Source organism: Bidens hawaiensis, unplaced genomic scaffold (assembly GCF_021521415.1).
Source record: "Bidens hawaiensis isolate Kalapana, Puna unplaced genomic scaffold, B.hawaiensis_p1.1 tig00025021_1, whole genome shotgun sequence".
NCBI classification, from domain to species: domain Eukaryota; kingdom Viridiplantae; phylum Streptophyta; class Magnoliopsida; order Asterales; family Asteraceae; genus Bidens; species Bidens hawaiensis.
In genome coordinates this window covers 27,953-100,041 of record NW_027493982.1, presented here as the reverse complement: position 1 = coordinate 100,041, position 72,089 = coordinate 27,953, and the positions used below count along the sequence as shown (strand labels likewise).

The 72,089-nt window shown below is 38.7% G+C and overlaps 3 protein-coding genes and 2 pseudogenes across 5 annotated transcripts; 1 reads left to right on the top strand and 4 right to left on the bottom strand.

The window, feature by feature from the left end:
• The first annotated feature begins 16,844 nt into the window (after positions 1 to 16,844).
• LOC143570726 (protein DETOXIFICATION 14-like) lies at positions 16,845 to 21,767 on the top strand (annotated as a pseudogene). Its single transcript, XR_013141984.1, has 7 exons — positions 16,845 to 17,141; positions 19,014 to 19,560; positions 20,099 to 20,185; positions 20,274 to 20,330; positions 20,420 to 20,656; positions 21,390 to 21,597; positions 21,705 to 21,767. The product of XR_013141984.1 is annotated as a protein DETOXIFICATION 14-like (transcript).
• On the bottom strand, positions 21,680 to 22,423 carry LOC143570716 (uncharacterized; annotated as a pseudogene).
• A 1,259-nt stretch (positions 22,424 to 23,682) lies between these two features.
• On the bottom strand, positions 23,683 to 27,986 carry LOC143570715 (fructose-bisphosphate aldolase 3, chloroplastic-like). Its single transcript, XM_077056297.1, has 6 exons — positions 27,827 to 27,986; positions 25,828 to 26,097; positions 25,647 to 25,756; positions 25,455 to 25,545; positions 25,122 to 25,391; positions 23,683 to 24,105 (listed from the first exon to the last, which is right to left on the bottom strand). Exons 1-6 carry the CDS (start codon positions 27,983 to 27,985, stop codon positions 23,827 to 23,829), a joined length of 1,179 nt encoding a protein of 392 aa, XP_076912412.1. The 5' UTR covers position 27,986; the 3' UTR covers positions 23,683 to 23,826.
• A 1,943-nt stretch (positions 27,987 to 29,929) lies between these two features.
• Positions 29,930 to 39,112, bottom strand: LOC143570713 (valine--tRNA ligase, chloroplastic/mitochondrial 2-like). The gene is made up of 27 exons (XM_077056296.1): positions 38,956 to 39,112; positions 38,776 to 38,860; positions 37,727 to 37,859; positions 37,045 to 37,128; positions 36,884 to 36,978; positions 36,698 to 36,789; positions 36,432 to 36,485; positions 36,306 to 36,358; positions 36,153 to 36,220; positions 35,985 to 36,060; positions 35,825 to 35,908; positions 35,589 to 35,737; positions 35,387 to 35,504; positions 34,558 to 34,674; positions 34,239 to 34,459; positions 34,052 to 34,141; positions 33,591 to 33,702; positions 33,370 to 33,480; positions 33,041 to 33,178; positions 32,906 to 32,956; positions 32,700 to 32,812; positions 32,442 to 32,589; positions 31,742 to 31,846; positions 31,547 to 31,648; positions 30,927 to 30,999; positions 30,657 to 30,823; positions 29,930 to 30,276 (listed from the first exon to the last, which is right to left on the bottom strand). Exons 1-27 carry the CDS (start codon positions 39,107 to 39,109, stop codon positions 30,148 to 30,150), a joined length of 2,922 nt encoding a protein of 973 aa, XP_076912411.1. The 5' UTR covers positions 39,110 to 39,112; the 3' UTR covers positions 29,930 to 30,147.
• Positions 39,113 to 40,951: 1,839 nt separating this feature from the next.
• On the bottom strand, positions 40,952 to 44,948 carry LOC143570712 (protein kri1-like). 2 transcript variants are annotated; one of them, XM_077056295.1, is made up of 3 exons: positions 44,890 to 44,948; positions 41,136 to 43,063; positions 40,952 to 41,044 (listed from the first exon to the last, which is right to left on the bottom strand). In XM_077056295.1, exon 2 carries the CDS (start codon positions 43,051 to 43,053, stop codon positions 41,152 to 41,154), a length of 1,902 nt encoding a protein of 633 aa, XP_076912410.1. In that variant the 5' UTR covers positions 43,054 to 43,063; positions 44,890 to 44,948; the 3' UTR covers positions 40,952 to 41,044; positions 41,136 to 41,151. The 2 variants fall into 2 exon arrangements, with proteins under 2 accessions (XP_076912410.1, XP_076912409.1); XM_077056294.1 differs by lacking the exon at positions 44,890 to 44,948 and having other exon boundaries at positions 41,136 to 43,111.
• Positions 44,949 to 72,089: the final 27,141 nt, after the last annotated feature.

The following is a 72,089-nucleotide window of genomic DNA, read 5'->3' as shown; positions in this document are numbered from 1 at the left end:
TCAGTTTATAAAACCGGTTTAGAAGCAAGATAGGCCGGCCTGGTCATACTGGTTCGGTTTATAAACCAGTTTAACCGGTTTTTCTCAAACCGGTTCGGTTTTAAAACCGGTTTGATAGATTTGAAGGGAAACCGGTCCTGAAACTTACGGTTTTTGTCGGTTAGAAAACCGGTTTGGATGAAATCGGTTTTATTTGTACACCTCTAAATACCACTTTCAACAAAATTGCATCCATCAAATACTCTTTTGATACATTAATGGTAATTTTTTTTGTAAAAGAAGTATAATACTATATAAAAAGTAAAAATTGTATCACAATGAAGAAACACTAAGCTAAGTAATATAGAGTCAATATGTATCCAAATGAAGGTTCGAGATCTGCAAAACCGAGCACGTTAAGTAACCTCTGGTATGAGAATCAGTAAGATAGCTGAAAGAGATAAGTAACAAAGAGGTTAGCGTGTGTGAAGATCCATTTACCTAAATGGGAGGTCTCCTGTTTATATTTAATGAGTGGGGTCCATTCTGTTAAGAATTGTTTTTCATAGCGACTCCTCACATCTTATCGGCACAAATCTCTCGGCATGGTTTCCACCGTCGATTTGATGTCATGCGAGAATGTATTGTAATTTGCCCGTTGACCTTGTGACACACGGGTACCATGTCTCTTCATACGATTTTAACGATTTTCTAACTAAAGTTGACTATGTAAAAATAGAAGTATTTGAGAACAAAATGTATTGAGCTTGTGTTAAATTTTCATGGACACCTAAACTAAAACTTCTAGGCTCAAATTACTATAAAATGTGTTATATTTTGCTAAATATTTATGTATGACATTTATTACATATATTATTATTATATAAATGTGTTATGTTTTGCTTAATATTTATATATGACATTTGTTACATATATTTTCTTTACAATCATACAAGTATGAACTAATTTATTTTCTTCTACAAAGTAAAAAAAATAAAAAGTAAATCTCTAGCTTTCAAAAGCAAAAATAGAGCAATTTAATCATGATTAAAATTTAATAATAATAATAAAAGCAGTTGCAAGCCTACCGTGATTGCCTCATCTATTATTATGCAACCCTTACAGGATAAAAGTAAAACTAATTTAAAACATAAATAAATTAACTAAAAAAATATATATAAAGTTGTTTAAAAGTGAATAAAAGGAGGTGTTACATTGGGATAGTTTGATATGGTTGTTTAAACTTTAAACAGCTCATGGTTCGAAATTTGTTCGAAAATAACGTCTAGTTTGGTGGCTTATCGACAATTTGATATCGTCCTACGTGTGGAAAAATATGGTGGAACCAACCTTCTATAACCCACAAAGAGTCGAGTTTGAACTCAAGTTTTCAGCCCGATAAAATATTTTCGAGTCAAGCCGAGCTAACTTGTATACTATCAAGCTTGACATGTATTGTGAATAGGCATAAATGAGGTACTAAAAGTCTATGAAATATGTTAGTAGTAAACTAATAATCAAAAGACAAAAGTCATTCGGGTTTATTAATTATTATGCCTCATTACTCATTAGTCTCATTAGTCATTACTTTGTAAGTTGTAACTATAAATGAAAGCCCAATAACATTACAGCCCAACTCAACTTATAACTGTAGATTTAGACTTTTATCATTTAGAGGTCCATGTGTAGGACCGTCCAAACCGCTCGTCGCTCAAACTCACTCGCTGCTCGCTCGAAAATTGCTCGAAAAATGCTCGCTCGTTTTTTCGCTCGAGTGAAAATGAGGCGCTCTGCTCGGTTCGGTTTGTAAACGAGCCAAGCAACGAGCAAGGGTCTGCTTGGTTCGGTTGGGCTCGAATATTTTTAATTTATTTTATATAAATTATATATGAACAAATATATAAATATATAGACAAAACACATAAATATAAGCTTACAATTATTTTTACCCCTTTAAATTTTTCATATTCCGTCAATTTTAGTTTTATTTGTTCGATTCAAGTTTTTAGAATACTAAAAGTTTGTTTACATGATCATTATATCTCACTATAAACTTGCTTTTAATAGAAATTTACAATATATTACATGTTTGTCTAAAAACTACTAATTTATTTATAGAATATATTATTTACAATCTTCAAATTTGTTTTTTATTGAAAATTTTAAGATGAAAAATAAATAAATAATGCTCGAAATCGTTCGATGTTCGATCGAAAAATGCTCGATTCGATTTTGGCTCGTTTTGGTTTCGCTCGGTTCGAATTTCAGCCGTTCGGTTCGGTTTGGTTCAATTGTAAACGAGCCAAGCAACGAGCAACCTTCACTCGGTTCGGCTCGGCTCGTGAACAGCCCTATCCATGTGATATCATAGGTTATAAGTGCACAAATTGGATATTTCAAAAACCGGAACCAGTTGGGTATGGTCAAAAAACGTCAAAACCGCGTCGGGTAGAAATCGGTTCCGGGTATAGTTGGGTATTTAATCGGGTTTTCCTGGTCTTTTTGGTTTCACATAGGGTCGGGTTTTGACCGGGTATTTCCGGTTTCCATTCCGGCGGGTTCGGCTCAGTTCTTGTTTCGGGGAGAAATCCAATACCAGGTCGTATCCGTGGGTTGAGGACGGGTAGTTTGGTAGTTTGGTCAAAATTGTCACTTTAGTTCAAAGGTTTATTTATTTATTTTGTTGCCTAAGAGATACTGCGGTTTATGAATTTTGTCATTTCAGTCCAACTCATTAACATTGTTACAACTTTTTGGAATATGCATGTAATATACATGGAATCGAATATTGGTGTATATATTTTAGTCATGAACAAAAATCTTATAACCAATGCAGTGCCTGGACTTCAATAATTTGGTAGCCCACAATCAGAGCCGGCTACGAGGCAGGTTCAGGCGACCCGACACCTCGATAGACCCGAATATTCATTTATTAATCATATACAATACCAATTTGTTAGTTTGGTACTAATCGGTATCATTGAAAAAAACCTAAAAATGCCAAAACCGAGACCAAAACAAAAAACATGAGTAACAAAGTTGTATTTGAAACGATACCGGTACTTGAGAAAACGTGCTTATCTATACTATATATAAAGCATGAGTGAGGGACCTCTTAATTTTTAAGAGGTACCAAATTCATTGCTTTAGGTACAATCTTCAATGCGTAAGATTAAGACATTTTAGGGGTAATTTTGTCTTTTGATAATTTTGTCTTTTAGCAAATTCAAATTCATGTTACGGTTGATTTTTATTTTATTAAAAAATAATTACAAATACGGTCCTTTAACTTTAATCACATTTTGTTAATTTATATAATAGTTACATATATACCCCTTATTTTAAACTAACTACCCAAACAATGTTTAAAAGTTTATAACTTTTTCACAAGCTAATATATCTTTAAATACATTATACCATAAAAACGAGTATTTTATTCTCTTTAATTTGAGTATGAAATTCCTATATTTTTTTTCATTTTAAAAACTTAACGTGTTACGTGATTACCATTAAAGACCGGCCAACGAATTGGGCGGCTTCGGCCGTTCGGGTCATGTGTCTAAAACGTTAAGGTTGGAATGAGTCGATACAAAAAAGGTTAATTTGGTTTGGTTGGGACGGGTTTGGGTTGAAATGGGTCAAGTCATAATGAATTTCGGGTTAGAACAGTGTCAAGCGAAACGGGTTGTGGGTCAATACGACTTTAATGTAGCGTTACGTGCGCACCGACACCTGATTGTGCGCGTATAGTCGTTGTGTGACGTGCTTACTAACACCAGTTAAGATTTCAGTGACGCAATACGAGCAACTATCGTCAGGTTACACGTGTACTATTGTGAAGTCACGCACATACATAAACGATAACACCGGTTATAACGCATTCGATGTCATGTTTGTGTGCATACCCCGCTGCATCGCGCGGGCACACAACTAGTATATATTAACATGTTAGTTTATACCTGAGGCGTTACGTTTTTTCTATGTTTATTAGTAATTTAGATAATATATAGGAATTTAGAAAACAAAAAACTTATAAATATGAAGAGAAAATACGGTTATATTGTAGGTATTAGGTAACTTGTTGTCATCTATACTATATTTCTTAAAAGTAGATGGTAATGATATACAAGAATAAAGAACTAGTATATGTATTTAATGGGAAAATATATGTTACGTTGGTAAACAAAAATTCTCTATTTTCGTATAAATCGAAAAAACAAATATTCAAGACGGTGTTAATCATTTCTTACATGTTTTTTTTTGAACGGCCAACAAAGTAACGCCGGGTATTCCATACGCGGCCTCCATTGGCTAAAGGTAGTCCAATCCGGCCACTAGTCCGGACGGACGGAGACCCTAGCGGTCCACCTGTTGAGGGATTCACCGGATAAACCCGACCTCCACGCCCGCCAAACGGCACGACAGCGAGGTGCCAGTAAAACAGGGTGAGATCAGAACTCGAACCCTGACTCATCTCTCATATCTCCTATATAAGTTGGTGGTAGTGAGGTTTGATCCCCCTACCTCTCACTTATAAAGTGAGTAATCTACCATTGAACCATAACTAACTTATTACTTACATGTATATGATTCCGTGAATGCTTTATCTTCTTATTATTTAATTATATTAAATTGTATTTTCATATAAACACAGTTTAATATTTCTTACAGTTTCTATATAAAATGATTTATTATGCACCATTATTCTCAAAACGTAAAAATAAAATAAGTAATTAATAATAAAATATTGAGTTATAGGTCTTTAACCACTAAATACGTGGTTATTATTATGATTTCTTTGTATTCCGAAATAAATTTTATTAAAACAAAGTTGTATTTCAAACTCATTATGACCCAGAGAACCCTCCTCGTCTCACACCTTCATCCGTTTTTCCTCAGTAGTGTAAATTACGTGTTTTTTCTGGAAATTTTATACATATGTCCACCCCTTCTACTGTTTATGGGTTCAAATTTTGTCACTGTATATTAAAATAGTTTAGAGTGTGATTAGTTTGTGGATTTAAGAACTTTATAATAAAAAAAAATTATACATGGTATTCTAAAAAGCTTAATTTATATTATAATATGATCATTATTATATTAATTAACACACAACTTTAAATTAACTAAACGACAATGAGTTGAGAAGTGGTGTCCATGTTCTGATGTTCAAATGCTCATGTAATGATGTAATCATGCTCATCTAGTCATCTTTATCTATGCAAGATGTATCGAAATCATACACGTACTATCCTACTCTTCTAAGACTAAGGGGTGTGGGGACTCTAGTGGGGGCTCCAGCAGAGTCAAGAACTAATAATATTATGACGTGTGGCAGAGAGAGAAACTGGATTAGGGTGGTGTTGGCGCCCCCGCTAGCGCCCCTGGCCCCTGGTGTGGGTAGCGTCCCTCTAGCGCCCCACATCCTCTCTCTCTTCTCCCGCTACCATGCTCACGGGTGGTGTTGGAGCCCCCTCTAGCGCCCCCTTGGTGTGGTACTAGCGCCTGGGGGCGCGAGCGAAGGGGCTCTAGCGCCCCCTTTGAAGCCCCCACACCCCTCAGTCTAATAAAAGAAAATAATTATGACACATGTTACTTTGTGGTTAAACCTTACAATTTTTTTCCCTCCAAAACTAAAATCTTAATTGACCTAATTTATGTCATAAATAAATAATTATTCACTTTTCATTTACGCTCTATTTATATTATCTTTATATATTTTTATAAAAATAAATATTAACTTATTATTTAATATATATTCTAAAATATTTGATGAAATTCAAAAATCAACAACAAATCATATTTGTTAAAGATTGAAAAGAATATAATATCTGATATTATCATTAACATATTATTCTATACTATGTATATTGTTGAAGATTGTAAATAAAAATAAAACTCGAATAGCTTTCATTTTACAAAACAATTTTTTTAATCATTTAAATTATAAATATATGTTTAAAAGTCTATCCATTTTTAAAATCTCCATTTATCTATTATTATTATTAGTATTATAAATTGTCATATAGATTATAAATTATAAACATATGTTATAAATCAATCCATTTATTTTTCGGTTAATTTAGTAAACTATATATATGTTAAAATGTAAGGATAGTATATACCAATCACTTTTATATATAACAAAGTTTATCATATTTAATTTTTAGGTTTCTTTTCAAGGATTGTTTTGGGTTTTCGTGTGGAACTTTAATTTGATTTTTACGGGTCAAAAGCTGGTAAATAGATTGTTTGTTACAAGTTAACTACATTTTGTTCAAAATTTCTTACGGGTCAAAAATGGGAGCTTTGAGAATTTTTAAAAGTTTGAGAATGCCAATATATTTTTCATCAAATTTGTTACAGGTTCAAAGTGTTGACTTTTAAATTGTCAAGCAGATAAAAATTAAAATTTTAAACATGATTCGGGTTTCAAATTTATTTTTAATGGCATTTTTGGAAATAAATAAAAAGTTCAGGATTTGGCTGTGACATCTGCCCCGATCCGACCCGACCCAGGTACCCGTTTCTCTGACCCGATCTCTCTTTTATTATTTAATATTTATACTTATACTTTACTTTTAATAATAATATATATTTTCCTTCCCGCCTCTTTCTCACTCTTTCTTTCCGCCGTCCCGTCCCTCTTCCTTCTCTCTTTCCACCTTTTCCCTCTTGTCGCCGTCCCACCCTTACGCCTTGTTTCCCTCCTCTTTGCTTGTCCTTTGGTTCTTCCCGCCTAAGGATGTCTGCAGCTCCACGCGCCAGACTCCTTACATGGAAGCCTGCGTGAAGACATCTTGTTCCTGCGATGCGTGAAGAGAACTCTTCTCGCAGCGCGCTAAGAATGCATGTTCTTCCCGCAATGCGCTAAGAATGTATGTTCTTCCCGCGATGCGCTTAGAATTCTAGTTCTTCACGCGGCACGCTAAGGATTTGTGATTCTTCCCGCAGTGCGCTAAGGATTGTTGTGCCAGCCTTCGCGCTCGCGCACTCAGCCTTCCCGCGCTTAACCCTTGTATCTTCTGTTTATTCCAGCCTGTATGCTTTTGTGTTGTCTTATCTTCTGTGCTGTTGACCTAACCTATCTAATGTCTGAATAGTTACTTTCGGCGCAGCATGCGTACCAACCCCCATTGGTTGGTAGAAAAAGTGACTGACATTATCTTTTGAGATCTGCTTTTGCCATGCTTGACCAGTACCTTTATCTGACCCGCCATGCCTGTTACTGTTCCCTGTCAGCTTTATCTTGCCCCCTGCAGCTGCCATATCTTTTGATATCTTTTGCTTTTGGAATCTTTTGCTTTTTGAGATCTTTTCCCCTTTTCTAGGATTGTGTTCCCTAGGGTTTCTCTATAAATAATAGTATTATTTTTCCTAACACATCACACACAAAACACTTAATCTCTCCTGTTCTCTTGCTCCTTGCTCTCTCTGCCGTCTTCCTCTCTGCCTCCGTCTTCCTCCTTGTTCTTCCTGCTTTTCCGGTAATATATATTATAATTTACTTATTAATTATGCTAACTTATAATCAAGACTTAAAACCAATCGTTAAAACAATAATCTTATTTATAGGTTAACTTGTGCTTGTTTAAAGTTGGTTCTTGCTTTATCTATCACCGCATCGTTTATCATGTGAGTAATCTCGTACCTAATCCCTTTTTGCTTTTAAATGTTTTGGGATGTTCATGTGTTCATACAAACTTAGAGTCTTAAACTGTTTATAAACTTTAGTCGCGCAGTATCCCATGTGTTGAGGACGTTTACTTGGCTGTTTATTTGTATGTGTATCATTAACCGCTTTGTTCGGCCTATTCCGCAGTTCCGTTGGTACCATTAGTTGAACACGGGAGACCTATCGTTTACGGTTTTCTTTGTTTACACTTGCACAGATGTTTTCTCGTTTTTATGCTCAATTGGGAGCATGGATTGAACTATGATCTATGAACTATCTTAGGCTTGATCACAATCTGATTACACCCTTGTTAAACTCTAGACATACACGTGTTGCGCGCAGATTTACTGTGATTATCTATGATTATCTATTAAACTTGATTTCTCACCAACACGCAAGTGTTTGACGTTTATTTTAACACATGTTCAGGTTTGCAGTAGCTGTTTTGGAGCTTGTGGACACGTAGGACGTTTTTACTTTTGGACCTAGAATTAAAATGTATCAAGACAAGTTAATGTTGTTTGAATGTTAAAATTTATAATATATTGATTTATGTTTGAGTTATGTTCTTTATTTTCCCCGCTGCGCGTGCGCGATAAAATGTGTATTAATAAATATTGACACCAATAGTGTCGCGAGTAATGAAGCAATATGTGGCGCCCCGATGTATAATCCGCCTTTGGTCGGGGTGTTACAGATTGGTATCAGAGCTCGTTGACTTTAGGATAGGTGGTTAGACGTAACGGCCTAGAATACCTAAGAGTCCCTTCTCGCGCATGAGAGAAATCTCATGTTTGCGCACTTATTGTTAATTACTCGTTATTTATGAATATGCTCGCGCTTGCGCAGTATATGATTTTATTCCGCGATATTTCGATTTTTGTGAATTTCGATTTTTATTGATTTTACTTACATATTCGTTTGTTGGGATTGAAAATCCGAAAAGTCATGGTGATACATGAATAGTTGATTTTCAATTTCCATTTACGATTATGTTCTAAGGTTGGAGACTTGAAAAGTCATGGTGATACATGAATTGTCAACCTCCAATACTCATTTTCTTGTATGTTTTATATTGAGGATTGAAAAGTCATGGTGATACATGAATCGTCAATCTCCAATACTCGTTTGCTCGTATATTTTAAATTGGGAATTCGGAAAGTCATGGTGATACATGAATTGTCGATTCTTGATTCGAATTTGTTACCTTTATTAAGTCTGCATTTAGGATCATTTATTTTACTTTAACTTTTGATAGTATCTAACTCTGCGAAACCAAGCTTTATAAAGTTAAACTTTGCGATAAAAACTAAGATATTAACTAAAATTAAAACTTTTATAGAATGCCTCCGCTATCTCGCCGATTTCAGAGAAGAGAAGCCTCGCGCATGCGTAGACAGCAACGTTCCCAGGAAATGGCCGCCGCAATAGCCCAAGCTTTGAGCCAAAACAATGCTAATACCTCCAGTTATAACATTAAGTCCTTTAATGCGGGTAACCCTCCGAAGTTCACAGGTCTTGAAGGAGCCACCGTGATGCTCCAATGGCTTGAGAAGATTGAAAACGCTTTCCTCCATACCCAATGCCCCTCGGAAAGACGAACCCTATATGCTTCCAGTGTCCTGGAATCCAGAGCGCTTACATGGTGGAATGGAGTAGCTCATGCGCGTGGCGCAGAGGCTGCTTCTAGCATGACATGGGAGGAATTCAAGGAAATTCTTACGCGAGAATTCTGCCCTCCCAACGAAGTTAAGCGCCTGGAGGAAGAATTCTGGAACTTGAAGCAATACAGCGGTGAAGCGCGCGAGTACGCGACGCGCTTCCACGAGCTAAGCTTACTGGTCCCTCACCTTGTTACCCCTTCCCGCCGAGCAATCGAGAAATTTCTTGGGGGTCTCCCCATGGAAATTCAAGATTCTGTATGGGCCAGAAACCCAGTTACCCTCTCTGACGCCATCGAATTGGCCGCTGTGCTCAGCGACAACCATGTCAGAGCAGGAACCCTGTTCCTGCGGGGAACTGAGAAGACCAAACCCACCAAGACTGTCCCTGAACCAACAGAAACCAAACCAGAACCCTCAAACCATAACCAGAAACGTAGGCGCAGACAAGCCTATGCGCTTACCAACCCGCCCATTACCCAACAACCCATTTATCAACCTCCAGTTAACACGCCTAACCCACTGTCAGCCTACCCAACTCCTGTAGTCCACAACTATGCCTTAACCAATCCAGCACTTCCTGCCCCGCCAACTAAGAAACCTTACACAGGAAACCAACCCTTTTGCCCAACCTGTAGACTTCATCACCCACCTCAAGTCCCGTGTCGACAATGTAACCGATGTGGCCGCGTAGGTCACTCCGTTGAGTACTGTAGAACCTCTCCCTCCAATCCGATTGCGCCAACACCACCAGCCTACCCGCAGAACCCACAGCCAACTTACCAAAACCCACGACCCAGATCGTGCTTTAACTGCGGTGATCCAAGTCATTTCCGGAACGCGTGCCCAAGGCTACAAGTTCAGATTACTCAAGCGAATCCGGTGAACCAAATTTCGAACCAAGTGACGCGTGGCCGAGCTTTTAACATAACCGCGCACCAAGCGCAAGCGAATAACGACGTAGTTAATGGTACATTTTTGCTTAATGGATTTTATGCATCTATGCTTTTTGATACTGGCGCCGATAGAAGTTTTATCTCTCGCGCCTTTGAGCGGAAGCTTGCACGACCGCGCGATAACTTAAAAGAAGATTTTTCAGTTGAATTGGCTAATGGCGAAACTGTTTTAATAAACTCGGTGATTAAAGATTGTACGCTTAACCTTAACGAAAACGATTTTCTGATCGACCTCATCCCTATGCCTCTTGGAAGCTTTGATGTTATCATTGGTATGGACTGGCTCTCGAAGAATCGCGCCGAAGTTATTTGCGCCAAGAAATTGATTCGCATACCTCGAGAAAATGGTGATCTTCATATCTACGGCGAAAAACCCTCCAGTGGTCTTAAACTTATGTCTTGCGCCGAAGCCCAAAGACTCATGCGGAAGAAGTGTATTGCATTTCTAGCCCATGTGGTTAAACCCGATGAAGGAAAGAAGCTTCGCGATATCCCTGTTGTGCGTGATTTTCCTGAAGTTTTTCCTGATGATCTTCCTGGTATCCCTCCCGCTCGTGAAGTCGAGTTTCGTATTGATCTTGTCCCTGGTGCTTCCCCCGTTGCTAAATCTCCTTACCGTCTTGCACCCGCTGAGATGCAAGAATTGGCCAGCCAACTTCAAGAGTTGACTGCTAAAGGATTCATTCGCCCTAGCTCTTCGCCCTGGGGTGCTCCGGTGTTGTTCGTTAAAAAGAAAGATGGATCGTTTCGCATGTGTATTGATTACCGCGAGTTGAACAAACTCACCATTAAAAACCGGTATCCCTTACCGCGTATTGACGACCTTTTTGATCAACTCCAAGGTGCCTCTTGTTTCTCGAAGATCGATCTCCGTTCTGGTTATCATCAGTTGCGTATCCGCGATGAAGATGTTCCGAAGACTGCTTTTCGTACTCGTTATGGCCATTTTGAATTCTTGGTCATGTCCTTCGGTTTAACCAACGCACCCGCCGTTTTCATGGATCTAATGAATCGGGTGTGTAGGCCTTTCTTGGATAAATTCGTGATTGTGTTTATCGATGATGTTCTGGTGTATTCTAAGACCCAGGCCGAGCATGAGCAACATCTCCGATTGGTATTGCAAAAGCTTAGAGCCGAGCAACTCTATGCTAAGCTTTCCAAGTGTGAATTTTGGTCTGATGAAGTACAGTTTCTTGGTCATGTTGTAAACAAGATGGGTATTCATGTCGACCCATCCAAGATTGAAGCAATCAAGAACTGGATTACGCCATCCTCCCCTTCTGAGATCCGTTCCTTTCTGGGCTTAGCTGGTTATTACCGGCGTTTCATTTCGAACTTCTCAAAGATCGCTTTGCCTTTAACAGCTCTTACGCACAAAGGTAAACCATATATTTGGGGCTCGAAGCAAGAAGAAGCCTTTCTGACGCTCAAGCGTTTGTTGTGTGAAGCTCCTGTTCTTGCGCTACCTGAGGGTAATGATGATTTTGTCGTGTATTGCGATGCATCCAACCAAGGTCTCGGTTGTGTTCTTATGCAACGAGGCAAGGTTATCGCTTACGCATCAAGGCAACTTAAGGTTCATGAAAAGAATTATACAACTCACGACCTCGAGCTTGGTGCAGTTGTTTTTGCCTTGAAGATCTGGAGACACTACCTTTATGGTACTAAGTGTATCCTCTACACTGACCATAAAAGCCTTCAGCGTATCTTTGATCAAAAGGAACTTAACATGAGGCAACGCCGATGGAACGAACTCATCAGCGATTACGATTGTGAGATCCGGTATCATCCTGGTAAGGCTAATGTGGTAGCCGATGCGCTCAGCCGAAAACCCTGCCAGCTTAACTGTATTTTGCCGCGCACGCATCTTCACTTTGCGCCGATTCAAAGCAACCTTGAATCGCGTATTCGTGACGCGCAGCGCGCATCCATCAGTAATGGTAACCTTCGCGCCGAGTTAGCGTGTGGCGCGGAAGCACTCTTTGTCCCTAATCTGAGTGGAATTCTCTGCTATCTCAATCGCATCTGGATCCCTTGTGATGAGAATCTTCGCGCTGATATCCTGAGTGAAGCGCACAAATCTCGGTATTCTATTCATCCTGGCGCTGATAAGATGTACAAGGATTTGCGCATTACTTATTGGTGGCCTGGCATGAAAAAGGATATTGCTGTGTTCGTAGCTAAGTGCCTGACTTGTTCTAAAGTGAAAGCTGAACACCAACGCCCATCTGGTTTGCTCGAACAACCAGAAATTCCTACGTGGAAATGGGAAGGTATAGCGATGGACTTTATTACCAAGTTACCTTTGACAGCAAGCAAACATGATAGCATTTGGGTAATAGTGGATCGATTGACTAAGTCTGCTCACTTTCTGCCCATTCGTGAAAACTACCGTGTTGAGCATCTCGCGCAGCTTTATGTCAAGGAAATTGTCTGCCGCCATGGTACTCCTTTGAGCATCATATCCGATCGCGATGGCCGTTTTATATCTCGCTTTTGGAAATCTCTCCAATCTGCGCTAGGAACTCGCTTGGACATGAGTACGGCATATCATCCTCAGACTGACGGTCAGTCTGAGCGAACTATTCAAACTCTTGAGGATATGCTCCGATCTTGTGTTCTTGATTTTGGAGGTAATTGGGATTCACACCTGCCTTTGATCGAGTTTTCTTATAACAACAGCTATCATTCCAGTATCGGTATGGCCCCATTTGAAGCACTTTACGGTCGTAAATGCCGCTCCCCGATTTGTTGGAGCGAAGTGGGTGAAACTCAAATCACAGGACCCGAACTTGTTCAAGAGACAACCGATAAAATCGCCAAGATCCGTGATCATCTGCTGACTGCCAGAAGCCGACAGAAGAGTTACGCAGATCGTAGGCGAAAGCCTCTCGAATTTCAAGTTGGTGATCTTGTTCTCCTCAAAGTGTCGCCTTGGAAAGGTGTTGTCCGCTTTGGGAAGAAAGGTAAGCTTGCTCCTCGTTATGTTGGTCCATTCAAGATTCTCGCGCGTGTGGGAAAAGTTGCCTACAGACTTGACCTGCCGCTCGCGCTCAGTAATGTGCATCCAACGTTCCATGTTTCCAATCTCAAGAAGTGTTTAGCTGACGAGAACCTTCACATTCCACTTGATGAAGTTCAAGTTGATGAATCCATGCATTTCATTGAGAAGCCTGTTGAGATTATGGATCGCGAGGTTAAGCAAACCAAGCGCAGTCGTATCCCTATCGTGAAAGTTCGTTGGGAGTCCAAGCGCGGAGCCGAGTTTACATGGGAAAGGGAAGATCAAATGAAGATCAAGTACCCGCACCTGTTCTCTGTTTATTCCAGCCTGTATGCTTTTGTGTTGTCTTATCTTCTGTGCTGTTGACCTAACCTATCTAATGTCTGAATAGTTACTTTCGGCGCAGCATGCGTACCAACCCCCATTGGTTGGTAGAAAAAGTGACTGACATTATCTTTTGAGATCTGCTTTTGCCATGCTTGACCAGTACCTTTATCTGACCCGCCATGCCTGTTACTGTTCCCTGTCAGCTTTATCTTGCCCCCTGCAGCTGCCATATCTTTTGATATCTTTTGCTTTTGGAATCTTTTGCTTTTTGAGATCTTTTCCCCTTTTCTAGGATTGTGTTCCCTAGGGTTTCTCTATAAATAATAGTATTATTTTTCCTAACACATCACACACAAAACACTTAATCTCTCCTGTTCTCTTGCTCCTTGCTCTCTCTGCCGTCTTCCTCTCTGCCTCCGTCTTCCTCCTTGTTCTTCCTGCTTTTCCGGTAATATATATTATAATTTACTTATTAATTATGCTAACTTATAATCAAGACTTAAAACCAATCGTTAAAACAATAATCTTATTTATAGGTTAACTTGTGCTTGTTTAAAGTTGGTTCTTGCTTTATCTATCACCGCATCGTTTATCATGTGAGTAATCTCGTACCTAATCCCTTTTTGCTTTTAAATGTTTTGGGATGTTCATGTGTTCATACAAACTTAGAGTCTTAAACTGTTTATAAACTTTAGTCGCGCAGTATCCCATGTGTTGAGGACGTTTACTTGGCTGTTTATTTGTATGTGTATCATTAACCGCTTTGTTCGGCCTATTCCGCAGTTCCGTTGGTACCATTAGTTGAACACGGGAGACCTATCGTTTACGGTTTTCTTTGTTTACACTTGCACAGATGTTTTCTCGTTTTTATGCTCAATTGGGAGCATGGATTGAACTATGATCTATGAACTATCTTAGGCTTGATCACAATCTGATTACACCCTTGTTAAACTCTAGACATACACGTGTTGCGCGCAGATTTACTGTGATTATCTATGATTATCTATTAAACTTGATTTCTCACCAACACGCAAGTGTTTGACGTTTATTTTAACACATGTTCAGGTTTGCAGTAGCTGTTTTGGAGCTTGTGGACACGTAGGACGTTTTTACTTTTGGACCTAGAATTAAAATGTATCAAGACAAGTTAATGTTGTTTGAATGTTAAAATTTATAATATATTGATTTATGTTTGAGTTATGTTCTTTATTTTCCCCGCTGCGCGTGCGCGATAAAATGTGTATTAATAAATATTGACACCAATAGTGTCGCGAGTAATGAAGCAATATGTGGCGCCCCGATGTATAATCCGCCTTTGGTCGGGGTGTTACATTGGCAAATTGACTATATTTCTCTCGACTATTAGAATTAAAGAAAAGATAGCGAACACTTCCGACATGCCACCCAGGTCTATCAATACTTTTACCAAATATGAAATATGTGTGTCAGCATTAACGTTTTTTTCATTCGTGATCAGAACGTTGTATAGGAAGCATGTCATGCAAAATTATGCTCAAATGAAACAAAATATTCACAAAATTGGATGAGTTAACATGTTATTTTTTATGTTGTCATTATGACAAAGTCGAGAAGTCTCCTAAAACTTATCAAAATATTTCTCATGTTGTAGCTCAGAAAAATATAGTTCTTGAAAAGCATATGTCGTTACAGTTTAGTGTTCTCATTACCTTCTATGGGTGGTAAGTTGATAAATATACCAATAAAGGTAACTTTCCATCTGTATTTAGGTTGAGTGGTAAGAATTACTATTGTATGAGAAGTCTTCTTTTCCGAAATTAGTTCATAACCAAATTTCTTTCAGTTATAATACATATATGATATTGAGAATGAAATTTTTAGTAGAATGGGCGTTCTTAGATATGTTTTTGTATGCGCATTTTTATTTAAGTTCATTTAAAAAAAATTCATTATGTGATATAAAAAAAATCAATTTATGCACACATAATACATAATATAGATACAAATATAGATGTAATACATTTTTTCATATACGCTATGTATTTATTTGTTTTACTTGTAATTTTATAATTTGGATCATCCCGTGTGTTACACTGGATCTAAAACTAGTAAATATATATATCAACTTCCACAACATATAAGTTTGTTTTTTAAAAAGTGTGATTACAATGCAAAATTCATTTGAGTCTATAAAAATAATAGTCTTTCAATTTGAGTATCCTCAAATGATAAAATGAATCACTTTGAGTTGTTACAAAATTTCTTAACTATAACTAGTTCATAGAGTCGAAACCACGTCGCCACCATTACCATCGTCGCCAACTTTTGGTTGCCATTAAGGTTGTATCCGCCATCGTTTCTGACGTCTCCACCAACGTGGCCATTATCTCCACCGTTTTGTTGCAATTAGCTATCATAAATTAAATATAGTGACTGAACGTATTTTGATATATATACTTTTTATTTCCAAAACAACTTATTTGATGAAAAATCAATTTTGTTCATAACCCGTTTTGTTCTCAACAAAATAATGTTTTTTAAGTGACCCGTTATGAGTACCGAAATTCATTTTTTTTATTATAACTTTTGTATAATTCATAAATATTATTATATAAATAATATATAACTACTTTTATCATAATTTTATATACAATAAATGGTTGTATATACATAATATATAACTATTTTTATCATAATTTTATATACAATAAATATTACACAATTCTATAATTATTTAATACATTAAATTACAAATTATACGCTGTTTGTGGCGGTACAACAACCGTCAGGTGGCAACTAGCAGTATGGTTTCTCGGGGAATACCCAAGCCAAACTCTAAAGCTAGCATGGGCTCTGTTAAGAAAACTTAGTCTGGTCAGAGTGGGGCAACGGTCTCTCCAATTTAGAGAGTGCGGTGGCCTAAAAAAAAACGTTGTTCTAAAAAAATAGCCTTGTTTATACTCACGAGCCTGCTCGAGTTCGATAAGTGAAGCTCTAGCTTATTTATTAAACAAACTTATTTTAAAACTCGAGCCCATTTATGCTTGACTCAATTCAAGCTTTTAACGAGCTGACTCAACTCGTTGCACCCCTAGCAATCATGACAACTTTTCACTTGCCACCCTTAAAAATATACTAATTGTCACTTACAAAACTTACAAAACAACACTATAAAATGAACATAAATACAAACAAATATCAACTTGTGTAGTATTGTAGTAACCTTCTCTCTTTTAACAAACTGTATAACAACACTATAACTGATGGCAACACCACAACAAACAAATATTCCGGGCTGTAACTCCGGTACAGCCGCGGCGGAAGAAGAATTATTATTAGAAAGAAAAGACGAAAACCGTAGAATAATATTAACATGGAATGTGTTTAGTGAAGAAGCAAAGAAGTTTGGGTACATTGCAGGGCCAATGGTGGCTGTGACATTGTCACAGTTGTTGGTGCAAGTTATCACCATCATGATCGTCGGTCACAATGGCGAACTTGCGCTTTCGAGCACTTCCATTGCCATTTCCATTACTAGTGTCACTGCTTTCAGTTTACTTGTTAAGTTTTTTTTATAAGTTTGTTATGCTTTCATTTTAATGTCAATGATAATATATTTTTCTAGTTAGAAACGAGCCGAGCCGAGCCAAGCCTGAGCTTGATTCCTGAGTCGTTTTTTTCAAGCTGGAGCTTTGTTTGGGCTCGGCTTGTTTACTTTTTATTAATTAATTTATATACATTTTTTTTCTTTTTTAAACATAAATACTTGAGTTTACATCGAAATAGAAGGCATACAGGCAACAAGCTGCGATGCTAGTCCTTTTTAAATAACAAAACAGAGTCTTTTAAAAACTTATAACAATACTATTTATGACCCGTTGAGCTCGATTAGGTAGCTCCACATCTTCAGATGCAAGGATACCAAAAGTATCAAATGCAAATAGTGTAAACACGTGTTGGTTATCAAGACATGTTTTCTCGTCTTTAGTAACTTGCACGAAGCAGCTTTTAGCGCGGCTTGGCCCACAATTATACACCATTCCCCAATATTTTTATAAAATGAGCGAGATGGTATAAATATTTATTATTATTGTTATTATTATTATTATTATTATTATTATTATTATTTAAGAAACCTTAGCGAGCCTAAGTTTGTTATGCTTTGATTTTAATGTCAATGACAATTTAGTTTTCTAGTTAGAAAACTGATGGAGATGAGTAAACGAGACGAGTCCGAGCGTGTCTAGGCTCGAACTTGGCTTGTAGTCGTTATTATGTATTAATTAGTTTGTATGCATTTTTAATTATTTTTATATATTTTGAGAAAACCTTAATGAGCTGACCGAGTAGAAACTTAAAACATATACTAGGCTCATTAAAGCTTGACGAGGCTAAACGATCTTCTCATACAAGCAGAGCCTCAGCCACCGATGATGGCTGAGGGCCGATATTAAGATGGGCCCGAAATTTTTTAATATATATAAATAAATTTATATCGATATATATATTTTTCTACATTAAGAGATGGGTGATTCAGCTTTATAATATGCGCTTTTAAATCGCTTAAGCTCACAACAGGCCTAATTCAATCTGGTTAAACACTTAAGAAGCCCACATCAAATAGCCGGCGTGGACCTGGATAAGACAGTATAGTTTACGATAGAGGTGCACACAGAAACCAATTAACCGGTTTGTACCCGATTTCGTAACCGGTTATAACTAACCGGTCAATCCTAACTGATTACTAACCGATCCTAACCGCCGTTTGGTAACCGGTTTATAATATTGATTTTAAAATTGGTTATTAACCGGTTAACCGGTTTTTTTGGTTATTCTATTAAAAATCGGGTTTTTCCGGTTATTAACCAGTCCGGTCAAAACCGGTTACTATCCGACCCGAAAAACCGGTCTAACCGGTTATTTCCCGCCAAAAAAAAACGGTTAGAATATTAACCGGTTAATGGTTAACCAGTTAACCGATTTGTGCACCTCTAGTCTACGGGGCTCTCCAAATTTGGAGAGTGTGGTGGACTAACATATAAAGAAAGTCATCATTCCAAAAAGAAAAAAAAAAGCCTCTCGACCCGTTTAATTTGTTTTATGTTTGTTTATCGCTACAATAACTTTGTTTTGTTTATTGTTATCACAAAAATCTTCAATCTTTAAGAAAAAAATATCGTCTGCGGCACCCGAAATCTCAGAGACGGCCCTGCATGCATACAAGGCTCAAACTCGGGCTCGGGCTCGATAACTAAACGAGCTTTATTTGAGGCTTGGGAATTTGGGATTGATATATCTCGGCTTGTTTCAAGCTTTTTATCGATCAAATATAAACTATCCCACGAGCAGCTCGGCTCATTTGCTCCGATGATTATAAATTAAATCCCTACTCATCAACTATATTTTAATTTTTAAACATTTTGAACTTGCAGATGGGAATGGCAAGTGCACTAGAAACACTATGTGGACAAGCATATGGAGCTCAACAATACAACAAATTTGGAACTCAAGTTTACACAGCCATATTATCACTTCTACTAGTCTGCATTCCCTTATCTATAATATTATGGAACTACATGGAAAACATACTCGTCTTTACGGGCCAAAACCGATTAATATCGCACGAAGCTGGAAAACTCATAGCATGGCTTATACCTTCACTTTTTGCATGTGCAATACTTCAACCACTTAATAAATATTTCCAAATGCAAAGCATGCTGTTCCTATGCTCGTTAGCTCAACCGCGGTTTTATGCTTACATGTTCCTGTTTGTTGGGTTCTGGTACACAAAACCGGGTTGTAGAGTGTTGGAGCAGCTATATCAGTTGATATTACAATGTGGCTAGATGCGGTTTTCTTGTCGGTTTACATGAAGTATTCTTCGGCGTGTGAAGCAACCCGTGGTTCTGTATCGCTTGAGGTGTTGTATGGGATCAAAGACTTCTTTCGCTATGCTGTCCCGTCAGCCATCATGATGTGGTAAATTTTTAATCTATTATTTAGACTATACGTCTGACATGTCGTGTCTCAGGCTGTGAATTTATGTCACGACACGAAAACATGACCCGCGGGTTTGGTTGAACCTGTGAACCCATTTAGTTAAACGGGCTATTTTCAGGTCGAACCCGTCAGGTTCACGAGTTGACCCGTTTAACACATTTATTTTTTTTAACAGCTATTTTATGTAACAAATTAAATTGGTTTGGTAACTAATGTTAAATGTTAAAACAAAAAAAAATGACATAAAAAATTATAATTAAAATGTAATTGTTATATATACATTTTTATTTTTTTGTTGGAAAAGTTTAAATTTAAATTAATGATATTTGTAAAAAAAACCTTTTAGGTTAAACGGGCCGTGTTCGGGTCAACCCGTGAATATGTGTCTTATCGGGTTAACGTGTCTGACACGATTTTTCGGTTTGGGTCCGTGTAAAATTTTAGGGGTTCACGTCAGGTTGGACTCGTCAAGAAGTCAACCCGTAAACAAGATATAATTTCTAAACATGACTTGCAGTCTTGAATCTTGGTCATATGAGTCTCTAATATTGATGTCCGGTCTTCTACCGAATCCAGAGCTTGAAACTTCAGTTCTTTCTATATGGTACATCACAAACTCTTTTAACTTTTTAAACATTAACAATCTCTATATGCCAAAATAGTTATGATATTAATAATTTCTTGTTCAACAGTCTCAGTACTATTGCTACATTTTATTCCATATCATACGGGTTCGGGGCTGGCATCAGGTTCGTAATTCGTAAACTCATACTTTTCGTACAACTAACGAGTTAAACACGATTAAAAAAACTAAATTGAAACTTGATGGCACTGTCAGCACTAGAGTCTCGAATGAGCTAGGGGCCGAGAACCCACAAGGTGCTCGTGTGGCAGTCAATGCTGTTCTTATTATTGCCATTGTCGAGACGAGTATCGTTAGCATAAGCGTGTTTATCAGTCGACATGTTTTCGGATACATTTTCACGAACGAGAAGGAAGTTATCGATTATGTCACGAAAATGGCACCTCTTCTAAGCCTAAATATTATTATGGAGTCGTGTATGGCAATCTTGCACCCCCTTCCGGTCCAGTTGTTAACTCCATCCTCAAAATCAGGGTTATCTATGATGTTCCCGTCATCAGTATATAAACATGACGAAATTTTATCCTACGAATTAAAACGTAGTTTATGAAATCAAAATAAGTCCAACGGGTTACAAAGTTCAAAACTTGTCAAGTTATTTGATTCTGGTTCACTTTCAGGTTATATATTTAAATATTTTTTTTTTATTTTAAAATATGGCAGTTTGCCTGCCACTTTATTGTAATTGTTTTTGAAAATTCATTAAAAAATGCAGTGTAATGAAATACATATACTACATGTATGTAGTATAACCTTCTACATTAGTACGTTACATATACTGCATATATTTGTGGTATATTATATACCGCATATATATACAGTATATGTAATGTACTAATGTAGTAGGTTATGCTGCATATATGTGATATATATACTACTACATATATGCGGTATATGTATATATCACGTATATGTAGTATAACCTACTACATTAGTACGTTACATATACTGTGTGTATACACACACACACACACAGTATATGTAACGTACTAATGTAGTAGGTTATACTACATATATGTGATATATATACTACCACATATATGCGGTATATGTATACATTACATATATGTAGTATATATATTTCATTATACTGCATATATGTTGTATGGAGTTCTCTAGTCACGAATAATGAATTCTCTCATGATTCTTGTCCTTTGTCGGTTATAGGTGTTGCGAGAGGAGTCGGATGGCAACATTTAGGAGCTTACATTAATCTTGCAGCATTTTATCTAGCCGGGATCCCCGTTGCTGCTATATTGGGGTTCTGCACCTCGCTGCGAGGAATGGGCCTATGGATCGGGATACTGGTGGACACATTTATACAAGTTACTCTTCTCGGTATTGTATCGATTCGCACAAATTATGAAAAACAGGTATATATGAATATATGATATTATGATCTACTTCCAACATAACTAGAAAAACTAGTCAAGTAATTAGCCGTGTTTTTTAATATATGTACGACGTTTTTATCGTGTAGGTGGCGATGGTGAGGGCGAGGTTATTCGAGGAAGAACCCGCGTTAACGAGCCCGAGAGTTTAGTTAAATGAAAATGGTACTAGTTTTGTTAATATGCCCATGTTAGAAATTTTAGTCTCATATGATATCTGTTTCATTAATAATTTGGGTGTGAATAAATATAAAAAAATATACAATATATATCACATTATTCCAATGATTTATATACAATGCATATATGAATTCTTCATTTCTTGGACATCATCTTCTTAAATTCTTCAAAATCAACGAATCCATCGCCGTCAGAATCGACAGACTTAATCATATTCGCGCAGTTTTCGACGGTGTAATTCTCCCCTAACCGGCTCAATATTTGTTGCAACTCGTTGGCCGAGATCACGCCATTGTTGTTTAGATCATAGAGTTTAAATGCTTCCTTGAGATCGCTCATCTCGTCGCATTCTGCAACTCCTTTGCAGAATGCGATAAACTCATAAAGGCTAATGAAACCATCGGAGTCTGCATCGATATCAGTCATTACTCCTTCACCTCGTCGTGAGACGTGTCGGATCCAAGGGATTTCAGGATGCCTATTAGCTCGTCCTCGGAGATTTTACCGTCGCCATTGAGGTCGAATCGGTTGAATATTTTGATTACTTCTTCTTTGTCTGTTGGGAATATTGATTGTTTGTTATTTTCTGGCGCCATTTTGTTTTGTTTTTTGGCTTTTGGTTGATATGGGAATGATGTAGTTGTGATAGATATCGATAATGTAAGGTATACCTGTTAGTTTGCTAAAATTGCGGTCAAAAATTTCAAATAAATTTTACTAATATAAACTTTTGTACAATTTTATCACCTAAAGAAATTAAAAAGAGTAAACTGCAGTTTTCGTTCATCTGGTTTGTCCAAATTTGCGCTTTTAGTCCAATAGTTTTGAATTTGCGATTTTCGTACCTGTGGTTTCCATTTACTTGCAATTAAACCCCATTTTACTAACTCCGTTAAGTCTGGTCGTTAAACCCATCAGCATGCAGGGGCAGTTTTGTCCTTTTTCTCCCAAAATAAACCACACTCCTAATTCGGAAGCTGATGGGCACGTGAAGGGCACGCTGATGGGTTTAATAACCAGACTTCACAGAATTAGTGAATTCGGGTTTAATTGCAAGTAAAATGAAACCACGGGGACAAAAATTGCAAATTTAAAACTATTAGACAAAAACCGAAAATTTGAACAAACCACAAAAACTAAACAACAGTTTACTCAATTAAAAATATAAAAACTAAAAGTGGGTGGATTAATATATTACTCTATTACAAAAATGAAAAGGTAAAATAAAAAGGAAATATTTACATGTATAAGTCAAGTACACGTGTATTATGTTTTTAATATTACTTAATCTTGTGCTCGTATCATATCCGAATACTGAAATTTGAATCAAGTTGTATTATAATATTCTTGCATTTTAAAAGTAGATAAATCTATCTCGATGAGTCATCAACTGAGGAAATGGAAGAAAAAGGAGGGATGGAATATGTTGTGTTCCCGAGTTTCATTTAAAAAAGGAAAAGGAAGGATAATTTAAAAGAGGTGTTCCCGAGTTTCATTTTTAGGGATACAAATAGTGAGTAACCAGGACCGACCGTTAAAAATAAGGGTTGGCTAAACATACCTCACCCGGCCACTCATTGAATTTCCATCCTATTCTCCCTATAAAGCATTAAATCAACGGCTTTTTTTGTCTTTAGTGTGAAAAGATAGAAATATTACTGATATAACAAGTTGAAGAGGATGCAACAACTTAAAAACATTAGGGCAGATAGAAATATAAACACGACAAGAAACTCACGTTAAACAGACCCAACGTTGAACATTTTGCTTGAAACAATATATATATATATATATATATATATATATATATATCATCTTTAACAATATATAGTTTATAAAAATTTTAAAACAACACAATACAATACAAAAAGGATATCAGATTATCAGTTAATCACTACAGGTAACCAATTTGTATAAATAGAGTTTAGTATTCTCATAATCTTGACAGACCACATTATTCAACCAAATCGAAAATTACAAGCAGATATCAAAACCGATTTAGGCTACTAAATAACTGTAAAAACCGACCGATTAGTAGGTGTAGCCCTTGACAAACATTCCGGTCTTAGCATCCTCGCTTTCACCTTCAGCGGAATACTTTCCAAGCTGGGCCAACGAGTTTGCTTTTGCACGGGCCAAAAGCGCTTTCTGGCCCGCTTCTACATTCTCGGGCCGTCCTTGCCATGCCTTGAGCACGGAGTTTTGAAGTGCACGCGCGTAAGAGAAGGATACGTGCCACGGGTTTGGACTTTGGTTCATTGCATGTAGGTTTAGTGTAGCTTCCATTTCTGATTGTCCTCCTGACAAAAACTACATAACCAAAATATATTATTTAGAAACTACTTAATTTAAAGGGTTAATAAAACCATTCAGTTAAACTTGCTTTTATATTTTTGTCATTAATAGAAAAACCTTCAATTTTTTAATGACGTGGCAGCGTGACATGTCATCACTTTACTTGCCATGAGTGACAAAAAGGTGAAAATTTGAAAGTATGTTACACACAATGACAAAAAGGTGAAATTTTGAAAGTTGCATTTTGATGCAATAACCCCTAATTTTAGGCATGCAAATGAACAAAACATTCAGTGAACCGCTCAACGGGAAGTTCGTTTATCTAGTAAACGAACGAACATGAAAGAAACATTTTGTTTATTTGATTAAACGAACAAGAACATGACCACATGTTTCCTTCGTTCATTTACATTCTTGAACGTTCGTTGACTTCGTTCATATATGTTTATGTTTGTTCAATTATGTCATTCGTTTGTGTCTGTTTACATTCATAAACTGTTCGTTAGATTTTTAACGAATGAAGATGAGTGAAAACGAACATGTTCATTTCTTAACGAACAAACGGACAAAATAAAAATCAAACATAATAAAATAAATAAATAAACTGTTCGAATAATTGCTCATGCTTGTGTTCAACTAAAGTTAAATGAACGAACATGAACATGCCCACGCTCGTGTTCAGTCGGTTCGTTTACAACTTACAAGCCGACCTAATTTTAATACAATAAATAAATAAACTGTTCGAATAATTGTTCATGTTTGTGTTCGACTAAAGTTAAATGAACGAACATGAACATGCCCACGTTCGTGTCCGTTCGGTTCGTTTACAACTTACAAGCCGACCTAGTTTTAATACAATTATAATCCAAAATTTTTAACAAAAAGATTCCAAAGGTTCAATGCGTTAAAAACAGGGCAGCTTTGACCCGTTCCAAAACTTTTACTTGAACCCATTTGACCACAGGATCCAAATTGAGTTGTTAACCAAGTAAATTGGTCAAATTACCATCTAAAGTAGTCAAAATACATACCATGATTCCGGGAACCGCAGGTGGGACCCGCCTCTTGAGCATGGTGAGCGTGTATTTAGCAATAGTTTCAGGGTCAGCCTTTTCTTTATGATCTGCCCCGGGTGTAACCATACTGGGCTTCAGCAAAATTCCTTCAAACAAAACATTGTTTTCTGCTAAGTAATGGAAAACCTCGGCCCAAACTCTTTCAGCTACTTCAAGTGTCGTGTCAATCGAGTGGTCCCCGTCAAGCAGGATCTCGGGCTCCACTATTGGCACCAACCCATTGTCCTATATATCACACGTTTAGTCAAAGTTTAAAAAGTCAACTAAACTGATTGCAGGCAAACAAACCTGAGAAATAGCAGCGTAACGTGCGAGTCCCCATGCAGCTTCTTTCACAGCCAAAGCAGACGGACCACACGGGATGCTGACAACAGTTCTCCTAGAAAATAACATAAGATGATAATTAATTATAATATTAAATACTATGTAGTACTAATATTATCTGCATACTTATATGATATATCGATATATATAACGCACCATTTAGCAAAACGAGCTCCTTGATTGTAATACTCGGCTGATCTAGAAGCCAACCCGTCTAACCCTTGACACCAAGATTCATTGTTGGATCCTGGTAATGGAACCAAACCCTGAAAAACATGAAACATATAATTATACGATTAATGAACTGTTAACAAGAATCTTGAACTATGGGTCCTACCTTATCGACTTTGATTCCGGGTACAATGTTCTGTTCACGCAAGCAGTCAACCATTTTCTTTCCATCTGTAGTTGACTGATATAGTGTTTCTTCAAATAGGATGGAACCCGAGATGTATTGACCTAAGCCCGGTGTGGTCAACAGAAGTTGTCTGTAGGCTTGTCTGTTGGTTTCAGTGTTTTCTAATCCAATTGATGCTAATCTTTTTCCACATGTTGCATTTGATTCATCAATTGCTAGGATACCACGACCCGGTGATGCAATCGTTTTCTAATCCAAAAAGGTAAAAAACATTTAGTAATTTACCAAAGATTAAATGTAATTATGTAATTGCTTCTAAATGATATAAAATATAAGCTTCACTTCATTTTAACACAATTATCATTTAGAAATAGAATAAAAAAGCTAGGTACATGAGCAGTATAAAATAGAATCATATTCAGTGCATAATAAAAAGTCAACAAAGAAGCATCACTTTTGAAAAATAAAGCAGTCAAGATCACATTAAAAAATAAAAATACTCTCCATTGTGCAAAAAAAAACATGTGTGGATATGACAAGTCAGAATAGACTTTGCCTGCACGACAATGGTACGAAGTGACAGGCCTGCAGTTTGACCTATCTATTCGACTCGTATAGGCTTGACATCTCGTACCATGACCCAGTGACACAATTGTTTTATAATCCAAAAAGTTGGTAATTTACCAAAGATCAAATGTAATTGCTTCAAAATGTTACATACTTCATTTCAAATTATCATAAATACCATTTTAGAAAAGAGATTTAAAAGCTATGTAAATGAGCAGTATAAAATAGAATCATGTTCAGTGCATTAAAAAAGTCAACAAAGAAGCAACACTTTTGAAAAAGAAAGCAGGCAAGATCATGTTCAAGAATAAATATAGTGTCCATTGTACAAAAAAAGGCATATTTAATATGACCACACAGCCTACCACAACAGTTACCCAACTAACAATAATAAAAGGAATATGTTATTAGGACACCAGCCCCTCTCCTAGACACCAGCGTATCCGGTCCTATACAAGTCGAATAGACTTTGTGTGCACGAAAATGGTACGGAAGTGCCAGACCTGCAGTTTGACCTGTCTATTCGACTCGTATACGCTTGGCGTCTCGTACCTATACAATCCCTATAGCCCTATACGACTCATTAATGACTAGACTTGCATGCTGTCTAGGATTTTTTGGGTGAAAGAAGTATATGTGAAGGGATATAAGATTCTACCAAAAATTCTATGGCGCGATGCAATGTTCAACTGAAAATTATTTTACGCGATGTAATATTACCAATATTATTGATGCGATGTAATATTCTATCGAAAATTATTTGACGTGATGTAATATTCTACCGAAAATGAGATAAATAGGACTATAAGTTTATTCATTTTACCCATTTTACCCATTCTTGTTTTCTCTGATTATCTCTAGGGAAGTAAACGAGCTGAGCCCGAGCTTGACTAGGCTCGAGATTGGCTCGTTTAATTTACAAAGAGCTCTAGCTCGGCTCCTACTTATTATTTATTGTATATATATTTTAAATTATTTATATATATATTTTATATATAATATTTAGTTGTTTTTATCATAATTTTATATATAATAACAATTATTAAATTAAAATTAAAAATAAATAAATAATAGTCACATTTAGATTCGCGATCCCACTAGTGAAGCTCGAGCTTAGGCTCGTTTATTAAACAAGCTTATTTTTCGAGCTTGTCTCAGAGTGGCTTGTTTACACCTCTAAATTTATGTGTCATACTATAAAATTATAAACAAATATCCATTTTCAATTACAGTAAACCCTAAGATCTGATTCCAACACTAACAAACAAATCCGTTGAATTAATCACAATATCAGATCAACTATTTAAAACTCAATACATAAAAACAAAATGAATGAATGAATGAATTAAAGACGGTACGTACGTACGTACGTAACAGAAAGTGTAACAAACAAACTGTCTAACTGACTTACGGCGGTTTGAACGAGTTCTTCGGAGTAAGATCCGGCTGCACGGATGACGGACACGTGATTGGCACGTGACCGAGGACGTTGCTGTTGTTGTTGATTGAAGGATCGTTGACTGATTGAAGAAGATGAGTTTAGTTTTACAAAACTTAATGCAGACGCCATTGATGATGATGATGATGATGATGATGATCTGAGAGTGTGTGTATATATATATGTGCGTGTGTTAATATGATAAATAAAAATAAATATAAAGGGAGTTGGTGTGTGGGAGAGTCCGCATATATATAATAAGACGAAGGTGGTGTGCGGAACTACCTATTATTATTATTATTATTATTATTATTATTAGGGAAACCCCCCCAAAATGTCCCATTGATAGAACCCTTTAAATTCAAGTTTCTTGTTTTGTTCCTTACATATCTCGTCTCCGGCGATGCATTACGGGAAGATGGGTTGGAGAACACATCGTGGACTGCTTGATCTGGCCACACGTCATTATCTGATTGGTTTAACTAACACATCGCCCGGAATACTAAACGCATCGCCGGAGACGAGATATGTAAGGGACAAAACAAGAAACCCCTTTAGAATTTATAATTTATATTTGATCCATTAGTTGAGTCTTTCATGACGTGAATTTAAAGGGATAAATTTGGAATCTTCTTCTCAAAGAGACATTTTGGGAATTTTCCGTTCTTCTTCTTCTTATTATTATTATTATTATTATTATTATTATTATTAACGTGGTGGTGGTAGGTGTAATGTTATATTAGTGGGACGATTTTACCCTTTCAGTGGTATCATAAAGTCATAATATAAAACTTTCCAGACGTTGTGCATTGAGTTAACAAATAGTTGTGGAGGCCGGCCTCTAAAGCGAAAAATATTTTGGGTATTAAGTAAGAGTATTATGTTGGATTTAAACAATTCATTTTTTAGATGGACATAATTGGTTATTATTTGGATTGTGTAAAATTTTTTTGTATAAAAACAAACTTCAACATGTCTCAAAATTTTGAGACTATAACCCAGAACTTTTTGGTTGGAAGTCATATTCCTATGCCACTAGACCAAGCTAATTATTATGTTATTAAGTTTAAACATTAAATATACATATTGTTTTCATAAAAATACATATAAATTTTTTTTAAAAAAAAAGGTTTCGGGTCTAACTCTACTATTAGTCCACTTGTGAATAGCCTCATCATCAAAAGTTTTGGGGCGTTTTGTACAAAACGCTGAGAGATGACTTGAAGCCCATAGCGCCCCCGGGACGGTATTCCCGACGCTTTAGGGGCGTTTTGCACCCTCCATGGCGCCCACTATACTTCGACTATAGAACGTATTGTATTGTTTTAGAAGCGTTAGAAATTGAATTGAATTGCTTATTCGGTTTTTCATGAAACCAAAATAGTTAATCAATTTTTGGTTTAATAAATTTATTTTGGTTAAATCTGGGAAAAATAATTCAGATATTTAGCCGGTTACAAAACCAAAAAAACGAAAACCAAATCATTGGACGCCGTCGTCCATGTTAACGCTCGGTGTATTTGGTTTGAAACTGAATTTAAACAAGGCAAACTAGACGGTTTATTTGTGAGTTAAGTTTTACATTTATTATTACTTGGAAAACTATTTTGAAACTATTTAAAAAGAAGAAAGACTTAAAATTAAGAAGTTAGTAAACAGTAATAAAATAATAAGTTTCCATTTGATTTATGAAATGCATATATCTATGAAACTGTAACAACAATTTAAACTGTTAATCAGGTGTGGGGTGCTAAAAGATTGAGCCAACCAAGTTAGCCTAGAGATAAACAGAATCTAAACAGACTTGCATCACTGCATATAAAGCCAGATCCAATCCATACAAATAACTCAAATAATCAAATACATCATATGTAAGCACAAATATCACAAGTTCATAGATAACAAACATCAATAATCACACAAATCATAATAAAAATTCATACATAAATCATTCAACAAAGGTTCAACGTGCCTAACCGGCTATTAAACGATTAAAGCTGGCCATTAACATGATATACATGTTTAAATAACCAAAACTAAATCTTGAAAGAATTTCTATATTAAATTGAACAAACTAAAACCAATTTCAAAAAAGAATTTTACATCCACACAAATAATTTTATGCTGAGCCTTTGTAAGTAATGCTAGTAAGAATGGTTTACAACTAGTCCAAAATTGGCCAATGCATTAGCTGGCTGCCTTAACAATATTACCAGGACAGATCAAAAGCGGTAATCCAACGGTGCCCAAAACCATGAAACGTTTATCAACAGACACGATACCATAATTTACATCTACTCCGAGACCAAAATTGTGGATTGAAGAAAAGACAGACGGGTCTTTGTAAGATTCAACTTTTCTTCTGCTTCTGCCGCCTTCTCGCGGACCCCACGAACAACGTCCTCAGGAGCTTTCTCAACAAACTGTAGACGAAAAACAATAGTCACAAGAATATATAGACATGCACACATATAATTTCAAGAAAACACACACATATACATATATACAGACACACACATATATGTATAGCGTCAGGATCTTCTACAAAACATTGTTAACGTCCTAAAAGTGCGAAGCAAAGAGAAAAAACGCGGGGGCATTTTTGTTACAACGTAATTACGCTACAACACATAAACAAGTAGCGTAATAATTATTAAGCTAGTTGTTTATGTGTTGCATACGATTATGCCATCGCGTATTTTCCTCCGTTTCACACGATAAAAACGACTTGTATTTGATCTTTACACTGTGTGTGTGTGTCACAAACAAGATTGTTGATGGTATGAAGTAGTGAAATAATTACCTTGGGAGAACTTAAACGAGCCACAAGAGCGTTATATTCGGTTTGCATCTTTGAAAGGCGTTTGGTTAACCGTTGAACTTCTGCAGAAATATCGACCATATCTGCAAGAGGAAGATATGCCTCTAGACCTTCTCCGGCAACAAGATGAACACATTGATTTGCATCCACTGAATCCACATAAAGAAGGAATTTAAATTCTATAACAATTTATTTATAAAACAAACACACTAATGTCAGGGAGAATTTAATAGATGCTAAATAAAGGCAGACCTGGGGGTAAATCTGTAAAATGGATACTTTGCATATCAAGTCTGGATAGAAGAGCCAATACATCCTTTTCTCTCTGTCACCAAAAAAAAATTATTAACCGGATGTGGTTTAAAGCTAAACAGGTTTGGGTCAGCCTTGTGGGTTGACTTTAGAAGTGTGCATGGGTCGGTTTTTGGGCTCAAACCAAAAACCGAAAATTCAGTTTTCGAGTTTCTGAAAACCGTCCGGTTTTGGTTTTGTGTTCGGTTTGGTCTTAACATTTGGGCTGGAAAAAAAATTGGCCCAAAATAATAATGTGTGCCTAAATGTTTTTCTTAGTTGATAATTATTTGATTATTATACATTTGGGCTAAAATATTTGGGTTATACTATTTATTAAATTCATATAAATTAGTTAACATTCAAAATAAAAAATAAAAAACCATACATTCAGTTCGGTTTGATTTTTTCGGTTTTAGTTACATACGAAACCTAAACCGACGTGGAAATTCGTTTTTTACAAAATTAAAAAACAAACCGTCGGTTTTTGTTTCGGTTATTTCGGATTGGTTTTTGTAACATTTACTTCAGCGTTTGTTAAAGTGGTAGAATTTGCATAAACGAGTATCACGGGTACTTACAGAAATATACTGGACGACTTCTGAATTAGCAACAATAGATGCAGATATCCTTTTTGCAGGCTCAACAGAATATTCAGCCCTCACATTTCTTATCGCGCGTGTCTAAATAAAAAGTAAAATGAAATATTAATATTCTAATTTTTATATAACATAAGTTATCACACAAAGTAAATAATACCAAAATTATAAGCTCACCAAAGCTTGCAAATTTTCAAATCTTTTTATGGCGGTAAGATTCCTTGGAAGTGAAGTAAGAGGCCATGGAGACACTATTAAAGCTTCTTTCCTATTAGGAAGTGCCTGAAAACAGAAACTTAGAAAAATAATATACAATAATAAAATGAAATGAAATGAAAATCAATATAATTTCTAGTTCATTATTAGGTCTGTAAACAAACCAAACAGCATGAATGGGTCTTGTTCATGTTCATTCATTTAACTTTATCTGAACAAACGATCGAACACGAAGAATTAAACGAACGGGGTTCTCCTGTCCGGGTTCGTTCATTAAGACAATAAACGTGTTTGTTTATCTTCATTCACTAAGAGTATACACAAATGATTCATGAACTTAAACGAACGAAACAAATTAAAAGTATACACGTCCATCAATCTGTTGAGACTAAACATTAATAAAACTAGATTAAGTTGTATCTTATTTTTCATAAAATTAGTGGACCTAGAATGTTTAAATGAATGTATACACGAACGAACTTAAACAAACATAAACGAACAAACATCAAATCACGTTCATGAACGTAAATGAACAAACGAGACATTTGTTCATGTTTGTTTAAACTAAATAAACAAAAACTGTTGTTCATGTTCATTCGTTTCGAACGTACGGTTCATTTACAGGCCTATTCATTATTAAAGTTAATACTTAGTTAATTACCTGCCATAATTCTTCAGTAACAAAGGGCATAAACGGATGGAGCATTTTTAATATATTTTCGTAAACGTATACAAGAACTGCTTGGGAAATAGAGGCAATTTGTTTATCTTCTGATTGGTAAAGATGTGCTTTGCTTGCTTCAATATACCTGCAACAGAAGCATATCAATAGTATCCAAAATATTAGATTTTATGGCAGTAACGTTTGAATCTGGAACGAATTTCTTAAGATTATGAATGAATAAATGTAGAATATTACCAATCGGCAAAATCGCCCCAAAAGAAATCATATAGTTCCCGTGCAATATCATTATAGAAAAACTTGTCATAACTATTTGTGACTGCATCAACGAGTATGTGCAGTTTTGAAACCTGCATATATGACATTATTTATAAAAAAGGTAAAAAGATAATAATAAAATAATAGGTTTCTGTTGCTTATAGTCATCGAAAGATCCAACTTACCACCCAATACTCTGGTAAAGGCAGCCCAATCAGATGCTCTTCCTTATCAAACTATAAAATTATATAAAAATTTAGCTGAATAAACAATTAATAGTATCAGGAAAAAATATATTGCAAAAAGGGCATTAAGTAAACCTTATGGGCCAGTAAACTTTCCCAAGCTGACGTGTCACTTGGATTAGGTAAATTTTGCAGAACAAACTTGCCAGCATTCCATAATTTGTTTGTAAAGGCTTTATTAGATGTTAGTCTCTCAGTTGATAAATTTAGATCCTGGAAACATGTAATAGGTATTAATAATTTAAAATAATAGGGATAGATTCATATATCCCCTCAAAACTTGATATAGTATCATATATAAATTGTATTAATGAAATGATTATATATGATATTATGCAATTTTTCAGGGTTATATATGAAATTGCCACATTAAACTAAACACCAGAAAAGCACATGTGACAAACCTGGCCCACAGTTCCTAAAGCGAGTGTAAAACGCAGTGCATCAGTGCCAAATTCTTTGATCGTATCTAAAGGATCTATAACGTTTCCTAATGATTTGGACATTTTTCGCCCCTGAAACAGTTACATTCATTATTTAATTTATGGTTAGAAATGCATTTATAAGAACAAATACGTATCATTTTTATAAGCTAATGACTATTTTGTCATGGTATCATACTCACTTGAGAGTCCCGAATAAGTCCATGAAGGTAGACGTGTGTAAATGGGACAGTTCCGGTAAACTCAATGCCCATCATCACCATACGTGCCACCCAGAAGAATAATATGTCATGCCTGTTTGGATAGGAGTGCAAATAATATTTCAAACTATTCTTTGTTTAAACGCATCAATAGATAAAGAGTCAGTCTTTCAGTTTTTAAAACGCTGAAACTTTTGATATAAGTTTATTTAATCTTCAGAATATATGACGAAAATGCTACATTTGGATTCAGAGAAATGGCATCTGACGTTGTAGTTAACAAATATCTCTTATCATTTAAATTATTCTCCATCTATAATGCACTAATGCAACATTTAAATATTAACAAGCACGGTTAACTATCAGTCAAATTTTCTAAAATATTAGTATCGGCAAAAAGTTACCTTTGAATTGGAATACATAAAACAAGAAGAAATGCATACCCTGTTTCAAGTACTGATGTAGGATAAAACCGCTTAAAATCCTCAGCAGACACATCAGGCCATCCCAAAGTACTAAAAGGCCATAAAGAACTACAAACAAACACCATATAAACAATTCATATAAACATTTCAAAACATTAAACTGAAACAGTGAATTCAAGTCTTCAGGTAAATCATCTAAACAAACCTTGAAAACCAAGTGTCAAGAACATCTGGATCTTGATATATCTCAACATCTTTTCCATACTTCTGTTGAGCCTTTTTAAGAGCATCATCATTACTTCTAGCTACTATATAATCTTCTTCACAGTCTTTACCTACAATATACCAAACGGGAATCCTGTGGCCCCACCATAATTGTCTGCTAATACACCAATCCTTAATGTTTGATAGCCAGTGGTTATATATCTGAATCACCCAAAAAAACAATTAACCTATTAAGAAACACATATAACTTTTTTTATGAAATAATAATGGCTCAATATAATATTATACTTTATACATACCTTTTCAAACCTTTCAGGCATAATTGTTAATTCACCTTTGCTCACTGCCTCGAGTGCCTTCTCAGCCAAAGGCTCCATTGTCACAAACCATTGTTTGCTCACTAGAGGCTCTATGATCTGATTGAAAAAAAATATTATCAAAATTGCTTACTTACCCTTTGTTTTAACCTAATGTGAGCCTGTAAATGAGCCAAACGTTCAGTGAATCGTCCAGCGGGAAGTTCATTAATGAACATTTATTTAATAAACGAGCAAACATGAGCATATGTCTAGTTCTTTCATTTATGTTCGAGAACATTCGTTTAAACTTGTTCATTTATATCGGTTTATATTCGTTTGTTTGCATTCATTTATGTTCATTAGTTTACGTTCATTAATATATGCATTCAAATTTTTTAGCTCCATCACAAATTAGTTTAATTTTAATAACCTTTTAGACCCAACACATTGTTGTTCACATGATCTAATTTACTTTAACCAATTTTAGCACAGTTATGTTCGTTCATTTACGTTGTGAACTGTTCGTTTATACTGTTCCCAAACAAACATGAACATGTTCATTTTCTTAATGAACTAAAACGAAAAAGAAAACTTTGTTCGTTTAGTTGTTCATGTTCTCGGTCATTTGTTCAGTTAAAGATAAAAGAACAGACAACAACGTGCTCCGTTCATCTTCATTCTGTTCGTTTACAAGCTTATTCAACAACCTCCAATAACTAGTTATTTATCTAAGAGTTAACAAATTTACCCATTGTTTTAACCTATTTTAAGACTTAACTTCTACTTTACAACAGTAATTATTATTTCCTTTACAAAAAATATAACTTACTTCTCCACCCCGTTGAGATCGAGGAACTCGTGACGTGTGAGATTCTTTCTTGACTGCTAAGCCCGTTTCTTCAAGTTCTGACCACAATTTCTTTCTTGCCTCAAAACGATCAAGACCGCTGATTTAACACACCAGCAATAAAAATTATGCTTCTTTAATCAAGAATCTTAAAAGTTAAAAACTTTTAAATTTTGTAACCAACCCATATAATCCAGCCACCTCGTTAAGTGTGCCATCTTTGTTCATAACATTAAGTATAGGAAGACCAAGTTTTCGAGCAAGAAGGTAATCGTTATGATCATGCCCCGGGCTTATCTTTAAAACCCCTGTTCCAAAATCTTTATCTACATACTGTCATTTAAGTCGGAAACCATTTTATCAGTGATACTTTTCAGAAAATAAATGAAATAATATAGGTCAGCATGTGAACATAGGTACCTTGTCAGCAATAATCGGGACGTGACGGCCAAATGTCATTGGAACAATGGCTGACTTTCCAATATATTTAGCATATCTTTCATCCTGTAAAGATAATAACAAATTCGATATTAATAGTTTAACAATGCATTATGAAGATTTATGATATAAGCAATTATACCTTGGGATTCACAGCGACAGCTGTATCACCAAATAAGGTTTCAGGTCGTGTGGTAGCTATTGTTAAAAAGTCACTCCTACATTGTATTCAAGAAACAAAAATGTCATGCCTTTTCAAACAAGTCAACATGTGTGAAATGTGAAAACAAGAAAATTATGTGTCGCTTACTTAGAACCTCCAGCAACACGATATTTGATATGATATAGAAAACCGGGTTCCTCGGAGTATTCAACTTCCTGAAACATAATTAACACGTTGGTTTTGTAGTTCGAAAATAAGGCAAAATCAACTGAGAACTAGTTATTAGAGATATAAATGTACCAAGTCAGAAACCGCAGTCTGTAAATTTGGGGACCAGTTAACCATGTAGGAGCCTATAAAAAACCGATATACAGTGACACTTGTTTAAGTAACTTTCTTAAAAAAAGAAGTGTAAATTATTTATACCTTGATAGATAAGCCCTTTCTCATGAAGTTTATTAAAGGCCTCAATAACAGCTTCTGCAACAATTAAAAATATAAGTCATGAAATGCTGATTATTGAAGTTATGTTTCTCTGCAAACATGTAGATTTAAATAAGCACACTTATCAACAGTTTCTGCATTATTGCAAGACGTAAAAACCAAAATAACACTTTAACATTTAGTTAGTCATCACACATTCAAATATAGCCATCAATTATCAAATTATTTGATTAAGAAAACTATCTTACGACTTAGCTGCTCATCAAGTGTGAAACGTTCTCGAGTCCAATCACAAGAAGCACCAAGCCGCCTTATCTGATTTGTAATGGTTCCACCATACCTTCAGATATATCCAAACTAGATCATGTTAAGCACACACTCCTGATTTGAATGCTAACACACCAAGGAACCAAAAATAAATTAAATAAACATACTTTTCCTTCCACTCCCAAACTCGCTTTGCAAACTCCTCTCGACCCAAATCAACCCTCTTTATCCCTTCAGATGCCAACATTTTTTCAACAACCAACTGCATGTAGTGTTTATCAAGTAAAAATGAAATACAACAGAAATATAGGAGTTTTTAAACACAAACCTGAGTCGCGATCCCGGCATGATCAGTTCCAGGAAGCCAGAGCGTAGGTCTGCCCTTCATCCTGTTGTATCTGATCATAATATCCTGGAGGACATGTGCCACTGGGGTGAGCAATAACGGAACCGAAAACCAACGAAACCGAACAGAAATTCATCGATAACCGAATTAACCAAAAATCGATTATCGGGTATTTTCCGTACTCTCGGTTAACCGAAATTAACCGGCCCGAACCATTCATATTTGCATATAAATCTAGGTTTTATAACTCCATTTCATGTATTTTTTGTTTTATACCACCATTTCATGTACTTCTACCTCCATTTCATGTATATATATCTCCATATTATGTATTTATACCTTCGTTTCATGTGTTTATGCATCCATTACACGTAATCCTAAGTAAAAATTTTTAGCCCAAATTGATTTTGGTTGTTAACTTAAATTAACCGAACCACACTGAAGACCAAAAAAATTAACCAAATAAACCGAACCGATTAACCGAAAATCGATTGGTTAATTTAGTTGAGTCTAATAACCTAACCAAACCGAACCATGCACACCCCTATATGCCATTGAACTAATGTTTAGCAATATAGCTAACAAACAAATAGCACAAAACGGTTATGTTATGTGAAATGAAGATGCATCTATCTATGTTCTTAATAACCAATAATAATCCAACCTCAAGTGTAACAAACATAGCATGCCCCATATGCAAAGAACCAGTCACATTCGGAGGCGGCATCGAAACAACAAACGGCGGTTCACTTCCTCCTACATCGATTTTCGGCTTGAAATAGCCTTGAGAATCCCACCTAGAACCAATTATCAATCATTAGGGCTGTAAACGAACCAAACCAAATGAGACCTTGTTCGTGTTCGTCCGTCAAGCTTTTTGTCGGACAAATGGACGGCTCATGAACACTTTAACAAACGAAATTCTGTGTCTATGCCCGTTCGTTAAGGAACTGAGCTTGTTCATGTTCGTTGGTTAACTATAGAAATGGACGCAAGCGGACACTAACGAACACAAACGAACATAACTGGACACTAACGGACACAAATGAACATAAACAGACACAAAGGAACATACATTGATTTAAGAATAACAATCACTAAATCAACACAAAAAAACCCAAAAATCCATTAGTACACCGCACGATATCCAAAAAAGCTTTACCTAGTAACCATAAACATAATTATATCAAAATAGTAGCAGCAAAAATAAATAAATAAAGTAATCATAAAATTCTAATAAACAAACACACATGTGTAAACGAACATATCCTAACAAACGTATACATTACAAACCGTCCACGAACACAATTGAATAAACAGGACCTCTGTCCGTGTGCGTTCATTAACCTTATCCTTACCGATCGAAACTCTTTGTTCACGTTCGTTCATTTATTAAACAAACGAACCTAAACGAATACATTACCAAACGTTCACAAACATAATTAAACAAATGCGACCTCTCTTCACATCCGTTCATTAACCTTAACCTTACCGAACGAACTCTTTGTTCACGTTCATTCATTTATAAAAACAAACGAATACATTACTAATCCGTTCGTTAAGCTTACCGAACGAAACTCTTCGTTCCTGTTCGTCATTTATTAAACGGACGAACCTAAACGAATACATTACCAATCCATTCGTTCACTCATTTACTAAACAGACGAACATAAAACATTACATTCAATTGCAATAAAATGGAGTGTTTACTACCAGTTGTATATCCGTTCCTCGGAAGTAAAATCGAACGATTTCGCAATCTCCGGAGACGTAAACACTCCATTTTCCGATGCAGCAACTGAAATTAACATTCAAACAGCTTCAATTACACGCGAATTACTGAAAATGTAACGAAAATAACACCGAAACCCTAAATAATTAATTAATTAATACCTGTTGCAACAAACCTTGGTTTAGATATTCGAAAATGAAATCTGGATAAAGCGGCAGTGCGACGGTGAGTTGAAAAGATAACGAGATTGAGTTTGTATAAAGAAGAAGGAGATAATAATAAGAGGTTGGTGGTGGTATTAGAGAACAACGCCATTGGAGTAGACCAATTTGGGGGTTTTCCGCGGGGAAGAAGATAAAGTGAGCTTCGGTTTTCGGTTAATAGGTTTGGTTTTATTCGGTTAGTTTTTCGGTTTTAGGTTCTGTTTGGTTCGGTTAATTTTAGTTAAATAACCAAAATCAAACGTGAGCTAAACTGAAATACATGGTATAAAATCTATAAGCGTATGAAATATGAATTGTTCGATTCGGTTTGGTTAATTTCAGTTAACCGGGGATACAAATATATAATTAATGACTGGTTTTCGATTAATTTTGGTTCGGTTTCCTTGGTTTTTGGTTCGGTTATTACTCACCCCAACTAGGCGGTAAGTATTTCGCTTATTGGTCCTTGATAGATAGGTTGGGTTCGGTTCGGTTCGGTTATTAGTCTCAACAGAATTAACCAATTGGTTTTCGGTTTGGTCCGGTTAATTTGGGTTAAATATTCAAAATTAAACTTGGCTTAAAACTTTTACTTATAAATACATGAAATGGGTGCTCGGAAGAAGATAGTGTTCCATGGAATTGTTATTATAGCCTATGCTAGAGAGTATGGAAACCCGGAATGAGAAGCTGTTTGAAAATAAACGTTAATTTAGAAAACATAATTAGAGAATATAAATCATTGGGTCTTTGGTATAAAAATAGGTTGAAATGTAAAACGATAGATTAGTCAAAATGGTGTAAATTTAACTTATTGTGGTGGCGGTTTTTTTGTTTGTTTACAGCTCGAAGGAAAAACAAATATGAAATGAATGCATATATACATGAAATGGAGATATAGATATAACGGGGACATAAAAGTATATGAAAATATGAATGATTCGATTCGGTTCGAACTAAATTGAACATTTCAACGCATTTTTTACTTTCCTTTTATAACTGAAGGGATTCATAAATTTTCATATACATATACTTCCAAATTCTAATTTCTTTCTTATCTAAACAAACACGTCATGTCATGGAATTTAAATTCCAATTCCTTCAAATTTCTATGAATTCCGAGAACCAAACATTGCCAAAGACGAAGGTGGTGTGTGAAACTACTAGTTAACAAGGGAGGTGTAATGTCAAAATGATATGTTTTGAGTTATTTAAAACAAAAAATCGAACGGAGATAAAACGGCTTGAAATCCAACTTAAGTACTTATTCAGTTTTTTATAAACCGAAATACGAGGGTAACTGATTTTTGGTTAATAAAAACATTTTGGTAGGAATCCGAAAACCAAACCATTGAACACCAAGGAAACTGGATTCAGATATTTAGCCAGTTACAAAACGAAGGAATCTGAAAACCAAACCATTGATCGCACTCCATGTAAACAGTCGGGTTTTTGTTTGACGCCGAATTTTAACAAGGTAAGCTACACCTAGACGGTTTATGTGTGAGTTTAAATTTTACACTTTATTACTTCCAAGAAAAAAAATAAATTTTTTTCATAACAGGTTTTTTAACAGTGACCTGACCAAACCAAACCAAACCAAACCAAACAGTATAAATCTCAAACATGTGTGAGTTTAAATTTTACACTTTATTACTTCCAAGAAAAAAAATAAATTTTTTTCATAACAGGTTTTTTAACAGTGACAAAACCAAACCAAACAGTATAAATCTCAAACCGACTGACTTGCTTCGGGTTGAGCAGTTTAATTTGGAGTGTCAGAATAGCAAACATTACACAACAAAGTACTAAAATGACAAAAACAAAGAATGAAAACACAAATTTCCCAAAAATATTTTATAAAATCATCCATTCCATAAACAATTCAACACAACTCATAACTGGTTTAAACTTACAAAGTATCATTAAACAACAGTAACAACAAAATCCCATCTAGAAAACATATTATCCCAAAAATGATCCACAAATTAGTTGGATTTGATTAAAGATCACATCTTTCTCAATCGAACTCGGCCAAAACTCGAAGCTGCAGAATATTCATAAAGTAACAAAAAATCAAGAAACTTGTATAAAAGTATATAAATGACACTAAATAGGTGATGAATAATATATGTTACCTTTTAAACTGCATCTTTAGAATTTCTGTTTCTTCTTTTTATTGCTTTTATTTGTAGTTCCTTCATACGCCATACGCCTTTTATCATCTATCTTCAACTCATTCAACCGCAACTTTCTTCTTTGTTTCCTCGACAATTCTTTTTTATCATCATTTTCCACGTCCGGTTCTGACACGTCTGGTTCTGACTTTTGAGTTTCGGTTTGACCACCTTCATGTTTACGCTTCTTGCTATCCTTGGTTTGACCATCAGATGACTCGCCTCGAATAAGAGCTTTAATCCTCTTCCTGTGCTCTTTTCTCTTATGATGTGGCACAACAAACTCGTCGTCTCTATAAGTAGCCAACTTCTTTAACGGAACTATCTGATTTAACTCCTTTTCGTCCACTATCAAAATCTCCTCCGGTTTTAATCCACATGTGTTTTTATTAACCGGTTTGTATTTAAAACGTGTCCTCAAATCGCCAATCGTATCCTCACAATCTAATTTTAAATACTCTTCCATCTCCTTTTTAATCAACTCGTCTTCTAATTCAGCTCGTTTACTTTTTTTAACTTTTTTTTCTATTTGTTCTTCGTTACCCTCGTTTTTAACCTTCTTTTTCAGGGTTTTTTCTCGAATCGCCAAGAACCCGTCAACCGGCCCGTTCTCATCATCCCAACCTTTTGGAAGCCCGAGTAACTCGTCTTCTTCATCAAAGTTAGGTTTTTCCAACTCACCATCTTCCTCTTCACTACCGAAACCGGGGTCCACGTCATCCGCTTCATAAAAGTTATCATTAAACGCTTTTTTCATCTTCCTATCGTACTCTTCAGGATCAAACTCCTCTTCAAGATCATATTCATCTAACAAACACTCACCGTTTTCACCGATTCCCGCGGTTTCTCTAATCTTTCTAAGCTTCTCATTCATTTCTTTCTTTTTTAAGTTTTTCAAACGTTTTACTTCTTCGTTTCTCTCGAACTCGGCTTGTTCCATTCTCTCTTTTTTACTCATTCTTTGCGCTTTTCTTGCGTTATCCTTCTTTCTTACCGAACCCTCAACTAGTCTTGAATGACCGAACACCAGATCACCTGCATTTTCTTCATACCTGAAATTAAACCCTCTTTCATAATCTTCTTGCTTCTCTAACTCTTCTTCATCTTCTAAAACATCTACTTCATCAAACACACCTTCGTTACCGTTATCTTTTTCTAACCACATCTTTTTCCTAAAATAATCCTTCAAAAACTTCTCGTTTTCGTCTAACTTATCATCTTCCTTAAAATACTCATCCAGCTTCTTTTCATACTCGTGATTATCTTCATCTTCATCTTCATTATTATTATTTTTAACCTTCAACAGTTCACCGTCATCGTCATCATCTTCCGCAGCAACTGCATCTAGAAACTCCTTTCTCGCGACCTCCAGTTCTTCAACATAACTCTTTTTCTTGTTTTTATAATCGTGCTCTTCATCTTCTTCTTCATCATCATCAAACTCGGGCCCGCTTTCAAGTAAATGCTTTGCATTCACATCTTTCAAATACATTTTCTTTTTCTTCTTTTCCTTTTTACCATCTGCAGCCTCGGTTTCATCTTCTTCCTCTTCATCATCTTCTTCGTCATCCGAATCGAATAACTTAGCATCCTCGCTTTTAAGCGACGGATCCTTATTTCTAACCTTTATTAACGCATCAAAAAACTTCAAATCCTGCTTGGTTGAATAATTAACAATATCCTCCTCATTATCAGTTGATTCATCAACTTCTTCTTCACTGTCATCAATTAGACCTTTCTTCTTGAGCTCCTCAAACCGCTGCAGATCTTCACGTTTTTTGTTGTGCTCAAATCGGCGAGCGTACTCTTTGTTAATTTCAATTTTCGATAAATCACCAGCATCCGAGTCACCGTCATCCCCAAATAGCTTCATCCCCATTCTTTTAACTCTGTAACCCATATAACTTACGTTAGGTTTATCGGTGTAAACGAGCCGAGCCAATCCCGATCTAGTTTAGGCTCGAGCCCAGCTCGGTTCAAATTTAAGACGGCTCGAGCTTCACATGTTGAATCTAAGAGGGCTCGAGCTTGACTCGTTTTAATTTAAGAGAACTAGCGCTTGGTTTGTTTCACATAAAGAGAGCTTGATCTTGATCCCGGCTCGTTTAGAGCTGTATTCTAAAGCTCGAGTTCGGCTCATAATAGTTTGTCAAGCTAGAGCTCGGCTCGGGCTCAGCTCTTTTTTTATTAATTTAATTATTTTATTTATATGCGTTCATAATTATTTACATATATATTCATCATTATAATTTTTATAAATAACATAGTATATATTATTCAACTATTTTTATCATACGTTTGTATATATAAAAAAATATCATAAAAAATAAATACATAAAAAGCTCATTTAGGCTTTCGAGCCAGCTCAAGCTCGATATGTGAAGCTTGGGCTAGAACTCATTTATTAAATTATTAAATGAGCCTTTACAAAAGCTCAAGCAGAGCTCGTTTAAGCTCAACTAGATTTGAATTTTTAGAGATGTATTTTTAGAGCTCAAGCTCGATGTCTTTTATCTTTTAGTTTAATTAATAGGGCTCAATCTCGGCTCATTTAGAGTTGTATTTTTTAAAGCTCGACCTCAGCTTGTCAGTAGTTTGTCAAGCTCGAGCTCAGGCCGTTTAGAGCTATATTTTTAAAGCTCGATCTCAGCACGTCAGCAGCTTGTCAAGCTCGACCTCAGCTCATTTAGAACGGTACTTTTAAAGCTCGAGCTCAGCTCGTCAGTAGTTTGTCAAGCTCAAGCTCCGCTTGACCTCACCTCGGTTATCATCAATTATTATTTAATTATCTTATTCATATGTTTTTATAACTATTTACATTTATACTTACAAAAACATATTACATAAAAACCATATATATATATATATATAAAGTAATTTACACCCGCGCCCCTAGAACTAGGAGTGTTCAACGAATCGAATTTCGAATATTCATATTTATTCAAATCGAATTATTCAAATTTTGAAATTTTGAAGCTTGATTCGAATTCGAAATAGATTCGACAAATTCGATTCGAATTCAAAATAGCTAATTCGATTCGAAAATGAAGTTCGAATCAAATTCGAATTCAGTTAAAAAATAGATTTTAATTTAAAAACCACTATAAATTCGAGTTTTTTAGCAACAAAAAGTATAAGTCTAAAAATATAAAATAAATAAATCATTTAGAGTTATCACATTGATGAACTTTTTATTTTTAACCTCTATAACTCAAAAGATTTATGTAGTTTATCTTTTCATAAGTATATATATAATATATATATATAATAAAAATAAAATTTTTAATTTGAATTCGAATTTCGAATCGAATACGAATTTATGATTATCAATTCATATTCGATTCGAAATTCGATTACTAAAATCGAGTTCGAACCGAATCGAATTCGAACCGAATCGAATTCGAATGACTAAAAATCGAATTCGAACCGTCAAATTCGAGTACGAGTCGAATCGAATTTGGAGTTATTCGAGTGCGATTTGAATACTGAACACCCCTACCTAGAACTCAATATAGCTCATTTCGAGTTTTTAACGAGCCGATCTCGAGTAACTCACGGGCCTTAGAACCTATGATTCTGTCACTAATCAGTTCAAACATATCATTCAAATAAGTTCAATTTGTAGGTGTAAATTAAAATATGAACATTTAGGGTTTATATGCAGATACAATTAAAAAGTGATAAGTAAAGTTAATCTAATGAAATCGATACATACCTTGAGTCGTCGTTAAAAGCTTGATTGTTGACGGTTGACAACAAGCAGTATAGCTTTAATATCGGTTGGTTGATAATGGAACCCTAAAATTAATATTAATATATTAATATGTAAATGTTTATAAAAAGAATATAAATTGGGGGTAATAAGAAGATGGGAGGCCCAAAGAATTTGGTTGGGTTGGGTGGATTCATATTTGGGCCGGCCCGGGCCGGGTCTAATTGAAGGTAGATGTAGAGATGAGGAGTATAAAGTCCGGCAAACCTGGTCGAATACTCGGGGCTGTTGGTACATGTGTGTCAGTAGTTCATAGTCTAGCATTTGTAATCGAGTCTGTAATGCAATTATGTTTTGATTATGTTTATGTTATGTAACACGCGAAGTTGTCAACAAGTTCGCTCTGGCGAACTTGTTGAATCAGCGAAGTTATTGACAACTTCGCCTGTGGCGAAGTTGTCGTGTATATAAACTGTTTCAGCCGAAACAGTTTAGTGTTGGTCGTTTAGGGTTTTGTTTCAGTGGTTCAGTAACCGTGTTACGTGTCATTGTCTGTAATAGTGACCTCGGGTCACGTGTTTGTTATCAATATAACGTGGTTGGTTTATTGCTTGTGTGTTCGATCTCTACATACTCTACACTCGTATCTACCTACGCAGGGATTCCGCACCTGCGTTGTTAGCGACGTCCCGTGTACGATCCGTCCAGGAACCTACAATTGGTATCAGAGCCATCGGCTCGATTGTGAGGTTCGGGATTTCATGCGGGTGTAGAAATCGTCTCGTTTGACCTATTCGCGGGACGTGTTTTTGTTGGGATTGTGTTTTGCTCGTGCTTGACAGTCATTTTCAAGCCATTGCATTGATCGTAAACTGCTGGATTGACGAAAACAGATCTGAACAGTTTCCTTGTTCATCGGGCGAAGTTACCGTTCTTCGGGCGAAGTTACCATTCTTCAGGCGAAGTTGCCGTCACTGGAATTAGGGTTTCGGCGAAGATATAAGGATTAGCGAAGTTAACCACAACTTCGCTTACCTCATAAGTTCGCCTTAGCGAAGTTATCCGCAACTTCGCTTTCCACCCAAGTTCGCTTACCTCCTAAGTTCGCTCATTCTAAGCGAAGTTATTTTTAACTTCGCCAAGTCTAGCGAATTTAAGAACTCAGCGAAGTTCTCTTTTCAGCGAAGTTAACTTTCAAGCGAAGTTATTCTTAACTTCGCCTACTGAGCTGTTTTAATATTTTTTTTTGTATTTTCAGGTTTTTCAGGTTTTCGCAAGGATGTCGTCAATTAACATCTCCGATTTGGTCAAGATGGAAGTAGAAGCGGGGTCTGCCACTAAGGCCCCGAGGCTGATGAAAGGAACTGACTTCGTGGCATGGAAGGACAGATTCATCCAATACATCAAATACCAGGATGCCAAAATGTGGGTATGCATCCAGGATGGATATATCCCTCCAACTGCGCAATACGAAGGTCGTGATGTGGTTAAGAAGTACAGCAAAATGGAGGACGAAGAAAAGAAAATGTACGAGGCCGAAAGCAAGGCCCATGCTGCGATAACAACGGCACTTCCTCAAGAGGTTCTCCATACGTTCCGAAAGTACACTTCTGCGAGAGAGCTTTGGGATGCTCTTGAAAATAGATTCGAGGGGAATGTGGGTATCCGTGCATCAAAGATCAAACTCTTAAAGACCCAGTTCTCCGTCTTCAAATTTTTGAAGAACGAATCACTGGATGATATTATCACCAGATACTATCATCTAATGACAGAGCTTAGCAATTATTCGATTGCTTACCGAGAAGAAGAGATCGTTGAAAAGCTTCTCGATGCTCTCCCACCGAAGTGGGAAATGTACACCGTTCTTATGAGGGAAGACAGAGACTTTCCTAATTGTGATCTTGAAACGGCAGTAAACAAGCTCAGAACTTATGAGCTTAATATGGTTCGAAAAGAAACACCAACAGATCAGATACAAGACCCTGGTATGTATGGTGCAAAGGTTAACTCAGGCTCGAGTTCGAGGCCTGAATCTGCTGCTTATTACTCAAAAGGGGAGTCAGGTTCTGACTCTTCTCATGAAGGAAACGTTTCTGTAAACTCAAACGGCGATGTCTGTTTCGTTGCTGGAGTATCAAGTACTTCAAAGCCTCAAGCATCCTCAAGTGGTTTTTCTGCAAATGCCACAAGCAATAATTATTCCAAGATGCCTATAAGTGTAAAATCTGCTGAAGAGCAGTTTGCAGTCTATGCATCATTTATTGCTTCCTATGAAAACTACATCCAGGGGAAGATTGTGGACCCTGCTGCTCTAGATGAGGATTACGACCAGATCGATGCTAATGATCTGGAGGAGATGGATTTGCAATGGCAAATGGCAATGATTGTGAGGCGTGTAAAAAGGTTTATGAACAAAACTGGGAGAAAGTTTGTTGGTGGTAGGCCCGGGTTCGACAAATCCAAGGTAAGGTGCTATAATTGTCAACAGTACGGGCACTTTGCCAAGGAATGCAGAAATGAGAGGGTTGAACGAGGACAAGGTCGGCCTACACAACACTCTGGAGTTAACAGAGAGATTAACGCCATGTTAACCAGAGAAGCAGGCGAGTACAACTGGAACCCGCATTCAAGTGGTTCTGGTGAGCAAGCGAACATGGCTGAGGCTGAAGTTAAAGAATGTGAGAAGGTTGTTGGAAATGAGAAAGCTACTGAAGAAGAAACCGCTTTCATGGCAGATGACAAGGATAATCGCTCCGAGGTAAGTACTAAGAATATTTGTACTAGTTGTGAGAATTTGTCTGAGCAACTTAAAACGATAACTGATCAGTATGTCCGTTTAGATGCTGACTTTAAAACTATTAAAGAAGATCACCATTTTACGAAAGCAAGAGAAACAAGTTATAAAATTAAAATAAAAGCATGTGAAAAAGACATTCAAAGCTTAAAAATTAAACTTGCTGAGAAAATTGAAATAATTGATCTTAGTTATGAAGTTTTAGAGGAAAAAACAAAATTGATTGCTGATCGAGATAAACAGATTGCTGACCACCAGGTAAAGGTGGTGGAACTGAACCGCAAACTTGAGCAGTTCCGGAATTCCTCAGCCATCCTTGATCACCTCGTGAGTGATCCAGGTACCTCTGCAAAGAGGGGAGGAATCGGATATAATGAAGTTCCACCACCCTTTAACCACAACTATACTTATAATCCGAGTGTTCAGAAATCTGTTGATTTCGAAGTTCCTCAGACAACTCCAATCAAGATTACAAGTGTAAAACCAAGTGTTAGCTGTGGAGAAATAAGTTCGCATGTTTCTAATGTGAATATTTCTGTTTCGAGTCCAGTCTCATCGGATTCGGATAAGTTGTCCGAATCTGGTCAGACAAAAGAGAAGGTAGGGTTACCCACCGATGGAGATAAAAATAAAGTTTCTAAAAAGAGTTCTCCACTCAATCCGTACGTCCCACCTTATGTGAGACGAACAGCTGGTAACACTGCCTCTACATCCAAACCAACATTTGACAAGAAAATGAAGAGTCGGTGTTGCTTTAGATGTAACAAATTAGGGCATTTAGTTGCAGATTGCCCTCTGGAGCCGAGATTCAGAGGTGTGAAGCCAAATAAAACGAGTATAAGCGTCATTTTGTTACTGCTAAAAATGAAAACTTTAAAAAATGCCAAAATGTAACGAATTCAAGTTTTCATAAAAACAAACCTCAGTTTTACAACCAAACCACAAGATATAACACTTTCAATTCTCAAAGGTTTGGAAGGCATTACACTCAATCTGCAGGGAGATTCCCTAACAGGACTTACAGAAATTATCCTGATGCTAACTTGAGAAAGCCAGGGTACGGGACGTATCGATCCAAGACCAATTGGTCTTGGGTCCCAAGATTCTAACTCTTTGTTTTATTGTGCAGGAACAGTTGAACAGGGCTGCCAACAATCTTTGGATTGTAGATAGCGGCTGTTCCCGGCACATGACGGGCAACAAACACTTGTTGCAAGATTTAAAACCTGTTCAGGGAGCAAGAGTTAGTTTTGCTGGTGAGAGCGGTGGTAGGATTACTGGTAGAGGAACTGTGTCGAATGGGAGAATGACACTTGAGAATGTAAACTTTGTGGAGGAATTAAAGCACAATCTGCTGAGTGTGTCGCAGATTTGTGATAAAGATTACACTGTCTATTTCACGAAGAATGAAGCGATTGTATTGAAGCCTGGTTTTCAAATACCAGACGAATGGATAGTAATAAAAGCTCCACGTGAAACGAATACATATGTGATGGATATGAGGTCTACTGAAATGGCCACTGGAGAATCCTGTTTAATGACAAAAGCAAGCGAATCAGAATCAGAATTATGGCACAGGAGAATGGGACATATTCATCTTCGGAAGATGAACTTCATTGTCAAGAATGGGCTTGTGATGGGCGTTCCCTTAAAAAGTTTTAACTTTGAAGACAAATGTATAGCATGCAAGAAGGGAAAGCAACACAAGAAATCCCATCTCACCAAGAAGATTAACTCAATTGCCGGTACTCTAGAACTACTTCATATGGATCTCTTCGGTCCCGTGAATGTACAAAGTCTAGGAGGTACCTCTTACTGCTTGGTGATCACTGATGACTACTCGCGATATTCGTGGGTATATTTTCTGAAAACGAAAGATGAGACGGCTCAAATGGTGAAGAATCTAATTACAAAAGTTGAGAACGTCATGAGTAAATCAGTTAAATTCATCAGAAGTGACAATGGGACAGAGTTCAAGAACTTTGAAATGGAAATTTTCTGTCTTCAGAAGGGAATTGAACATCAATACAGCGCTCCGTATACTCCGCAACAGAATGGAGTGGCTGAAAGGAAGAACCGAACGTTAATTGCAGGAGCCAGAACTATGCTGGCAGACTCGAAGCTTCCTGTGATGTTCTGGGCTGAAGCAGTTGCTACAGCCTGCTATGTTCTGAATAGGGTGTTAACAGTTAAGAAACTTGGAAAAACTTGTTACGAGCTTATGCATGGAAGGAAGCCCAACTTGTGTGGTCTTGAACCATTTGGGTCTCCTTGTTCGATTTTGAAGACTAATTCGAAATTTGGTGAAGTAGCCGATGAGGGAATCCTAGTCGGTTATGTTGTTGGGATTCCCAACAGACGGGTCTTCAATACGTCGACTTGCAAGGTGGAGGTGGTTTGTAACACCGACATTACTAGTTACCAACGGCCAAAACCAAGCAATGGACCTGCTGAGCTTTTCGACTATGTTAAACTTTTTAAGTCGTTTAACGTACCTGATTTGGAAATTTCTGAAGAAGACGAAAGAGCTGTGACGAAGATGATACTTGATGAGGAAGAGAATCTATTGCAACATCAGATGTTTGAGAAATCTCAACCTTCCACATCAAACCCTATCGATACCCCTGCGGCCTCAACTGAAGATGAATTTATTAATCCTTTTCACTCTCAGCCAGAAACAACCATAGATGAGATCTCTTCAAACTTGGAAGACAATTTACATGTCGGTGCTGTTCCGACCACGAGAATTCACAAAGATCACCCATTGGAGAACGTTATAGGTGATGTGTCCTCCAGTGTACAAACCAGAAGTAGCTTGAATGAGCACACCTGTGTTTATACAAGCATAAAAGAAACGGGTATAATGAATGAATGTTTGTACTCCTGCTTTATAAGCCAAATTGAACCAAAGAATTATCAAATGGCTTTAAAGGGCAGCTCGTGGGTCGAAGCCATGCAAGAAGAGTTGGCTCAGTTCGAGAAAATGGAAGTTTGGACTTTGGTTGAAAAACCAAGGAATGTGCACGCTATAGGCACAAAATGGGTGTTCAAGTGTAAGAGAGATGATAAGGGAATTATCGTAAGAAATAAGGCGAGGCTGGTTGTTAAAGGTTTTAATCAGCAAGAGGGTATTGATTACAATGAGGTGTTCGCTCCTGTTGCCCGGTTAGAAGCGATTCGATTGTTTTTGGCGTTTGCTGCATTTAAAAAGATGAAGGTATTTCAGTTGGATGTGAAGAGCGCGTTTCTAAACGGGAAAGTTGATGAGGTTGTGTATGTTGAGCAACCTCCGGGTTTTCCTGACCCAGACTTTCCTGATCACGTATACAGGTTGAGCAAGGCGTTATATGGGTTACATCAGGCACCTCGTGCCTGGTATTCAACGTTATCGGACTACTTGCTGGAAAATGGTTTTGAAAGGGGATTGATTGACAGTACGTTGTTTGTGAAGAGAGAAGGATGTGACTTCCTACTGGTTCAAGTCTACGTGGATGATATCATTTTTGCTGCATCAAGAGTATCCATGTGTCAGGATTTTGAAGCTGTCATGAAGAAACGATTCGAGATGAGTGCTATGGGTGAACTAACTTTCTTTCTAGGATTGCAGGTTGATCAGAAGAAGGACGGGATGTTCATTCATCAAACGAAGTACGTTCATGATGTGCTGAAAAGATTCAAGATGGAGGACAGTTCTCCATATGATACTCCAATCTGCATCAATCACAAATTGGGTGCTGAATCAGATGGTGACGCAGATGTGGACCCAACTCTGTATCGGGCGATAATAGGTTCTTTAATGTATTTAACTGCTTCTAGGCCTGATATAATGTTTGCTGTTTGTCTTTGTGCACGTTTTCAGGCAAATCCGAAAGAATCTCATTTGAAAGGTGCAAAGAGGATACTACGGTATCTCAAGGGCAAGCCGAAACTAGGGTTGTGGTACCCAAAGGGAGGAGACGTTGAACTGGTGGCATATACAGATTCTGATTATGGGGGATGCAATCAGAGTCGGAAGTCAACAACAGGAGGCTGTCAGTTTCTTGGAGGAAGATTAGTTTCCTGGCAGTGCAAGAAACAGACATCAGTTGCAATTTCAACATGTGAAGCTGAATACATGGCAGCATCCAACTGCTGCTCTCAGGTTTTGTGGATTCAGCAACAATTACGCGACTATGGTCTGAATTTCTTACTCACTCCTATTTTAATTGATAACACTGCCGCCATCTCAGTAATTAACAATCCCGTGAAGCACAGTAAAACTAAGCATATTGACATTCGTCATCACTTCATACGGGATTGTGCTGAGAAGAAACTGATCAAGATCGAAAAAGTTGATACACTTGAAAATTTTGCTGATCTGTTTACAAAAGCGTTTGATAAATCCATATTTCAAAACCTAATTGAGCTGAACGGGATGATCAATCCCGAGTAACCATGCCTTTGTGTTTATTTAAAAAAAAAATAAAAAAAAATAAAAAATAAAAAAAAATTTTGTGTCATTATTGCTTAAAATTAGTCGGTTACCTCAGTTTGATGGACATATCCTCGGATATGTTTTGGTCCTCGTTTCGACTTAGAGAATGAGGATAGCCATTAACCGGAAGACTGAAAGTGACCGGGGCAGTTATGACGTGTGTTCTTTCAGTTGCTGAAAATTAGTCGGTCATTCTTAGTAAGAAGGACACATACTTGTATGTGGTCGGTCCAGTTGATCCTTTGGATCTTCAGGATTGCCGTTTACCTGACGACTTTGACATGATCGGGGCGATTGAATTCAAAAATTTTACAGGGAAATGAAATTACTTTTCAAGTCTACTACTTCGTAAGAAGTTCTTTGCTGTGTTTAACAGAAAATTGATCCAACCTTGGAAAATGATATATATACTGATTGTGTGTGCTTAACTAGTGAAGTTATTAGGCTTAAAAGGCTTTAGAACAGTCATTGTATGTCATGGTAATTTTTATGGTGCGTAAAAGTGTATGTGATACTAACTTAAACTACTCAAATTTACGTGGAAACTCCTTAAGAGTTTTGAATGTCTTCACACATATCTTTCCGAATGATAGGCAGAAAAGCGACTACCCAGTCATACACGAGCCCGTGAGTGTTCTGATTCCCGTGAAGAAAGCATTTCAAGATACTGCAGTGATCCAGATTCGGGACTTGCAGTAGTTTAGTACTTCGAAGTCAATAAGAATGTTTGGTTTTAAAAAAAAAAAAAAAAAATTATTATACATGTATATTTTTAGTACTTATGAGACATAGTAACAATCAAGACTTCTCAATTCTGGAGTAAGAAGAGAACGGGAAGCAGACAACGAGTATCTACAAGTTAATCAGACACTATGGGTCGAAGTCAATTCGGGGTGACTTGGGTATAGCCAAATACGCTTTGAGAATAGATAGAAGACATCATTATCTCTGAGTTGTTGCCAACTTAAATTTTTGAGCTTAACTGAACCTTAATCCGTATCACAGAAACGATGAAAACCATTTAAGTTATTTACATGCTTACAACCTGTTTCTCTATGTCATAATACAGCTAAACACGGATCCAAGTGCCAGTCACATAGTTAGTATGATTCCTGTTAGGATCTTTTCTAAAAACGTAGTGGTCCCTGAGTAGACTGAAATTTGATCCCTTATTTCGTTAAAATTTTTATAAGTTTTCTATTTTTGTAGTGGTATTATCTTATAACTGGTTACTTGGACATGATCATTTTTGTTTAACTCTTTTTGGAAGCTTCTAATGTTATGAGCAAGATTCTTCAAACATAAAGGGTTGATTTTGAAAATTACGGGCGAATTTGTTGAATTAGGCGAAGTTGTGCTTAACTTCGCCTAGGCGAAGTTAAGCGTAACTTCGCCTGAACCAACTCAGCCCTATATAAGGATTTTTTATCTGGTACAGTAACATATATTCGAATTTCCGGCGAACATATAATCAGAAACAGTATTCCGGCGATATTGTTTACCTTCCGTTTTCGATCTTTGATTTCAGTTTCTAGTGTTCTTTGACGGTATGTGTTGTCAATATCATTCACAAACTTACTCGTTCGGTATAGTTTTACCCGGTTCGAGACCTCGGGTCGTCGAACCTTCAAAACCAAGTTTTTCACCTTTGTGTTACGTGTTCATGGACGAGCTTTACGTCTTAACACCATTACTATATGTTGTTCTTCACTCCTGGATCGTCAAATCGTTGCGAAAACATCGGATCTATGGCCTTTGAATCTGAACAGTCGCCGTTTCAGATTCAGGCGAAGTTAAGGTTTAGGCGAAGTTATCCACAACTTCGCCAGGAGATTAATTTCGCCTGTGGCGAAGTTATCCGTAACTTCGCCTTGAACTCAAGTTCGCCTAAGGCGACGTTGTGATAAGGCGAAGTTATCATCAACTTCGCCTATACCAATTTTCTTAACAGTTTTTTGACGAACTTACAGTTGAAGCGAAGTTGTTCCCAACTTCGCCTCACCTATAAGTTCGCCTGTACAGGTTTATTCACAACTTCGCACGTGGTACATAGCGAACTTGTGAGTTGCTTAACTGTTCTCTAACTTGTTTTGTTTTGTGCAGATATGGCTGCTGTTGGAGGTGCTGGTGGTGACGACGGTGATGATCAACGACAATTCTTTCCAGCCCATAACCAGTACATCACTTTAGATCCAGACGCACGAGGCGTAGAAGACTACAGGGAGATTATCACGTTTCTCCTGCGATCAAGAGTCTTTCACGCGCTCACAAATACACTGCCCATTTCTCTGCCTAACATTGAAGACTTTTGGCAGACAGTGTACTATGATTGCAGGCCTGAGCCTCCGGTGATACGAGCAACCGTAAATGGTCATAACATACAGTTTTCCTCGGAAGACATACGGTTGGCTCTGCAGTTCGGTGAAGAAACAAGAGATGACCCAACGGAGTTCGTAGCTCCTTTCCGGGATGGAGCTTATTTGAGGATGGGTTATTCGGGTCCGCTGGGGGACTCGCAGAGGAGGAAAGGGTTTCTGCTGGATCAATGGCGCTTCCTGATGCATGTATTGATTGTATGCATGTCCGGCAGGAAGGCAGGAACAGATGGGATGGGCGCGACGATGCAGTCGGCCATGATAGCGCTGACTTACAACCGCCGATATTCTTTCAGTCAGCTGATATTCTACGAGATCGATCGTCAGCGAAGGGCTGTGGCGCGCGAGCGATTCACTATGTATCCTCGTTTCTTACAGATGATTTTGAATCATGTCGCTCCGTCGCTACCGCAGAGACGCCCGATTAGATACGTCGAATGCGTGACGAAACGTATCTTTGCGCAGTGCCGCACTTCGAGCACTCGTAGCAAGCCTGAGCTGCGTCCCAGGCATACTCCATTATTCGGATATCTCATCAATCCGGAGTATGTTCCTGCAGGAGGGGACGAGTTCAGAGACCCGCAACCACATCAGGCGGCAGCACCACATGTTGTATCAGCTGCGCCTGTTGTATCTACTGTTGCCTCTGCTGCTGTGCCAGCTGCGGTATCTCCTGCTGTGTCTACTGCTGAAGACGTTGATCTTAATGCTGCCTTTGGCGTACATGGTGTGTTTGATATGGATGTCTCGGGTCCTCAGTTTGTGGATGTTACTAGAGCAGTTACTTCGGTAGCTGACTCCGATCTAGACGAAACGTTTGCTGAAGCGAGACGACTTATGGTGTCTCGGGAGAGAACTACGGGAAAGAGGCCGAGAACGGTAGACGAGGATGAGGACGAAGTTGATGAAGAGGAGGCAGTGCAGATTGTGCTCAGACGTTCACGAAGAGAACGGACAGGTATGGGTTCCGGAGCTGGAGAATCTTCGAGGCTGGTACGTTTTGCTCCACCTGCCTTGTCTGGTATGTCTCTTATTCCTACAACAGCACAGGTTACTACTGTCGAGACGTCGGCCCCAGCAATTGTGTCCCTACCACCCCAACCGCTTAATCCACCGGTGGTAGTTGCACGATTTGTGGAGTCGACCATCACTACTACTGCAGGGTTACCAAGTGTACCACCTGCGGTCACTTCTGCTGCTGATGTCCCGCCAACTCCAACGCCTACTTCAGATTCCGAGAGGATTACATCACTAGAGCAGATTGTTGCTGATCAGACAAAGACCATTCAGAGCCTAGTGGAATCCAATCGACTACAAGCAGCCCTCCTGGTTGAACACGGAAAAGTAATAGATGCCTTCAAGGCATTCTTGGCATCTCAGGGGGAGAAGACTTGTAGGGGAGATGAGTTGAGGACGAAACGGAGAGAAAATCATGACGATGATCCCAATGCACCGGAAGGTGCAGGTGGTGAGCTGCCAAGAACCTCTCAGGCTCTTGGGGCTTCCACAGCTGAGGGGGAGTCTACAAATGCAGCTGGTGACGACGTGGTAGCAGTTGATGATGATGCTGATGTTGAAGATGTTATCGACGCATTGAAAGAGTTGGATGAGGAGGATGATGAGTCTATGATGGAAGATGATGTGCTGCCAGTTGATGAGATCGAGAGGATTGGAGAGCAGATTACGGTTGAAAATGTGTTAGAGGAAGGTGAGATTGTAGATGACTCCGTGGAACACGAGATTCCGGAGGTTGAGAGACCAGGTTTGGTTGATGAGAACGTGGAGGAAGATGCTGAGTGGGAGGAACAACCGAAATGGAAGGAGGGTTGTGCCCACTGGTTCGTAAAGACGAAGAAGCCGGCGGTCCCTAAGATGTTCAGAAAAAGTTACAATATTAAGGGATACGCGGAAGCAAAGAAAGGTATCATCTGCTGGTTATACGACGAGCAGCTGCGGCTCTTCGTGATCAAGAGATACGATGGCATTCAGTACTTCCAGAGAAAGTTGAGATCTCTAAACACACTGCCAGAATGTGAAGTAAAAGATTTAGCCAGATTGGGATTGATAAACAGAAGTGAAGACAACATGGCTAGAATCATTGCGAAGATCGTGTGGAAAGAGTGCGTTAAAGAGAAAAAGTTTGAGCTACTGAAACCACAAAAGGGAAAACTTGTCGAAGACAAGGATAGAGGTCTGAGAGTTGATGGAAAACCTTGGATGGTCATGAAATACAAACCGATCCGGTGCCTTAAAGAAGTACCGATGAAGTTCATGCCCAAGGACGTGCTCAAAGATCTAAAATGGTGGTACGTGGATTGTGAGACAGCTGAGGCGGTAATGGAAGATGAGGATGAACAAGAAGTACTTCGGGTTTACGACCCGATGCATCTTGTTAATCTATCGAAGGCTGATCTGAAAGTGCTCAACGAGAAAAAGATCTTCTACATTCCTGCTTGGAAGGATCAAGCTAGGAAATATCAACGGGTGGTGTCGGTATGTGTTAGAGAAGGGGCGCACGCGTAGAGATGCAAGATTACAAGACTCAAGATTTGAAGATCAAGATATAAAGCTACTGCCAAGAGGGAGTCTGTTGGTACATGTGTGTCAGTAGTTCATAGTCTAGCATTTGTAATCGAGTCTGTAATGCAATTATGTTTTGATTATGTTTATGTTATGTAACACGCGAAGTTGTCAACAAGTTCGCTCTGGCGAACTTGTTGAATCAGCGAAGTTATTGACAACTTCGCCTGTGGCGAAGTTGTCGTGTATATAAACTGTTTCAGCCGAAACAGTTTAGTGTTGGTCGTTTAGGGTTTTGTTTCAGTGGTTCAGTAACCGTGTTACGTGTCATTGTCTGTAATAGTGACCTCGGGTCACGTGTTTGTTATCAATATAACGTGGTTGGTTTATTGCTTGTGTGTTCGATCTCTACATACTCTACACTCGTATCTACCTACGCAGGGATTCCGCACCTGCGTTGTTAGCGACGTCCCGTGTGCGATCCGTCCAGGAACCTACAATTGGTATCAGAGCCATCGGCTCGATTGTGAGGTTCGGGATTTCACGCGGGTGTAGAAATCGTCTCGTTTGACCTATTCGCGGGACGTGTTTTTGTTGGGATTGTGTTTTGCTCGTGCTTGACAGTCATTTTCAAGCCATTGCATTGATCGGAAACTGCTGGATTGACGAAAACAGATCTGAACATGACGATGATCATGACGATGATCCCACTGGTTCGTAAAGACGATGATCATGACGATGACTCCGTGGAACACGAGATTCCGGAGGTTGAGAGACCAGGTTTGGGTGATGAGAACGTGGAGGAAGATGCTGAGTGGGAGGAACAACCGAAATGGAAGGAGGGTTGTGCCCACTGGTTCGTAAAGACGAAGAAGCCGGCGGTCCCTAAGATGTTCAGAAAAAGTTACAATATTAAGGGATACGCGGAAGCAAAGAAAGGTATTATCTGCTGGTTATACGACGAGCAGCTGCGGCTCTTCGTGATCAAGAGATACGATGGCATTCAGTACTTCCAGAGAAAGTTGAGATCTCTAAACACACTGAGAGCAGATTACGGTTGAAAACGTGTTAGAGGAAGGTGAGATTGTAGATGACTCCGTGGAACACGAGATTCCGGAGGTTGAGAGACCAGGTTTGGGTGATGAGAACGTGGAGGAAGATGCTGAGTGGGAGGAACAACCGAAATGGAAGGAGGGTTGTGCCCACTGGTTCGTAAAGACGAAGAAGCCGGCGGTCCCTAAGATGTTCAGAAAAAGTTACAATATTAAGGGATACGCGGAAGCAAAGAAAGGTATCATCTGCTGGTTATACGACGAGCAGCTGCGGCTCTTCGTGATCAAGAGATACGATGGCATTCAGTACTTCCAGAGAAAGTTGAGATCTCTAAACACACTGCCAGAATGTGAAGTAAAAGATTTAGCCAGATTGGGATTGATAAACAGAAGTGAAGACAACATGGCTAGAATCATTGCGAAGATCGTGTGGAAAGAGTGCGTTAAAGAGAAAAAGTTTGAGCTACTGAAACCACAAAAGGGAAAACTTGTCGAAGACAAGGATAGAGGTCTGAGAGTTGATGGAAAACCTTGGATGGTCATGAAATACAAACCGATCCGGTGCCTTAAAGAAGTACCGATGAAGTTCATGCCCAAGGACGTGCTCAAAGATCTAAAATGGTGGTACGTGGATTGTGAGACAGCTGAGGCGGTAATGGAAGATGAGGATGAACAAGAAGTACTTCGGGTTTACGACCCGATGCATCTTGTTAATCTATCGAAGGCTGATCTGAAAGTGCTCAACGAGAAAAAGATCTTCTACATTCCTGCTTGGAAGGATCAAGCTAGGAAATATCAACGGGTGGTGTCGGTATGTGTTAGAGAAGGGGCGCACGCGTAGAGATGCAAGATTACAAGACTCAAGATTTGAAGATCAAGATATGAAGCTACTGCCAAGGGGGAGTCTGTTGGTACATGTGTGTCAGTAGTTCATAGTCTAGCATTTGTAATCGAGTCTGTAATGCAATTATGTTTTGATTATGTTTATGTTATGTAACACGCGAAGTTGTCAACAAGTTCGCTCTGGCGAACTTGTTGAATCAGCGAAGTTATTGACAACTTCGCCTGTGGCGAAGTTGTCGTGTATATAAACTGTTTCAGCCGAAACAGTTTAGTGTTGGTCGTTTAGGGTTTTGTTTCAGTGGTTCAGTAACCGTGTTACGTGTCATTGTCTGTAATAGTGACCTCGGGTCACGTGTTTGTTATCAATATAACGTGGTTGGTTTATTGCTTGTGTGTTCGATCTCTACATACTCTACACTCGAATCTACCTACGCAGGGATTCCGCACCTGCGTTGTTAGCGACGTCCCGTGTACGATCCGTCCAGGAACCTACAGGGGCCGTACCCAAAACTGGTTTTTGAAAATACTCGATTTGTGCACTTCTAGGTAGAGGTGTACAAAGAAAAATGGTTCAGCATGATAAACCGGTACCCAACCCAGGCCAAAACTAGTTTAAAACCGGTAACGTGTTTGTAAACTAACCCAACTGAAGAAACACGGATCCAATCCCCGAGTATGGGTCCTGGATCCAATGAGTCCACAGGGTAAGATACGATAATTACTGCCAATGATATGAGTGTGACTTCCCAAGTCCAATGACCGGAACCTGCAAAACAGACACCGTGAGTCTCGTTACAGGAAGGACAAGAGGGGGGATCTTCCTGTAACCACCCTCCGGCGTGAGAATTAGTAACGTTCGTAAATGGAGAAAGTACTGAAGTAAACAGACTAAGTGTAGTCAGAATGCAAGTGAGTGAATGAATACCTCATACCGTTTAACAAGGTATTTATGGCCGAAGGATGTAGGAAGGTGATTGGGCCAGCTGTCATCTTCCAGAAGATCTTTGATAACTGCCTGGACGCGTGTCCGCTTGTGATAGGTTGAGCTATACGTCCTATGTGCATGGGTATAACAACCTGGACACGCGTCGCCCAATGATAAGATGTATTGCACCCTGGCCATGTGCACGGTTATAACAAACTGACCAGGTGTCCTTTATTTATTGGCTGTTCAGTCACGTATTCCCTAAGTGAGAATCATGAACCTTCTTCTAGAGAGTTTTTGAGTGATGACAGCTGTCCCGCTGGCATTGCCTTCCGGAAGTTTAGGCAGACAGATATCCTATCCTGCGGATGACTTTTGAGGATACCAGGATGCTTCCGCGTGTGTTGTGAGGACGTTCCTTCTCATTCGTGATATGCGGGTGGTCCATGTGTTCCGCGGGTGGCTTACAAGAGGATTCTCTGTGACCCGCGGGTGGTACTTAAGGGTATTTGGGTCTTTTTGGTACCCAACCTCTACAAGTCCCCCCAGTCCAGTGTTTCTTTCGTGTGAAATCTTTATGCGGGTGAAATTCTGGACTTAATACGTGTTGGGGATTTTTATTGTTCAGAAATTAGGTAGAAAATATCTTCTGATGGTATGGATAATCATGAAAAAGGACAAGTTGACTACTCGCGGGCGCGTGAACAGACGGAACGTTTTTTACGGCTGTCACTGTACCCGACTGTACAACTTTTTCTCTTTTTCGAATTTCCAGCGTGACGTGGCAGTCACTGGTTGGGTGATGTTTTTCTCTCTCTACTGTTCATATCCCATCGCATTAATTGAGATGGGTAGAAATAAGGAGAGTTTCCTTTCTTTAGAAGTTTTATCACTCTTTTCCTCTGTTTATTTTCTTATTCTCTCTCTGATAAAGTATCGAATCTTTCTTATATGTCTTCCTTGAATCTTCCTAAAATGTCGAATGTTCAGACTGAAGTTGATGAGATAGAAATTGCATGGGACTACTCAGAATATGAAAAGTTACTGGAAACGTATGGTATTCCACCCGAGTGGGAACCAGAGTTTCCTTCTATTGGTTCTATAGCCAGTTTCCCACCGCCTGGGAAAATGGCTTTGTATGCCGATTATTTTGTTCATGGGAACTTCCGTTTACCCATAACGAGATTCCTTCAGAAGGTGTTAACTGCCTATGGAATCCATTTATCTCAACTGCATCCTCGTGCTATGATGCGAATTCGTCATTATGAATTCGTATGCATAGTACGTGACATGGTGCCACATATTGATCGATTTCCAGTTTTTTACCGTCTTGCCATTCGTGATGGTTGGTATACGTGTCAGGGGTTCTCTGACCGAAGCATCGGATATGAAGTTGAAAAGGTATCTAAAGATTGGCGGAATAAGTTCTTTTGGATTTCTGAGGACGTGGTGTCGTTAAACATGGTCCGCCGTCCGGTGAATTCTGCCATTCCGGACATTGTTACCGCTAATCATGAAGGTCAAGAATGGTATCGTGTACTTACGATGGAACCAACACCAATTCGGGCACTGCCAGAAGAAGCCCTGGTGTGGGCAGGCATGAGTCGTTTATGGGCCTCAGAATTTATGGAGCCTATTTTTGTTGACTTATATGAACGTAAGTTATTCTTACTGTTTTTTCTTCTTTTTTGCGATGTATTCTATAATTTAAAATTTTTTATCTCCTCAGGTCGGGGTTCGATGTTCAATGCCCTTTTTGAAGATAGGGGTTGTGTCCGACATGGCATCTGAGATGCCAGTGGCATGCCTATTCTCGAGAAAACTAAGTCCCGCTTCCTTTTTCCAAAGAATGTGCGGGCTGAGCCAATTGTCTCGAACGCCACCTTTGAGACAGGTGCGTATGTTCTAAACCCTCATTCGCTTTTTGCTATTACTTCTGACGGGACGATCGCCACTTTATTGTCGAGTGACGATGACGGCGGTAGTTCTGACTTCTCGATCTCCCAAGGAGAGAGGGAATCTGATGTTGACATACCTGAACCTTCTTCTGTCTCCCATTTGTTGGCAGAATTAGAGAAAAAGAGAGCTTTTATGGCTTCTCAAGCAGGACAAGCGGGCGTCGAGACTGCGGATGTTGAGGCGTGACCTTCAAAGAAGAAATGAAAAATTCGTCGTCCTAAGAAGCCACAATATAGCCTTGCTGACCGTATTGACACTGTTAAAGGTACATACTAATCTTTTTAAGTACTATATTTTCGTAAGATGTGTAGCTAAAAATAGATTTTGTGTTTGTAGACCCACTGATCTTTAGCGAAGATGTCTCTGAGAAGTTGCCTACACCAACTCCTCAAACTGAATAGCAATCATCTCCTTCTCCAGAGAATAATGTGGAGGATAAGCCTTCGACTCCTCCTAGCAATATTAACACGGAGGATCAACCATCCTCACCTTTGGTAGAGGAGAGAGTGCCAACCCCTCCGATTGATACTGCCACTATAGAGGGGGCTAACATCCAGTCTGAGACTGATGATCGTTTTAACTATCTTTTTGAGGCTGGGGGTGGTACTGGTAGTCAGCAGGACAATCCTGCTGTTAATGAGGAGGGTTACAAGACTGAGGAGTCTCCTCCTCAACAACTTTTTTCAACCCCAACTAGCCTTAAACCTTCGGGTTCTCGTTACTATGGGGATACGGGCCTGGGTGATACACATGAATTGTTTGTCCCTCCATGGGGGATTACTAACGGGTCACGGTTCTCCCATCCTAGAACTTGTATGGATTTCGTTGAACATTGTACGCCATCCGCTGAGATGGCAGTTCAACGAGACCTTTCCCGCCATGACCTACATACCAACGTGGCTTACCACCTGGCTAATGCTTTAGCCGGTAGCCAAGAAGTCCTAAGTGAATGGCGTACCTTAGGCAGGAAGATGGGAGAGGCCCGACGGGCCGCTGAGGCTGCCAAGAAAGAAGCTGAGGAGCAACGCATTGCTGCCCAAACTGCTAAATGGAAGCAGGTCGATGCGGAGAATGCCCTTAAAAGTGAACAAGATCGTAATGCTGCTGCTGCTCGCCGATGGAAGGAAGTTTGTGAGAAACAAAATTCCCTTCTTGAAGCTGCTCGGGCGAAGACCCAAAAGGAGAAAGATGACTTAGCCCGCGCTCAAGAAGCTAATTCTTCCTTGGAAGATCAAGTGGCCCTTCAAGGTGCACGTATCCATGATCTCGAGGCGGAGCTAAAGTTGCAGAAGGAGCGAGCCGAACTTAAAGACCAGAGCGCTGTTGAAATTCAGACTGCCTATGACTCTCTTCTTCGAGCTCATGAGGAAGCTATCACGGAATCGAAGGAATTCCAAGCGCGGGCAGAGCACGCAGAGCAGGACCGTCAATGGTTCCTTACTCGGGGAGTTGATGCTGTAAGTTAATCTTTATCGTTTATTATTTCGCTCTTATTCTTTGATATTGGGAACTTATGTTTTTGTCTCAACAGGTCGTCCGCCATATTAAAGGAAGTAAGGAGTTGAATGATAGCTTTGCTAATGTGATGGCTGCCTCTTCTTCGCTTGGGCGTGTGGCGGGCTTCCATGAAGGAGTGAGTTATACTCGAAGCAACCGCACATTTCAAGACCATCCGCTATATGGTGTAAACGTCAAACAAGATCGTGCGGACCGGGTCAAGGAGCATGACACTTTAGTGTTTCCTTTACAAGATGCGCTTCCGGAGTTTGCTTCCGTATACGACGGCGTGCAACTTTTGAAGAGTTACCTTAGGGAGGAATCTGAGGATGATTCTTCAGAAGATACTTCGCATAAGGCTCCGGAAGATCCATCAGGCTCGAACCCTTAGGATATTCTTAGATTTTTATCACTTGTAATTTTTCTTTCTCGTTTTGTAATTATCTTTTGAATAATTAATGAGAAAACCTCTTTGAATTTTGTGGACATACAACTGTTTGGAAAAAATATCTCTAAAAGATATTTTTGAAATTTACAGCTTTTTTGAAATGTTAAAACGTTTGGATAACTATGATGGCGTGGCAGAGAGAGAAACTCTTTGAGGACAACTGACAAGACGTGGAGAATGCCAGTGACAGCCTGTTTGCGTTATCTTGAAATTCCCGCCTGACGTGTCAACCATCTGGCGGTCCGCGGTTTATTTCTCCTCTGTCACTTTATGAATCGCATTAACTGCGATGGGTATAAATATAACCCTTGCGATTTCCGCTTAATCTTTATCGCTTTCATATTTCTCCCAAACACTTGAAACTTTTCTGCAACTTTCTGAGATTCCTTAATTTTCTTGAAACTGAAATGGCTAAAGAGAAGAAGAATACTCCCACCATCAACGACGTTGTCGTCTGTCTTAAAGAAGAAGATTATAATGACGTTGTTAATGTTTACGGATTAATGACGGAGTGGAAACCGGAACGTCCTGCTAGTGGTTCTATTGCCACTAGTCCTCATCCGAATAAAATGGCTGTCTACGTGGACCATTTTACCACGGGGAACTTCCGGGTTCCGATTACCAAATTTGTCGGATCGATCTTAACAACTTATGGGATTCATCTATCCCTGATCCATCCCTTTGGGATGTTGAGAATTCGACATTTAAAATTTTGTTGCCAAACTCATAACCTAGAACCGATTGTTGGCATGTTTGCCGTTTTTTATAAGATGACCTTTCGTGATGGATGGTACAGTTTTGCCTCCATCGAGAAGAGGATTATAGGCACGGAATGGCTCCGTAGCCTTCATGGCTGGAAGCCAAAGTTTTTCTGGATTCATGAGGACGTCATTCCGTTCAAGATGACGAAACGTAAGGCGGGCGCTCCCATGCCCGTAGTTATTGCCAGTGCTCATGAGGATCAGGCGTGGTATAAAACACTGGTCTCCACGCCAACTCCTCTACGCCCAATTCATGAAGGGGCGATGGTATGTGCAAAGATGAGCCGCCTGTGGCCGTTTCCAAGTCTGGAACCGTACTGCGAGGGGACCAACAAGAGTAAGTTTGTTGTTATCTCTGTTTTATCATTAAGTATTTTCTAACTTTGTTTTCTTGCTTTGTGTAGGTGAAGGTTCCGCCTTTAGTACTTTGTTGGATCGCGAGGGGGGAATGACGGTGCGACGCCCCATCGATAAGAGGGATGCGCCTTTCCTTGAGCGTACCCATCATAATTTTATATTCCCCACAGCTTTCCGCCCGGAACCTAATGTTTCCGAGGCGATGTATGCCAAAGGTGAGGCATATGTTAAAGATTGTATCCAGAAAGGTGAGGGCATTTTGAAACCCAAACCTATGACTGCTATTACTTCCAGCGGAGTGATTGTGCTCTTCTCGTCTAGCGAGGAGTCATCACTTTATGAAGAAGCTTGTTCAACTGATGTTAATAGATCTGTGGACTCATCTGCAGGTCTCACTCGCCAAAGGGTTGCGTCTAGCCAAACGGCGGATCAAGATGATGCTACAATTGAAGCAGAAGGTAAGAGACCTGCGTCTGATGACGTCACTGCTGAGGGTGATCGTCAAGCGAGTGAGGCGGGCGTCTCCAAAGCGGCTGGAAAACGCAAGGTTAATCCAGTCAAGGTTGTCTCAAAGAAGAAGAAATCTAAAAAGACAAACTCTGCTGCTTTGGGAGCTCGTTTGGATCAACTCGACGCTGACGATCCTTCGTTAGGTAAGCTAAATCTTTATTATTGTGAATTAGAATGTGTCTAACTCATTTGTTGATGTTTTTCAGTGAACCTGGATAACCTCTCTGAAGGTATTTCCGGTTTGAAGGATTCTCCTATTCGTCCACCACCACCGCCTCCTAATACTGCCAAGGACCTGGTAGTTGTGGCGGATGATTCGCCTTTGAAGGATAAGGGGGTCGACCCGACTGATCATGCCAAGGTGTCGCCCTCTTATAATGTTTACCGTTTCAGGGATCAAGGGGGTATAAGCACGTTCCCCTATGCTTCCCAAACTTCCCCTACTCCTGAAGAGGAAGACCCTACCCCGCATCAACCTAATTGGACCCTACGTCGGGATTCGACATTCCGTGACGTGGACGCATGTTATGAATTTCTGCGGGAGAGTCTTCCGCATGGTGAAAAGGAAAGACGTCGCCTCAGTATCCACCAGGAGTTGCTGAACTCCCATACTTACTATGTGGCAAATTCTATTTCCACTACCCATGAGATAACCAGGGATTGGCTGGCGATGAATGAAGAATGGGACGAACTGACGGCCTCTGCTTCCGATGCCAAAGAAGAAGCTCTTAGGGCTATTAATGAATCTAGGGAAGCCAACCAAGCCCTGGAGGCGGAGAAGGTTGCCCGATCTGCTGCCGAGGAAGCCAAGATTACTCTCCAAAAGCAACCGGATGAACAATCCAAGATGATGGCTGACCAGCCCAAGTTGCTGGAAACCCTGCAGGCTGAGTCAGCAGCCAAGGACAAGCGCCTGGCTGATCTTAATGTCAGAAATCGTGATCAAGCCCTGGAATGCGCCAAACACAAGATGGAGCTTGTTCAAGCCAAGGCGGATCAAAAATGGTTATTGGCGGAAGCTATTCCCAAAGTATGTACTTTATTCTAGCCACAAATAATATAAGTGTTTAGAGTTATTTATGCGTGATGATTTTGACAGGTCATTGCTGATGTCCGGGCTAGTGATGAGCTTGGGAATTGTGTTGCTATCCTCCTCAAAGCTTCTAAACAGGCCGGTCGCCAACTAGGCTTCCAAGAAGGTTATCAGTTTGGATTAAACTCCAAGCTTCCTGAGGAGTATGTTTTGGCTGGCCAAGATACTGTTGCCATCCTCAAACAGAAATCAAAGGACTTTGATTCTTTGAAATTTTCTTTGACGGAGCAGATATCCGAGCTTGCTGATAAGGAAGATAGCATCCAGCAACTAAAGACTCTTCTTGAACTTGATGAAGAAAACGAAGAAGAAGAAGATGACGAACATGCTGATGATGCGGGAGGCGAGGGTGCGGAACATAATGATGCTGCACCATGAATTTTTCTGTTCTTGTAACTTGATCTTTTTTACTTGTTTGTAATCCCATTTGTGTAAATAAAGAAGGTTTTATTTTGTATCCGGTACACTTTGTTTATTTGTCATAATATAAGTGTTTTGTAGGATCTTCTTTGTATACCAATAAAGGATTACATAATAATACAAGTCTCATATGACTGAAAAGAAAATTTTCATAACTGAGGCGTAAGCCGATTTACAAGAAGCGAAATTACAAAAGTTCTTAACATCTAGTTAGGCACGCAGGCCAAAAGAAAGACCAACTAAATGTAACATTTCCTCAGTTGGGCCCCATTCTAGGTTCTGGAGATCTCTGCCCCGTCCAACCTTTCAAGTTTGTAGGTACCCTTTGAATAGAACTTTCTGGATTCTATAAGGTCCTTCCCAGGTAGGAGCCAACTTGCCCGAAGGTTCTTGCCCGGAGGCTTCATTATTGCGGAAGACAAAGTCTCCCGCATCGAATTCACATCTTTGAACCCGCGAGTTATAATATTTTTGCAACTGTTGTTTGTAATTATGCTCGCGGATTGATGCTAGTTCTCTCATTTCCTCAAGGAGGTTAAGGTTCATCCGGAGTTCATGATCGTTATCTTCGATCATGAGAACTCTGGCGGATGGGATTCCGATTTCGGCTGGAATCATGGCCTCTGTGCCATAAGTCAAACTAAAAGGGGTTTCGAAATTACTGAAATTTTTCTGAGTGCGGAAAGCCCATAGTACATGGGCAATTCATCCACCCAACCCGTCCTTTTAGTTCCTAGTCTGGCCTTGATTCCTTCTTTTATGGTCCGATTAGTTCGTTCAACTTGACCATTCGCTTGCGGGTGAGCTACAGAGGTGAAGGTTTGAGAAATGTGTAATTCTTTTAGCCATTCTTGTAACCCACTGTCCGCGAATTGTGTTCCGTTGTCACTAACGAGCTCTAGGGGGAGTCCGAAACGACATATGATGAATTCCCACAAGAATTTTTTGGCATTCGTTGCTGTTATAGAAGCAACTGGTTTGGCCTCCACCCATTTTGTAAAGTAGTCGATGGCTACTATTAAGAATTTGACCTGTCCTGGGGCTTCAGGGAAAGGTCCCATGATATCAATAGCCCATTTTTGGAATGGCCAGGCTGAAGTGACTGGAACTAACTCGTTCTTTGGTCGTAGTGTGTTAGGGGCATGCCTTTGGCAAGAATCACACTTTCTGATTTCATTTACAGCATCCAAGTGCATCCCCGGCCAATAGTATCCGGCATTCATTAACTTCGCCATGACCATTCGCGGGCCAACGTGAAGACCACAAATGCCTTCATGAACCTCTCTGATTAGGTAGTTCGTGTCCTCAGCACCACACATCGTAGTAGTGGTCCGAGGAAGGAACGCCGATACAAGACACCGTCAAGTATTTGATAGTTCAAGGCTTTGTGTTTTATCTTCCGGGCCGCTGTTTTTCCCTCCGGAAGTACTCCGGACGACAGGTATGCTGTAATCGGTGTCATCCAGGATTCCACTCCCGTTTGGATCACTAAAACCTGATGTTGCGGGACAGACGGTTGGTCTAATATTTCGATGCGGATGTCTTTGGCAAAGTGTTCGAAGTTTGTTGAAGCCAATTTACTGAGGGCATCCGCTGATATGTTCTCACTTCTCTTTATATGAATGACTTTGCAAGAAGATAATTGGAGCATCAGATCTCTCGCCTGTGACACATGTGAAGCCATGATATCATTTTTTGCTCCGTATGTGCCGTTGATCTGTCTCACAATCAACATGGAATCCACTCGGGCTTCCAAATGCTTAACCCCAAGCTTTTTAGCTATCCTCAAGCCTGCCAAAAAAGCTTCATATTCTGCCTCGTTTTTGGTACTTTTGAAGTCCAACTTTATGGCATATGTAAACTCATGGCCTTCGGGATTGACTAACCTGAGGCCTGTGCCACATCCCTTATTGCTTGAAGCTCCATCCGTAAATAAGGACCAAATCTGTCCTGATTCCGGGGGTGCTTGGGGTTGTCGCTCAATCAAGCATTCTTTTTCTTTGTGATGCGGGACCTCTGTCACGAAGTCCGCCAACACTTGCCCTTTGATTGCTGGCCTAGGTTTATATTCTATTGCGTGTTCACCTAGTTCGATGGCCCATTTGGCCAATCGCCAGACAATTCTAGCTTGCTGAGAACGTTTTTGAGCTTGTATCCAGTTAAGACATTGATGGGGTGCCCTTGAAAGTACATGCGGAGGCGTCGTGCAGCGTAGACCAGTGCCAAAACAAGTTTTTCTAGCATGGAATATCTTGTTTCTGGGTCTGATAGTGTTCTTCTGACGTAGTAGATTGGTGTTTGAACATTCTTGCGATCTGTCAGAAGGACAGTCCCGATAGCAATGTCTGAAGCTGATAGGTATAACGTTAAAGGTTCTCCCTCTTGGGGTGCTGTTAACGTGGGAAGTTCCATCAAACATTTTTAACCTCCAAAAAAGCTTTTTCGGTCTCCGCGGTCCACTTAAATTGTGCTTTCTTGAGACAGTTTCTTAAAGTTGAAATGAAAGGATGGGACTTGACTGCATGATTCGCCAAAAAACGATTCAAGGCAACCAGTCGACCATTTAATGTCTGAACTTCTTTGAGGGAAGACGGGGAAGGCATGCGGGCTACAGCTTGAACTTTATCTGGATTAGCTTTGAAGCCCGCACCGTGACAATCACTCCCAAAAACTTTCCTTCTTCCATTCCAAATGAGCACTTGGCCGGATTCAGCTTCATGTTGATACCTTTCAAGGTTTCGAACGTCTCTTCAATATCTCTCAACATCTGGTCTTCCTCGACACTTTTTATTACGAGATCATCCATATACACTTCTACATTTCGGCCAATTTGATCTTTGAACGCTATGTCCATTAATCGTTGATATGTGGCTCCCGCATTTTTCAGTCCGAAAGACATCATTTTGTAACAAAAAGTGCCTTGATCGGTACGAAATGTTGTTTTGTCCTCGTCGCCCGATGCCATGCGGATCTGATGGTAGCCCTTTTAGGCATCCAGGAAGCATTTGAATTTGAATGGTGCCACAACATCAACCTTGAGATCTATTTCGGGTAAGGGATAACAATCTTTGGGACATGCTTTATTTAGATCTTTGAAATCAATGCACATCCGCCATGACCCATTGCTTTTGGGAACCATAACTGGATTAGCAACCCAGGTCTGATAACGAATTGGGTGGATGATCCCAACTTGTAAGAGGTCCTGGACTTGCTCATTCATTGCTTTTGTTTGTTCTGGACCCATCTTACGTTGTTTCTGAACAATTGGCGTAAACAACGGGTTTACCCTTAACTTGTGTTCCGCAATGTTCCTCGGAACACCAATTATATCCGCGGGTTGCCATGCAAAAACATCAATATTCTTTGATAATAATTGTTTCAAGAAGGTCCGTACTATCTCGGAAATAGCAGGTCCTATTGTTACAGTTTGATCAGAAAATTTTTTGTTCAAAACCCATTTCTCTGTTTCAGTTTTCACAGTTTGTTTTGGAATTTTGCTTGGTTTTGAGCTCTCGGTTTCAAAGCAGTGCCGATTAACATAAATTATTGCTATGCCGTGTGCTGTGGACGGATGAGCATTAAAGTCACCAATCGCTTCTCGTCCAAGAATAATGTCATGTTTTGATGTTGTTGGCAGAACCAAAAACTCGACTTCCTCAGTCCTAGAGTGAATTTCGTCACTTAAGGTGACTGGGAATGAAATTACACCCCGCGGATGCATTATTCCCCCTCCGAACCCCGATACTGGAGCGTGGATAGGTTTTAATCTTTCCTTATCTTCCTCGTCAAGCTGTTCAAAACATTGTTCATACATAATGTCGGAAGTACTACCGGTGTCGAAGAAGACGTATTGGGAACGGTAATGTCCGAATTGGGCAGTGATGATCAAGGGGTTTTTGTTATTCGGGCCCCCTTGATACGAGGAAAGATCACTGGCTCATTCTTCCAGTCCTCATCATCAGACTCTTTCCTCTTTTTCCTTGTATCGTACTCGCATTGTATCATATGGACGTTTAAATCTCTGACTTGTTTTTTACTCGGGCCTTGGATATCCCGTGCGGGAGCTTTACCATTGTCAGGTTTTCTACCTTTTACCAAGTGTCCATGTTTTCCAGACTTTACAGCTGCTTCAATTTCATATTTTAATGTTCTGTATTCATTCGTATTATGACCAATGTCATCATGATACGAACAACGCTTTTTCGGGTCAAGGAATGATCTTCTTTTCAGTGGTTGTGGTTTTTTTAAAATTCACATTCTCAGTGGTGAGAATTTCAGCAGGAGTCTTTGAAAGAGGAGTCCAATTATTGGGACCTCGGTTCGAGGGTCCTACTTTGTTTTTGTTGCCTATGAGGGATCGTGCATCAAATGGTTTTGATGCTTCCGCACTTGGCTGAAGCCTTGACCAAATAGGGCCTTTCGCCTGTCTATTAGGTCTTGGAGTTTGAAACTCGACTATGAATTTTTGCTTCGGGTTACCATTTCTCAATGTTTTCTCAGTGTTAGCATACACCTTTGCCGCAGTCATGAGATCGTCTCATTCTTTTGGCATTCCATCTCTGCCAGTAAGTGTGCGGACTAAATCATCACATCTGACGTTTTTGCGGAAGGCGTCCCGAAGCATGTCTTTACTAATTCCACCGTTGTTCAGGCTCTCATCGTTGAACCTGGTGATAAAATCTTCTATAGACTCGTTATCGCGACGAACGACATCTAAAATTTCTGATTGGTCTCGAGTATGTTTCTTCTGCTGACTAAACTGCTGAGAAAATTTTTTCACCAAATCGTCCCAGCTGGAAATTTCACTATCAGGCAACTTTTCAAACCACTCTCTTGCTGCCCCTGTTAGTGTCAATGCGAACATGTGACACCAATAGGGAAACGTCCAACCACTAACACCACCTACCGCCACAAAGTTCTGGAGATGATCGCTTGGATCAGTCATACCATTGTATTTACCTATCGATGTAGGTATTTTAGCATTAACAGGAAAGGGTGTTGTGGCAACTCTATAAATTTTGATTTTTCGGCGAAAGCCGCGGGGCGATATGGTTTGGTAAAGTCTCACTCAACATTGCTATGGTACTCGGTGTGGCGGACGGTGTCATGCGGACGACTACTTCTCGCCTGGGAGCTCATCCTACTATCCCCGGTATACATATTGTAATCTCTCCG

Excerpts from the sequence above, each read along its gene's own strand:
- LOC143570715 (XM_077056297.1), bottom strand. The coding sequence starts at position 27,985 with ATGGCGTCTGCATTAAGTTTTGTAAAACTAAACTCATCTTCTTCAATC. Across the intron at positions 26,098-27,826 it reads AAGAACTCGTTCAAACCGCC|AAAACGATTGCATCACCGGG; the intron begins GTAAGTCAGTTA and ends TTTTTGGATTAG. Across the intron at positions 25,546-25,646 it reads GGAGCTCGTTTTGCTAAATG|GAGAACTGTTGTCAGCATCC; the intron begins GTGCGTTATATA and ends GTTATTTTCTAG.
- LOC143570713 (XM_077056296.1), bottom strand. The coding sequence starts at position 39,109 with ATGGCGTTGTTCTCTAATACCACCACCAACCTCTTATTATTATCTCCT. Across the intron at positions 38,861-38,955 it reads ACCAAGGTTTGTTGCAACAG|TTGCTGCATCGGAAAATGGA; the intron begins GTATTAATTAAT and ends TGTTAATTTCAG. Across the intron at positions 37,860-38,775 it reads GAGGAACGGATATACAACTG|GTGGGATTCTCAAGGCTATT; the intron begins GTAGTAAACACT and ends AATTGGTTCTAG.
- LOC143570712 (XM_077056294.1), bottom strand. The coding sequence starts at position 43,074 with ATGGGTTACAGAGTTAAAAGAATGGGGATGAAGCTATTTGGGGATGAC.